This window comes from Cyprinodon tularosa, unplaced genomic scaffold (genome assembly GCF_016077235.1).
Source record: "Cyprinodon tularosa strain WSP-4 unplaced genomic scaffold, ASM1607723v1 ctg553, whole genome shotgun sequence".
NCBI classification, from domain to species: domain Eukaryota; kingdom Metazoa; phylum Chordata; class Actinopteri; order Cyprinodontiformes; family Cyprinodontidae; genus Cyprinodon; species Cyprinodon tularosa.
Window position 1 is genome coordinate 1,006,157 of NW_024039289.1, and position 72,089 is coordinate 1,078,245.

Here is a 72,089-nt window from a genome sequence, read left to right on the forward strand (position 1 = left end):
TAATGAAGTGCAGAGGAGCCCTACTCGTTCCTTCCAGGGGAGCTTGTTCAAGTCCCTCCCTTCTCCCTCCTCAAGTTCTGTCCAGAGCAATACAGATTCTCCCCAGACCCCTTTAAGGCGTATGAATCTTAATTTTAAGTCTAAGCCTGTAGGAGATAGTTCTTTGAATTTAGAGGGATCCCACAGCCATCGACCTGATGGAGGGCAAGTATCCTGCCACCTTTAGATGTGTTTTTGCTTCAACATGTTGGTGAAGGATTTGCAGGCCAACGATGACCTAATGGGTCCGCAATGCAAATGGCTTGGGTTTATTTTGCATTTTTTTCTAAGCCATGCAAGGCCTTTTGGGGCAATAGTAGAAAAACTTGGAACTTAAAAATACCTCTTACATTTGAATTGAGTAGACAAAGTACTCTGCTGGTAGCCTAGGGGCAGGGTAGCCAGACTGTCACCCTAGTGGTAGCTCCCAGTCTTTGCATGTGCATATATATATATATATATATTAGGGATGGGACGATTTATGAAAACCGTCAGAATCGTTCGGTTCGACTGTCTCGGTTCGGTTCGCGTGTGTTTCGTTCGGTTCAAGCGCTGCTCCTTTTTATCATAGAGGAAGCGATTACACTCCAGAGCAGAAGGTGGCGGTACTGCGACCAAAGCCAACCACCAGTAGTAAACAAGAAGAAGAAGAAGCGAAGCAGCTTAGCCGGGTGTAGCAGGGGAAAAAATCAGTTGTTGTCGGACTGGCGAGTGGGAAAGAACAGGAGTTGGAAGACGCGCCAGCAGCACTTTATAGGTCTGCTGTATGGGAGCGCTTTGCATTTAGAGTGACCTACGATGACGGCGGAAAGAAAGTTGTGGATAAAAGTGCAACAGTGTGCAAGCATTGTGCAACACGTTTTGTTTATGCTAACAGCAACATGTCATGCTAACCCCGAAATCCCTCATACTCCGTCAGCAACCCCCGCTCCGCCCCGCTGCGCTCCAGACCGGCTGCTCAAAGCAAAGCCTACAGCCCCCACTGTGGCTTCGTCTGCTCCCCTCCGAGTTCCTTGGAGATGGTGGAGAGCATGTAACCTGACAACAGCCAGATGCAGAGCGAGACATGCATCTGGCTGTTGTCAGGTTAGAGAGCATGCGCCAGATGATTAAATTCAAAGCAGCAAAACATACAGAAATGATCCAGGGTTTCCGCGGATCATTTAAAATAATTACAATCCATTATTTTTGGGGGGAGTTTTTCATTAATTTCATAATTTATGGGATTTCGGTGTAACAATCAACATGTATCGAATCGAACCGAAAACCGTGAATCGAACCGAACCGTGGATTTTGTGAACTGTTCCACCCCTAATATATATATATATATATATATATATATATATACACTGTTGTGGGAAAATTTATATCTTTCTCTCATTATATATTAATATTCATATTTACTCACTATAAAAGTTTTCACTCAGTCTGTTTCTCTCTCAAGGCCACACCATTCCCTGCAGAATGTTGTTTGTAGACCAGACATAGCTTCTTCCCATAACAATCCAGATTCTTTCTCAAGGTTTATTCATAACATGTTACTGTTAAAGGGATAGTTCGGGATTTTTGACATGAATCTGTATGGCATCCCCATCACCAGTGTCATGCAATCACACTGACTTACCCCTGGCAGCATCCTGTGAGCAGAGTTCTCGTCCAGCTTTGGTCAAGCCGAAAGTAGTCCGGCAGGTTTGCTAGACCCAGCGAAATAAAACGTTTCTCTTCCCAAAACATTATGTGTTCAAAAGAGTGATATTTTTGCATCCCAAAAACATTGTAGTGGAAAAAGTCACACGTCGTTATCACTTGGTCCTATTTTCTCTCTGTTCGTATCAGTGCGCGCGACACCATGACCTGACAGCTAGGGCCTACTGACCTGACAACAGCCAGATGCATGTCTCGCTCCGCCTAGCTCCTAGCTGGGCGGAGCGAGGCATGCATCTGGCTGTTGTCAGGTTAAGGGCCTACCTGTTTGATTCGCGATTGTTTACTACTGGGGAAGATGTCTGACTACGAGAGCGACGAGGAAAACATCGACTTCCACTTAGAGCCAAAGGGATATATGAACCCGAGTACACTGACGATGAACTTCGACAAATGGAGTTAGATCGGGCAGAAAGAGAGAGGGTGGACAGAGAAGTGATGGAAGCTGAAGCCGGAGCCGCAGGAGCCACAGCTGGAGCTGCGATATCCAGGGTGGCCGACAAATCATTGTGCACTTGTTTCAAGTGCGAATTAATGCAGACAGAGGTGGAATGCTACTGTTGCCACGAGTGGGATTTAGTAATGCCCGAGATACAGAACCTTTCCATTGATGAGGATGTCGGAGTTGCACCAGCTGCTGTCTGCAGCTGCTAAGTTAGCACTGAAATGAGCTGGAAAAGTTGAGCTCGCTGTCAGAATGACGGCGCGCACTGATACGAACAGAGAGAAAATAGGACCAAATGATAACGACGTGTGACTTTTTCCACTACAATGTTTTTGGGATGCAAAAATATCCCTCTTTTGAACACATGTTTTGGGAAGAGAAACGTTTTATTTCGCTGGGTCTAGCAAACCTGCCGGACTACTTTCGGCTTGACCAAAGCTGGACGAGAACTCTGCTCACAGGATGCTGCCAGGGGTAAGTCAGTGTGATTGCATGACACTGGTGATGGGGATGCCATACAGATTCATGTCAAAAATCCCGAACTATCCCTTTAAGCAAAGTGTGTGTAATTTGTTATGACTCTGACTGCTTTCCATTGTTGTAACTAGGGGGGGACGAACCCTGCCCAGATCAGAACAGAGCAGAATGCTGTGCCATCATGAATGTTCTCTCTTTGCAAAGATGATTAATAAATGTGCCGACTGAGTGAAATCCATCGATCTCCGTTTATTTAACTAGGATGAATAGTTGAATACTTTTTTCCCACGACAATTTATATATATATATATATATATATATATACATACATATATATATATATATATATATATATATATATATATAGTTTTTTTTTCCAAGGGTGTTGTGGACTTATCTGATGACCGAATCCTGTCTTATTCAGTCAAGGGGAACACTACAAATAGTATGACACTTTTTTTTTTTTTTTTTTTTTTACCATTTTATGCTATGGTCAACTCTTTCATTCTGCTGAAGATGTTGACCACTGGCAGAGGACAGACTACACTGTGACAGAAGCTTTTTCAGGAAGCCCTCTTGAAAGAGCTAGTTGAGGAGTCTCAGTCAATTGTGGCTGTAGCTGATTCAACACCTGGTCCTTCAGCAGTCTGCATGCCAACCTACGGTATTACCCCGAAATCCCACATACTCCGTCTGCGCTCCGCTCCGCTCCGCCCCGCTGCGCTCCAGACCGCCTGCACAAAGCAAAGCCTACAGCCGCCGCTGTTGCTCCGTCCCCTCCGCTCTGAGTTCCTTGGAGATCGTAGAGAGCATGAGCCAGATGAACTAGGGTTTCCGCGGATCATTAAAAATAATTACAATACATAATTCTTTTTTAATCAAGGCCTTAATTGGCACTAAAATTAATTAAATATGTTTATCGTTGCATTTATGATTCTTTAATAAAAATGCTTCTAAAAATTTTGTCAGATATATTATATCGCTATTAATTTGCGTGGAACTGTTTATAAAGCCGTATGTTCGGAAAGGAAGCTCGAGGCGGAGAAAAAGCTAGAGAATATATATACGTATATGTGTGTGTGTGTTTACATACATACAGGAGTCTTGGAACTCTGCTTACAGCTCCTTCATATTTCATGTACACTAATAACTTGTGTACATGGTTCTTGTTGATGGCATTAAAATCATTTCTAATAGCATTAAATTAGAGTCACTCATTCCTGTATGAACCCTGTGAGCGCTTAATTTAATATGACATATTAAAAAAATCCCACCATCATCCAGCATATGTTCAGTTTCTGCCCAAATATATATATATATATATATTTTTGTAGATTTTTGTAACGGGGATAAGGATAATTCAAAACTGCTTTTTTTGAATGAACTTGTTCTCTACTCCCAAACTCAGCATATCTTTTAATTCCTGTAATAAGAAGCGTTTTTTGAATGGATTTGATTAAACTTTAAGTCCCTCGGTATAAAATAAATATTTTGATGGAGATGAGAAATCTGCTTCCTCGTTGGTGAATAACCAATAGTTTGGATCCAATCATTTAAATAAACGGTGTTTGTTTTTGTTTTTTTAGATATTTATAAGAATTGTGCTATAATTTCTAGTCACCAATCTGTTGCTACTATATTTTAATTTGACGAACCGGAATTTGTTGATTTTCTTTTTCCTGTTTGGTGCGATTGCAATTGCGGATCTTGACCTGGCCGGACCGGAGGGGAGCAAAAAATAGCTCGGCTCCGTAATTTGTCGGTGACGGACGGAGAAGACGTACGTGGACGGAGACGTGCGGAGGAGTGGTGGTGGATGTGGAACAGCTCTCATTGATTTCCATGAAAGACAAGCGCTCCGCACGACGTACGTCAGCGGGGCAGAGCGGAGCGGAGCGCTGACGGAGTATGTGGAATCTGGGGGTTACAGTGAAAATGCAACTGATAAAAGAAGAAAGTGTGTCTTTTGTAGGGATATGGGTCAAAAAGAAAAAGACTCCGATTTACTGCAGTATACCAGCGGCAGAAACTGCTTCAGGGACTACCATCTAAGATATAGGATTTGTCTTTCACATTTTGTTACCGATCCTTATTTTTTATTTTTTTAAGCTTTTTTTATTTTCTAGTGAAAATTGCTTGTTATTTCCTGTCTGTTGTAATGACGAGCAAAAACTACATGTTGAATAGCTTTTTTTTAATAAACATTTTGTGTAAATTTTTTATTAGGTTGTTTTCTCCACATTTTGTGACTCAATTTTTTGTTATTGAAAACATACTTCTGCACATTATTTCAAAGGTGCATTTTACACATTACTTTACATTATTGTGTTCATAGTTTGTTTTGGCAAATTTGTTTACAAAGCTCTCATATGTAATTTTACAAAGAATTTGCTCCTTGGATCCTATGGGCTAAAGGAGTCAAATGCATCATATTGCAAATATGATGTAAGAATATGTTCAAATAAAAATAAAGAAAAAAACATCAATTGGTGAATGACAACCATCTCTGGAGGTTTTTAAAACAGGACGCTCATTACATTATCCTCCTGTCTTGACATCCATGGCCTCTTTATCTCAGTCTAACCGCTGACCCATATTACATGGAAAGGGGGATTCCATACGAAAATATTCTCCTTCGTAAACAACCTTTTTTACTCTGTACCGATTGTATTTTTTTTTAAATAAGTGAATACAAAATTTTTTAAGTCATAGTACAGATTTTAAAATATACTTTTAAAAAGAACAATAACTACTTTTTTCAGACCACTGGATCAGTAAGGGTAACTGTTAGCATAGAGACATGCCATTTCTTTTGGTGTGATATTTTAAGAGCACATCTGCCTTTGATTAATGTCAACCATTTATTTGGCATGACAGTAATTTGTCTTTTAGTGACACTTTTTAAATAAGAAGTTTAACAATATTATAGTAATAATGCAGTATGTCTCTACTTTCTTTGTTGAGGAAAGTAAGCTCCTTCAAAGCGTGATTAAATCTAAGTTTCACATAAAGCAGAGGGCAAAGATGGAAAAACTTATGAGTTTATAATGAGGTCTTCAACCTCATCACCACATACAGCTGCATTATGGTTCTTTGTGCAGCAGGTGTTACATTAGCTTAACTGAGGGTTCCTGTCTAAATGACCATAACCAGGACATCATAGCAGAGCGTACCCCCCCCACATTGCTCTAAGAGGGAGATTTTCGGCTACAATTCTGTAAAACAAAACAAGTTTAACACGGGGGAATAACCCGGTTTGTGAATGAGGATGTGGCCGTAAAACCAACTAGTAGACCTCTGAAAATAACATCAAGTGGCCTAGGGTATCCCAATTAAAAGTACATAGGTAGGTTTGGCGTAAAATGATAAAACAGAAATAGTATACAAAATATATTTTGTTTATGCATTCTTTTACAATTGGAAGAAAAACTTTAATATTTTATTCTTAAATCCAATAAGGCACAGGAACCCATGACAAAACAAGAAGCAATCTGAGATTCTAGAAATACACTGCAACCCACATTAGTAACACACAAGATAAGACAAAATCATATTAAGTTAGAAAAATGAATCTCACGTTGTGTCACCCAGTCCTGTAGAGCTGAGCCCAATCAGCTAATTCATAAAAGAAATTAATTGTTGTTCTGCTTATGTAGTGCTTGTAGTGCTACAAACCCCAAATTTAGAGAAAAACTTTTAGTCTATTAACCAGGAGCATCTAAAAAAAAAGGTCCTGTTGGTGAGAGCATAATATGTAACAGTTGCAATTTGTAACAACCAAACATGACAATAAAGTGTCTGCCGAGTGCCGGCAATAATAAAGCCATGAGTTAAAATGAAAATCATGTACCTACATCAACCACACATATGGGTATATGCAGACGCTGCAGTGAAAACCCACAATTCTTCCAGCAGCTTGAATATCCAGGATCCAAATCCTGGTGTAGCAGCACAGCTCATGACGCTCATTCGACAGAATCTACTGCACACCAAATGGAGCTGACTCTCATAGCTTGCTGGGCACACCTGGTGCCTATATACGCTAACGAGCCCATCATCCTGTAAAACAGACGTGAAGGTGGAGAAACGGGGCATTGATCCATTCAAGGGCCCAAAACGGGTGGGAATTTATACCTGGTTACACAAGCATATTTTTTTTCTTTCGAAAAGAGATAACTTAACACAAAATATAAAATGACTAAAATATTTTCTAGTTTTTAATAAAAATAAAAAATGGTTTTACACCAGAGTCCTTGGTCTGCTTGTATTGTATGGATGTTTTTTGTTTGGCTCAGTTTCCGTTTTACTTTGTACCTTTTGAAATGAACTACAACTTGTAGACAAAAATAGGTGTTTTAAGTGAATCGAAAGGACAAAAATTACTAGGGTGTAACACAGAATTCTCAGAAATAGCTCTACTCTGCTGTTTTGTTCTGCAAATTCGCGCTGTTATTGAACTGCAAAGTTATTCTATTATTACTCATTCAATAAAATTTTTTGTTTGTTTATTTGTGACAATGTATTTCTTATTTTGGAACAACTTTGAAAAATACATGACAAAAGTTAAAGGAGACGCTGTGTCAACAAGGCGACAGCAGAGTTGTTAAGGAAAAGATAAAGATAAAGGTATTACTTACACTATATTGCCAAAAGTATTTGCTCACCTGCCTTGACTCACATATGAGCTTAAGTGACATCCCGTTCCTAATCCATAGGGTTCAATATGACGTCGGTCCACCCTTTGCAGCTAGAACAGCTTCAACTCTTCTGGGAAGGCTGTCCACAAGGTTTAGGAGTGTGTTTATGGGAATTTTTGACCATTCTTCCAGAAGCGCATTTGTGAGGTCGCACACTGATGTTGGACGAGAAGGCCTGGCTCTCAGTCTCCGCTCTAATTCATCCCAAAGGTGTTCTATCGGGTTGAGGTCAGGACTCTGTGCAGGCCAGTCAAGTTCATCCACACCAGACTCTGTCATCCATGTCTTTATGGACCTTGCTTTGTGCACTGGTGCACAGTGATGTTGGAAGAGGAAGGGGCCAGCTCCAAACTGTTCCCACAAAGTTGGGAGCATGGAATTGTCCAAAATGTCTTGGTATGCTGAAGCATTCAGAGTTCCTTTCACTGGAACTAAGGGGCCAAGCCCAGCTCCTGAAAAACAACCCCACACCATAATCCCCCCTCCACCAAACTTTACACTTGGCACAATGCAGTCAGACAAGTACCGTTCTCCTGGCAACCGCCAAACCCAGACCCGTCCATCAGATTGCCAGATGGAGAAGCGCGATTCGTCACTCCAGAGAACGCGTCTCCACTGCTCTAGAGTCCAGTGGCGGCGTGCTTTACACCACCGCATCCGACGCTTTGCATTGCACTTGGTGATGTATGGCTTGGATGCAGCTGCTCGACCATGGAAACCCATTCCATGAAGCTCTCTGCGCACTGTTCTTGAGCTAATCTGAAGGCCACATGAAGTTTGGAGGTCTGTAGTGATTGACTCTGCAGAAAGTTGGCGACCTCTTCGCACTATGCGCGTCAGCATCCGCTGACCCCGCTCCGTCAGTTTACGTGGCCTACCACTTCGTGGCTGAGTTGCTGTCGTTCCCAAACACTTCCATTTTCTTATAATACAGATGACAGTTGACTGTGGAATATTTAGGACGAGGAAATTTCACGACTGGATTTGTTGCACAGGTGGCATCCTATCACAGTTCCACACTGGAATTCACTGAGCTCCTGAGAGCGACCCATTCTTTCACAAATGTTTGTAAAAACAGTCTGCATGCCTAGGTGCTTGAATTTATACACCTGTGGCCATGGAAGTGATTGGAACACCTGATTCCAATAATTTGGATGGGTGAGCAAATACTTTTGGCAATATAGTGTATATTTCAATCTGAAAAACTCACTCAGAGAGAAAAGATAATTAGAAGAATTTATTGATAAGAAAGTATAGTCTTTGGCGCTCAGACCTCGGCAGCAACATTCATGCTGAATTATGCTTTAACATGCATGAGTAGATGAATGAGAATAGGGATGTTCCCCCCGGCCTGAAACTGGTGGTGGTTTGATCCGAGCTGGTTGACAAGGTGATCTGCTGGGCAGAATTGTGGGACTAGAAGACTGAGGGAGCTGACGCCGGGGCTTCACTCAGACTCGGGATATAGAGGTCCTGCTTGGTGATGCAGGTACCATGAACTGTCCATGATGAGCAAGCATGAAGCGACAGTGGAGAGGAAAAACTCCCCTTTGGGAAGAAACCTCTGGCAGAACCGGGCTCAACATGGTGGTCTTCTGCCGGACCAATGCGATGAGACGAGGGATGGTGACAACTGGGATTAATACTCTCTGATGAGGTTGAGGTGAAGTCGTGTCATGAAGGACAATTCAGCTGCGATGGCGGAGAAGGGGATGGAGGTGGGTGAATTGTCGTCTGAAATGAAATCCGACATTGCGATTGCAGGATAGCGGCTGGGATGAGATTTGAAAGGAGTTTATAAAGTGGAAGCAGGACGCTGATTGGGCTTCGTGGTGGAGTAGTTTGAAGCTGATTGGCTCGCTTCGGAGACGGATCAGCTTCTGATTGATGGAGGTAAGTCAGAGTTTCTTCAATTGAACTTCCGCTAGAGCTTCATTATCCGGAGAGGTAATGCAATGTTAGCTTGGTCAGCCTTAAAATGTCTATGTCTTCTTTAGTTGGTTTGTGCCTTACTATTATTGATTTTCCTCCATACAACAAGGGAATTCATAGAAATCCAGGGGATGAAAAGGGCCAGAAAGGTTGAAAAGGCAAAAAATTGCCAAACATTCTAATCTCTCCAGCTTACTGAAATGCACTGATAATCTCTATTCATAGTCACTTAAATCCAAAAAGCTAAATTGACACTTCCTCAAAAATCAGCTTTTGTATGTTTTGATTTGGCTGCTAATCTAACCGAGGAAAAATATTTAACTTAAAGCTACAATGTGTAATTTTCATCAACATCTAAATGTTAGACTGCACACTGCAGCGGCCTCTGATCTAGGAACTCCTCTAGAACCTCTGGAGATGATTTCACAAAGAGGAATTCTTCATAAAATAAAGAGCATAATGAATATCAGGGGAAATCCTCTTGAGAAGATTTTTTAAAGTTTAACAGAGTTGTTTATTCATTTAAAGGCTTCGCCAAGTCAAGACATACAGTTACTGAAGATCCTTTCCTGTCCACAGCTATGTAAATCTATAACTAGTTATAAAAAAATTGTTACTACAACATTTTAATTTCCATTTGAGATGTGACCTTTTCATCAAAATACCTTTATAAAAAAGTATGTCTTCTGTTGTTGGTTCATATTTAATGAGGTTGGTTTGTCTCACAAACGAAGCAAACCACACCAGAGTTTCCTTGGATATAAAGCTCTCAGACCAAAGAATGATGGCTCATTTTTAACAGACCAATTTTTTTTTTTGTTTTTTTTTTTTTTGTTTATTATTCAGCCAGTATTGTCTGTTATTTAGGCCTTTGGTAAGGTGTGACTGATAGCTTTTCTAATGACTTGACAAATTTGCTCTATAAGGGAGGACTCTGAAATTATCAACTTGTTTCAACCTTTTAGTTCCTAACCTGATGTTGTGAGACAGCTTAGGCTAAAGGGAACATAAAAGAAGAAGATGAAAATGGAGTGACAGGTGAGGGTGACCAGAATAAACACAGCAAAACAAAACAAAACAAAACAAAAAAAACCTGCAAATCCAATGCACTGAATAACCAATGAACAATTATTGCAAAATCAACAACTAAGATACTAAGATATATAAAACATGTCATATATAAAGAAAAAAAAAGAAATTACAGCATAAATAATAAAGAAACCAAACCCTATTTTCAAACTTCTATGACAATAGCTGTGAAAGCCTCAAGTATGTGTTAATGTATCATGCTATAGGGCAGCATAAAGTGTGGAAGTCCTCAGGGTTTAAAATTAGCACGTTTTAGTTGGGATAAGGTCATCGGTGACAACTGATACAATCGTGGTAATGTCTTTCTAATATAATATAATTCAAACTGTGCTTATAGCACTTTTTCAGACACAAGCAGTGGCCTTATTTTAATCCTCTGAAAATGGTAGAAATAAAATAAAAAAATAGCAACTGTTTTTCTTTACTAATCTTGATATTTAAAAAATACAATCTAAAATGTGTATTGGTTTAAAAATGCAACTTTATCTTTACAGAAATCCTTAATCATTTTTATTTTATTTCTATTTTGTTTTATCTCCTTTTGAGAATCCTGTTGACTTCATCAGTATCATATTTTTCATTAAAATTGTTTGGGCTATACCTCTACTGTAGACAAGCTAATGCGATGAAAAGGGTCACGAAGGTTGAAAAAGCAAAAAAAAAAAAAAAAGGGTTTTCTTACAATAATAAAAAGTGTAATTAATAGAATAGGCTGCACAGTGTCAGAGTGGGAAGTTTGATTCCCGGGTCAGGGTCTTTCTGCATGGACTTTGGAAGTTCTCCCTGTGCATGCGTTGGTTCTTCTTGGGTAGCCTACTTTGGCTTCCTCCCAAAAAATGAAGGCCACCCTTTTTCAATACTTGACGTCACTGAGATAAAACAACAATAAATGACTTTTTGCATTTATTTATATTTGGATGAATTAATAATGTTTTTTTTTTTTTTTTATTAATGTCCATATTTTATGTAGAATATTCAAATGTTTTTAAGTTGATACCAAAAAGTAATAATAATTGTTGTTACTAATTAATTGTTGTTACTGATACAGATTAAATAATTAAACAATAAAGTTTGAAGACAGGTAAGTGTAAAACAGGAGAAGAATATGAAATCAAAGTAGGTTTTCATCCAAACAAGCTGGGTTCATCCATATATATTAAAGATCAGTTCTATTCTAGCTGTGTAGAGATGGCTATGGTGAATTGTGACCTCTAGTGGGTTGATCTCTGCCTAACACTGTCTATATCCAACACAGCGGCCTTCAGTCACATCAGAACTGGTTTTTAATATCTATGCAGGAACCCTCCTTGTTTGGATGAAAACCTGTTTAACTTTTAGATTCTTTGCCCACTTTAAGCAAAGGGGTCTCCTTCAAAATTCATCGTCAAAATTATTTTATCTGTAATAGTATAACCACTTATCAGTAGGGATGGGAATCGAAAACCGGTTCCTGTTAAGAACCGGTTCCGTATTTTCCGATTCCATGGCATCTTTTGGCAGCTCACTGAACGATTCTTTTTTCGATTCCCGCAGCACCAGAGCCTAGAGCGCCGGCTCTGGGGAGCACGACTTACGTCACGTTTTTTACGTAAGTTACGTAAGTTACGCAAGTTACGCAAGTTACGCAAGTTGGAAGAACTATTCGAGGAGGAAGACAACGAGCTGCGGTCACTTTGTGAATCAAAGCCCCGTCTTTCCTTAGCCCAGAGGGTAGATCAGGAAATCCAGCTCTATAAAAGCTTGCCCTCCATCCCCTGCAGGGATAGCGCCACACTGTGGTGGTGGAACAAGCAAGATGTGCTGCCCTTGCTATCTGACTGGCTGAAAACTACCTCTGTGTGCAGGCTTCCTCCACCCCATCTGAGAGGGTGTTCTCCACGGCTGGAGACACCATAAGCCCTGAAAGATCCTGTATCCTTCCAGAAAAAGCAGATATGCTCATCTTTCTGCAAAATAACTGTTAATTTTCCCTACTACTGTTTTATAATTAGTATTTTTTGTTATTTAAAATAGGTTATTATCCCATCATTTGTTATTAGACATTGTTGGTTATTAAGTTTGTTCTTGTATATTTATTTTTCATTTAAACACAGATGTTACTCCAGTTTCACATTTCCTGTGGACATCTTGATCTTGTTGAGTTTGTAAGATTGTGCAATAGTTAAGTAAACAAAGTTGATTCTGATAATCAAACTGTTTGTTCTCCTTTTTCCCCCAAATTGGAATCGAAAAAAGAATCGATAAAGAATCGAATCGTTTCATAGAATCGAAAAGGGAATTGGAATCGTGAAAATCTTTTCAATTCCCAACCCTACTTATCAGTAAACAAGTCAGCATCACAGCGTTTATGAAGATCTGTAATGTCACACTGTTGTTGTTTGTTTTTTTTAATCAAATTTTGCTTTGTGTATAATATTAAAGCACATCATTGTCTACCCATCAACAGCTTCTTGATGGTTACCTGCCTTCAGGGATTAGAATTAACCTTGTGTCAGAAAAGAATTAAGTTTATTAGACATCCTGTTTCACAGCAGTGTGAGGGGCTGACTAAAATGATAAACATCATGCTCAGTGTCATTATGAATGAGGCTCTGTTTGTGTGTGTAGGCTGAGCACAGTGCTTCTGCATCACTCTCACTGGCTGAGAACAGTGAGTGGGAAGGAACTGGAATGAAGATTTGGCCAACCAGAGATCACACAGAGTGGGAGTGGGAGAAAAAGACTACTTGGAAGCACAAGTTACTACATAAAGTTAACATGTCCTGAGATGACAAACTGGACCTAGATTAGGGTTAATTATTCTTCAAAAAGAGTACAAAAATGTATGAAGACATCAACAACGGATAATGAAGACAATGAAAAACAACTTGCTTTGGCTTTAAATAACAATCTATGGGTGAGCATTCTTCTGAGTGAATGTTTGTTCCCCAAGCTGGACTTTGATCGCCTGTCATATTTCTAAACTCCAGATGAACTTTATTTGGAAAGTAATGCTGCTGGTTCCTAATTTGAGAGTCCTGCTACCAGAGACTGATGACTGAGAGAAGATGTCCGCTAGTGCAAAGAAGAAGCACTCATCCTCTGCAATCTCCAACTCTTCCACTCTTACTCAGTCTCAGCGCTATCCTCTTTCAACCCCTCCTCTTACTCTTAGGTCTCTTCAGCTAGTTGCTAGGCAACCACAAGCACCTGTTGTGCTGCGGGAGCGTAGAAAGGTCAAAGTTCAGGTCTCTGCCATTCGGGAGTCCTGGCCACGTGCCACTCCAACATCCAACCAGAGATCTCTGACTCCACCCTCCAGAGCTCAATCGATTGCAGAAACTCGTCAACGATCCTCCAGCAGGCCGAGATCGGAGATCGTCTCATTACCTCCAACTGCCTCGGTGTCCCAGAATCCTCAGTTTCCTGCGGCCTCTCTTCATCGGTCAGTTCCTGCTAGAGCCTCGCCTAATGGGCGATGTTCTGATTATACCATGATCTCACTACTGCTGTTTTGCCACAGGTAACCATGGGGATCAAATGGTGCAGACGATATCTAATTTAATGTGAGCTGAACTTATCAGAGGGCAAATTTCACACATATATGAATTAATTGTTTATACTCAAACCAATTACCATACCTGGGAATAGTTATCTAGCTCAGTATCACTGTTTTGTTGCTGACTTCTTTGGGTTACAAAGGCCCAATTGTCAGAGAACTATATAAACATTTATTGTTGTTACCCACCGTGGGTAATATTTTACAACCTTATTGTCAGCCATTGCTTTTAAGTTAATTTTTTTTTTTTATTCTTAGTATCTACTGCAAGCAAACTGAGCTAGATTATTTATCTCCTTTGCGGGACTCTTAATAATCAACGGTCATATGTAGTGTAATATAAAATGCTTTTTAAGTAATATATAGATAAATTTTAGGTGGAAGTATAGATTAAGAATATTGAACTTTTGGATTATTTGAAAAAATTAACAAGATATAGAGATTGATTACACAATTATTCTTTTTCACTGTATCTGAATGTTAGTAGATGTGTGGAAAAATTGAGAAATTGTTTGTTTTCATCTAAGGATGCTTTTTTTTTAACCATCCTTTTTAGTTGATATGGTTGAGTCTTTTCAAGTGGATTGATATAACACTGCTTTATCCATTTGAAATCAAGTTATGTTTTCTATCATCAAGCATTATCATGGCAGAACACCCAGTGTTGAAAGTTTTAACTAGTTTCTTGTGGATATGAGAAATGTTTGATCACTTTGGAGATAGTCTTTTGTCTTTCTTATTTAATCTACTTTGTGAACCGCAACAGTACTGCAGACTTTAAAGCAAGCTCACAGTATGATGCCATCAAACTTAATCTTTGTTTAGTCAGGAAGGTTGTTAAAGTTATTTTTGAGGGTACTCCTGGGTAAAGCCTCCTCTGGTTTATCTGTGCTTGAGCCTTGGAAGTCCTTTATATACTAACCCATTTCGTTTAATCTTCGGGTAATAGCTTGGATAACATGATAGAAGCTTTGATATAGCAGCACGTTTAAACAGGACAGTATATCCATAAAAACAAGAAAGCATAAGGGTTTCACATGAAGCCACTAAAACAGCTAAAAATCCAACATATATGATGCAAAAATGCATCAAAAATGGTTTTGGAGTGGATGACCTTATTGTCTTGAAGGACCCTGGCTTTAAAATATATGTGTTTGGACTATGTTTTACTCTTTGCTCAAATCTAACAATGTACAATAGCTGAAACTGTAGAGGTCGCTCCAATATAAGGGGGATTTCACATTTACACTTTGAGCCTATTTCTGTAATTTCATTAGATAAAGTCCACAATAAACAAATCTTCATATAGCTTTTTTATTTTTATAACCCTTAAATGGTTGCTCTATTCTAGCACAAATAAAAGATAATTCAATTGCATGTAAGCCATCTTTATCTCACCAATGTTACCTGTTGGCTCTGCTTGTAAGTATCCTACCTTTGTCTCTCTGCAGCTCATCCAGTCTTTTGGAGATTGATGGTAAAATCGAACAGGCTATGGTGAGTATTTGTTTTTGTTGTTAACAGTGTTTCATTTCCATTAAAACAGAGAAGTTCAGGGATTTAATGTTGAATTTGCAATAATTCTTCATTATCTATAAATGAGATCACTTTCTGGCTGTTTGGGCCTCAGACAGCACCCTCTGCTGGTAGATTCTGATCAATGCAGCATCACTTTCTCCAGGATTTTGGAAATACAGCAGTTTTTTGTTTTTTTCCCCCATGAATATTTGACATCTTTTAACTGGTCTCAAGCTATTCTTTTTCTTCTTGTCCTCACCTATGTATTTCCTACTTTTTATCTTTTTATTTTTTATCTGTCTCCAAATGTCTTTGTTCACAGGATCTGGTGAAGGGTCACTTGATGCTGGTGGTGCGTGAGGAGGTGGAGCTTTTAAGAAGGCAACTTAGAGAGCTCCAGGAGAAGAACCAACAGCTGGAGAGAGAGAACCACATCCTGAGAGCACTAACCCAAAACATTTACTTAACAACAAAGCACACAGAATCTAAATAATATTTTGCACAAATGGACAGTTACATTGTTTGCATTGTTTCCGAAGTTAGAATAAACTGATCTGAACAGTAAAAGTTCCCATCCCTCAAGGTGAAGGATGTTATAAGAAAATGAAGTAAACCTTTGGGCGGTGGAAGGCTACAAATAACTAATGGGTATTGATATTTTTTTTTCATGTTGTTTTGCAGTTTGTTTTAAAATAATAAAAGATATATGAATAGTTATATTATATAAATAATATTAATATTTACTTCAATCTAGACAGCAGAGTGATGTTTCATTGCTGATAAGGGAGACTGATGAGGCAGCCAGCATTCAGCACGTAGATATTTTGTGTGGTGATACAAATATTACTGTTCCAAACTGCAACAAACTTTACAGCAGTATCGTTTAAAAGTGTGGAACACTTTTAACAAATACATTTCTTGTTTCAAACAAGTATTGCAATTTGAATTGTTTTAGTTTCATTCCTAGAATCAGTAAACAGATAAGCTGCTAGGCTTTGGTGCTTTTATATATTTTTTATAAACTCTCAGATCTAGGATAATGTAGGTAGGGTAACCGTTCCTGATTAGCTAGAGACTCAGTTGCAAAAATATTGAACTTTTGATCAAAAACAACTGTGGTCAGGTGATCAATTTTACAGCAAATTAGTAAAGATTACTAGTGGCTTTAAACAAGCCTTTTTATGTTTTAAATTTGCTTTCTTTAAATCTGTTTCTTGACCAACTTATTTATCACATTGAAATGACTCAACAAACTCAAAAGCTATAACAAAAACAAACAAAAAATCTGAAACCTAAATGACAACTACACCTTCTTTGTCTCACTTACACACTTATGCAGTAACACATATCAATATTCCACACTCCTGAGCTTACTTACTGCTTATCTCACATTGTTGTCATGTTATCATTTTTAAAAGGCTGACATTTTGACAACAGGACTGTTTTGTGCTACTAAGATGCCAATGAATTCAAATATATGGTGTAATAAATTCAAAAAAGTCTTAATATCCAAAAGTATTTTCTTAGTTTGTTTTATTTGTATTTAACAGCATGTTCTTTGTTTTCTGCAATTCTCTTTATCAGACATTTATTTGAATTTTGTGTTGTTTTTGTGACTTGAACCAATGCTTTCTACCACTTATTAGTGATACTGAGTTTATATTGAAAGATCTAGAGTCCAGGTTTCAGCCTGCCGTGTTAATGACCATGATGAATTAAGAAGTATGTGATTTTTGTTACGGTTTCATCTGAACATTTTACTCAAACCAAACCAAAATTCATCTTGAGATTTATTTTTTTTATATTTGGGAATGATGGTTAACCCTATACAATGTGGTTTAATTAAACCTGACGACATTAATCAGTAGAACACCAAGTTTAAAGTTGTTAAAGTGTCTGTTTATTATTTGTTAGATCTTTTGTTATTTTTTTAAACTACAAAATTCTAAACACTGATAGTTTAACTTAAACAACTCAAACAATTAGAGTTTGTGGTGATGTTCTTTCTTATTTTGGAAGAACTAACATCTGTGATGTAACCACCATCCTCGCATGCTGGGATATGGCACCCATCATCAGGACAGAACACAGAGGCAGCGAAATACACACTGTAATCTTTAATCCAGAATGCTCCACCCCCCTGAACACACACAGATACACTGTAATCCAAACAAAGAAAATCTGGAAAACACTCATTCAGATTAAGTCTGTGCATGTCTCCATTGGTAAACAGTAACCAATGGCAACAGGCTGATGATGTGTTGAATTCCTGATAAAAGCTCACTATGCTTTCTGAAAAAATTAAATAAAATCAACTCCTGAAGTTTTTTTTTTGTTTTGTTTTTTCAAATTGTTGACAGAGTTGAGGCTACAGTTCCAATAAGTACTCCTTGCAAAATACTTAATGGGTGAGAATGATATGTGTGTTTTTACCAACCGGTCTATCTTCACCTGCGTGGGTCAATGGCGTAACGACACAACAATAGGCCCGTAAGCAACACCCCATCCTTAAATCTACGCTCTGGATTACCCATAATTCCAAGTCGTATTGTAAAAAATAAAATACTCAAATACATTATTGTTTTAAGATCTTTTTTGCGGTTTGAAACATATGAGTGTGTTTTTACCAACCGTCTAATGAACTATACACAGTTATTAACAGTAATTAAAAGTACCACCGTCTGCTTGTTATTAATGTCATGTTTAAACGGCTCACCATCCTGTTGAAATCTGCCATGTGTTGGGGTATAAATAAGGTCCTGGCAGTTAATTTAGTATCAGGTGGGATAAAGAGAATTTGTTTCGCACAATTACATCTGCAAAAAGACATCCTAGTCCACAATTGCGTAGGGGACCCACCAGGCGTCAGCGACAGGGCCCCTAAGCAACTGCAGTGTCTGCTTACTGATAGTAACGCCCTTGGCATGGATCAAAAGCAAAAAAGATGTAACTATAGCCTCTGACCTCCTACCATGAATTCTAAGAATATTGAAATTGATTATGACTATAATTTTCGTTTACAAAAAGCTAATCAGGGAGGGTTTGAAAAAAAAAAAAAAAAACTTAATGGCTCTTTCACAATTTTTCCAGTCCAGAGATTCTTCAAAATAATTTTCAACAGAGCATCATATAAAAAAAGACATACTGTGTTTACTGGTAAAACATTTATTGATTTATATTAATTTATGTTTAGAATTATTTTTAATATTCGAGCAGGGATTCAAACACTGGTCAGATTTTTGGAAATTTTTTCCAAAATTCTAAGATAATATTTGACAGGCAAAGCGCTCTTCTCTCTTTAAAAGGCTGCTGGCCCTTTAAGATAGGGAGAGGACAGGATGAGCCATACCTCACCCCCCCCTCCCCAGCGCTTCATCCACCCTCCTCCTCCTCAAACACATTGTTCTGCGGCTGCCGGCGAGAAACCGGCTCCCCTCCCGCTGATGCTGGACAACAAGCAGAGCCGCTGTCAGACAGACAGACACACCGTTTGACAGATCATCCAGCAGACCAACGGAGATCACCTCCACCCGCGGTGTCTCACATCCCGCATCTCTTTGTGCGGGTTCGACTGCTCTTAAGGGGTGAAGACAAAGACAGAAAGACACGCTGGCGACCCGACGCGCGGACAAGGAGACGCTATGAGTGGAGGCACGCGCCATGGGAGCGGAGGACACGCGCTCAGGTGAATGATAGGGTTAGACAGGAGCGGAACAAAGACAGTCCGCCTGTCATGTCTCCGTGCGTCCGTCTGTAAGCTCCATCCTCGCGGATGCTGCGCTGCTGTTGTCATGGTAACCATCTCTGAGTCTGAGGTCACGACAAAGTGGGGGTTGATGGGGGGGTTGGGGGGCTTGAGATTCTACTTAGCTTTAAGCAAACAAGTGACGTCACCAAGCCCTGTCAATCAATCATGTGTCCACAGGTAAATCCATAAGCACGTGACCTCTATCTGTCGTAAAATTTTACTTTTTAATATATTTAATTTGATCAAAACAGAAAAAGAATTAAACAGTATTATTTTAGGGCTTTTTTATGACTGATTTATTATCCTGTCATAAAAAAAAAAAAAAAAAAAACAACTTTACAGTTTTAAAGTTTACAACCCTCTATGTAGAAAAAAATATGTTATTGGCAACAGCAGAAGTTTGTTTCAAGGTGTTTCATCATATATGAACTGAGATATTTCCCCACCTCTTCATCAGAACATTAACAAAGGCTAAATATCTTATGATCATTTTTTTTATAACATCAATCCAGACTTTGTAGTTTTTTTTTTACCCAACTCTTTTCTAAAAAAAAAACAAAAAACAAAAACATACATGAAAGAGTTTAGTTCCAGTTTGTTTTCCTAATGTCAACCCACTTGTTTGTTGTAAATATCCCCAGAAAATTGTAAACAATGTTTCTGTGTGAGAACCTTTTCTCCTTTAAATCAGTTGGTCAACAGGAAGTGTGTGAAGGAAGGAAGCTGACTTCCCCTCACACAGAGGCCCACACAGTCACACACAGCGGCTCTTGTTTCCCTGTGTGTGTCTTTGCATGTACGAGTCTGTTGGTGTGTTGGGTGGGTGTGTGAGTGTGTGTCCTACTTCCTTCCTTTGTTTGACGGCTTCATCCTAAAAACACACAGTTGAGACAATGAGGCCTGCTGATATGTTTCGAAAGCTCTGGATGTTGAAGACAAATTAGAAATATGTATAAATACAAACATGAGGCCAAAGCAACAGGAAGATGAAGTAGTTTGCTATTAAACTAAATTAGCATAATAAAACACACATTTATGATCAAAATGAGACAATCAGTTGTTATTTGTCATCTGTCTTTTAATAACAACATATAGAAAAGAACATTTCTAAACATTCAAGATTATTTACATTATAAGTTTATCTTTTCATGTAACATTTTCTGCCTTTTTTCTCTTTTTTTTATTCAAAATTCAAAATCTACTTTAATTATAAACATTCAGGTCCTTTTTCAACCTTTTATCAATTATCCACTTTAAAGCGACACATTATGAGAAGCTTCTTATAAATAATAGCTGTTAAAAAGAGGCGTTGACGAGTAAAGCTGTGTAATGTTCGACAGTTTTTTACAGGATGTTTGACCTGGGTTTAACTCTCTACTCATGTTCCTCTTCATATGGTGTGGGAAATGACTTATGTGGTTTAATGTTCTGTTGATAGGATTACATCAGAGCAGCTAGATCCACTTAAACCAATGAAATTCTTCCAGAAAGATCTGGACTGAAAGCTGGCGAAACGTAAACAACGTTTTTTTTTTATTATTTGTTTGTTTATAAAGTCAAATACAGCGTTCTGGTGCCACTTCACACAAAAAGAGCCTTGACCAACCAGACGTAAATGGATGCATGAGCTCTCTCTGTAATACCGATGACTCCACATCAGTTTTAGCCTCAAACCTGTGCAGGTCAGCCATAATCGGAAGGTAGATTCCTGACCAATAAAACCCCAAAGGCTAGCCTTACAATAAAAAAAAACAGAAAGTTATAATCTTTCTTATCTTTGGATTGTAGACCTAGACTTTTTCTACATTTACCCTTTTCCCCTTTAGTCAGCAACTACTGACAGCTAACATGGCAGCTTTATGGTTAATTGTGAAATATAGTAGATAGGCAAATTCACATGGAATCAAATTCCCCTTGAACCTTGGTGGAGTTTTCCATCATGGAACCATACACTTTATAATGTTTTTACAGCTACATCAAAGTGCATGATTTTAAAACAAAAAGCAGATGATGCATGTCTCTTTAAATATTCATACAAATCAAAAAAAGTAAAGTGTGCAGCTGTATATTGCCTTAATGAGAATTTTTTTTTTCTCAAACTGCAGCTAGAGGTCTTTAAATATGTTTTGCTCTAAACATTTCCATTGATCATCTATTGGTAGATGAACCTAACCTGGGACTCAGTTTTTTTTCCTACCCAGTATAGCTTCATTTAAATGAATATCCTATGTAGTTCTATTCATCTGCTGATAGGGACTAGTCTCCCTGCCAAAACAATATTTTGTAAACAAATTGCTGTGTCCTGCTTTAAACTCCTCCAGATTAAGATAATAATAACATGACCTAGCCTGGGGCAAAGTCAAGACCCAGATTAAAAGAAAAATGTCAGAGCATTTTCATAATCATAGCTGTGCTCATAATAATTTTGCTATTTCTACAAATTTGTAAACATGATCTACATTTTCTATGTATTTCAGGAAATTAAAAACACTTTTCAATTTTGATGGCAGTAGTTGGCCAGGAGATAGAGTTATAGCATTTTGACTAGGAGTAAAAATGTAGTAGACGCAGAGACCAAACAGAGTCTTTCAAAATGTTGCCTCAGACTCGTTTTAAACACTAGTGTGTGTGTGTTCTTTGGTTTTCTCTGTTTCCATACTGGAATTCAATTTGACTCAAACTGAAGGCTGTTTTCTGCAATATTTTAATCCATTACATTAAATGGGGCTGAATACTGATGCTTTAGTTTTCTGATTTAAAAAAAAAATTCTAAATTTGTATGTTTTAAGGAAGTCTAAAGATCATATATCTGTGTGATCTGGCTTTTAGGTTATTTCATGTTCTGTTCTCTTTTTAATTTTTTAAATACTATGTTGGGTTTTGTGTTTAAACAAAACTTCCAAACATTTCTGCTCTTGTCTTTTTTTATGATGCAACATCATTTAAAATCAGTAACTTAAAAAAAAAGAATCAAATGGGAAGTAAATTCACCTCACCTGTCTGTCTATCTAGGTAGCCCTGTGCTGAGGTGTGGAAGCTGGTGATTGGTGGTTACCATGGTACCCCGGCCTTCATCAGGGGAGCTATGGGGACTCCATCTGATGCCCCCGAGGATTCTGGTGGACTGCTGCCTCCCCAATGGTAACAGCCTTCTTATGTTTCTCTACACACATATGTATATTTTTAAAGTATTCTCTGCATTATTTTCTGTTTTTATGTGCATCAGGCACCAAAATAGAGCTAAATCATCTGACAGTATATATAGATGTGATGTGTGGTTTTGCATTTCTTCAGCCTTTCTCTATTCTCTACATGTTTCAATTTAATTAAATCATCCAATTACAGAAGTACCAATATTTTTTTTATATATTTTTTTTTATTCGATCTGACAGAGTTTTCGCCTTTACCTTGCTTTACTAGTGTTTAATCTCTATATATTTGTTGAACAGGTATGATGGTGAGCCTGGAGTGCCTCAGAGAAACTCCCCTCATCAACATAAAGCAGCAGCTCTTCATCGAGGCCAGGAAGTATCCACTCTACCACCTGTTGCAGGTACGATGTTCTTCTCTTTCTACTCCCCGGCCTCTACACGTGACAGACTGAAGCGCTGACCTCTCCACTCTAATTAGGAGGAGTCATGCTACATCTTTGTGGGCGTGACCCAGGAGGCTGAGAGGGAGGAGTTTTACGATGAGACACGAAGGTTGTGCGACCTGCGACTGTTTCACCCCATCCTGAAGGTCATCGAGCCGTTGGGGAACCGTGAGGAGAAGATCCTAAACCGAGAGATTGGTAGGACAAATGTTCTCTGTGACGCAACAACCAATGATGCTGTCTTCCAAAATAAGACTTTCTGTTTTTTTTAGGTTTTGCCATTGGGATGCCAGTGTGTGAATTTGAGATGATGAAGGACCCAGAGGTTCAGGACTTCCGGCGCTCGATACTGAGCGTGTGCAGAGAGGCCATGGAGGAGAGGGAGGGGGGTGGGGCGCATACCCAGGCACTCTATGTGTACCCCCCCAATGTGGAGTCCAGTCCTCATCTGCCACAGCACATCTATAGCAAGCTGGACAAAGGTGCTGAAGCAGTTCTTCTGTTGGGTTCTGGATCCAGTTTTAGAAGGCCACAAGTCTGACTATATACTCCTGTGCATCTTAATTAATCCAGTCTGTTTCACCAGACACTTTCAAAACCTCACTGATTCTGTCTTTACGTAAATCACTGCTTTTCTGATCTAGCCAGATGTGTATGTCTTTTTGCAGGACGGCTCATAGTGACCATCTGGGTGATTATGTCTCCATCAAACTCTAAGCAGAAATACACTTTAAAGGTAAATCTGGCAAAGTGTTAGTTTTATTCCATGTGACCCAGGTTTCTCACAGCTTTGAGTTTGGGACTAAAAAAGACCAGAATCATCAGTGATCTGCCCAGACCTGTATCCAGCAAACAGAAAAATCTAATCTTTTCCTGTTTCATGAACACATCATTGGTTAGTGCAGAGGTTGCAGTAACAGCAATCTGGTGTAAAGATATTATTTAATGAATAAGATTCAAATTTAGTTAAGTAAATTAAAATAAAAGTCTATTTAACATGCCTCAATATGCCTGTAGTTTACTTAGTCTGCAAGACATAGTTTTTCGCTAGATAATAGCAAAGCTTTTTACAGAAAGGAAGTTTAATTCATATTTTTGAGATCTTAACCGTTAACCATCGGAGGAATACTGAAAACTTTATGTATATCTTGGAGTAAAAAATCTACATTCTTTAGCAAAGGCACTGCAATTGTAGTAATACTCATATGCTAACCATGCTAATCCAAACCTATTAGATGTTTAATGGCATTTAAAATATGCCCATCAGCATTCTGTCTCAGTTCTAATATATTATTAAAACATTGGTTTATAAGGACACCCTTAGTTGCAGAGTGATGTCATCTTTGCTTTTAAATTAAAATACCTAATGATGCTCAGGGCGGAAAGGCCAGACAATCTTATTTCAGATGCTGATGTAATGTTTTATGAGTGTTATCATAAGTAAATCAATATCAGCTGTGAGCTGTCATCTGAAATGTGTCAAAAATGCTTGAAGCACACATTTTTCTTACCATGTTCATAAATTATACAACCATGTGTCAAAACTGAAACAGTGTATCATTAGATTTAGCAGAGGCAATAGACAGATTTTGATTTAGATAATGGGTCTAGGAAGAGATTGATGTATTTAGTGTTGGATAACTTCTATCTTCTACATCCCTTGGTAGTGAAATCAGGAAGTAGTACAATTTAAACATTAGTTACATGGAATTCTGATGCAATGAAGGACCAGAATGATCATACATATTTGTTTGTAATTTTTAGATGCTTGGATATTATTCATGACAGATTAAATGGCTTTTTCATTTAGCAGCCCTTTGCTGATTTTTCAGGGTTTTACATAATAAAGAAAATAATTTAAAAGCTTAAATTAATTAAAGATAGCTTGAAATTACTATAGAAAAGTGCCATTATTTAGTAACCCCCATTATAATATACATGTAATTAATAAGCAGATTTTGGGAGAGGAATACTGTCATTAAACGAATGGCTAGCAAAAGGTATTTGACTTGAGTTTTTTTATTTCTGTGTTTGACGACACTTAAAAGAGTTTCAGAATTATCTCAAATGTTTTTTGTTTTTAAAAAAAAAAGAATATGTCACTTAAACTGTTAAACAAAGCTTTTAAGTGAGTAATGCCAGCTGCAGTCCATCACAATTTTTGAGCATCATAAAAAGTACTTTCTTTTTCAAAATAAGAGTCTCAAATATAGAAACATGATTTCAAGTGTAAAGCCCTCGCTTTCCTAGCTTGTGCTAATAAATAATGCAAAATACTCACTAAAAATTGTGATCATCTCAAGACCTAAATACTTCAGCAGTTTGGTTTAGTGGGACTTTGTGTTAATTTAAATCTTTTATATTTGTAGCTCTGTAATATCTGAGCATATTAACCTCAATCCAGATTTTCAATGCAGCTTAAACATGTTCTTATTTAGAAAGAAAAGAGTTTAATCTGTCATATTAACTCTGTGTCCAGGTGAGCCACGACAGTTTACCAGAGCAGCTAATCGCAGAGTCCATCAGGAAGAAGAGTCGATCGATGCACCTGTCCCCTCAGCAGCTCCGTCTCTGTGTGCAGGAGTACCAGGGCCAGTACATCCTTAAGGTATACCTGGCTGTTCCATCTATTTCTGTCAGCTATCTGTCAATATACCTGCCCACCTGTCAGTTCATCCACCTGCCTACCAGCACACCTGTCTGATTGTCCATCCACCTGTCAGTCAGGGTCCGGGAGAACCAGGACCAGTACATCCTCAAGGTACACCTGGTTTTCTGACCCGCCCATTTATTAACTTATACACCTTTCTGTCTGACGTTACTGTTTCGCATCTCCAAATGTCTCACCTACTTGTGTCTCTTTGTCCTACTTCCCCTCTGCCACCTGTGTCCATGTAACTCAGAGGGCTCTCTATGTGTCTCTCAGGTCTGCGGCTGCGATGAGTATCTCTTAGAGAATTTCCCCCTCAGTCAGTATAAGGTAATTAGCTTAAATATTCAGCTTGCTTTTTCTACTTGTCCGAGTCTTCCCAATTATCTCCATCTGCAACTCGCCTCTCTGTCTGCAGTACATCCGCTCCTGTATCATCGTTGGACGTCTTCCTCACTTAATGCTCGTGTCCAAAGACAGCCTCTACTCGCAGCTTCCAGCCTCAGGCTTCGTCACGCCTTCCTACAGGTACAAGCCAGTTGAATTATATGTGACGACCTATTAGGAACAGATACTGCAGCGGGTGTCAAGCTAATGTCTGTGTTTCAGTCGGAGGACACCCCAGCCATCTCCCTGTCCAGGTGGAGGTGATGGATCTCCTCCCCGCTCCCTCTGGGCCTTTAACACTCTGCTCAGAGTCCGACTGCTCTGTGCCACCTACGTCAACGTAAACATCCGGGACATTGACAAGGTACCTCTGACCACTGTCCATTAATCTCCCTACTTAACCTCTTTTGTCTCTTTCCATTTGTATGCTGTTTGTCTACGTCATTGTCTGTTTCTGATCTAAGTTGTCTATGTCGGCTAAATCAAAGTCAACATTTAGATAATTCAAGCAGGTTTAGAGTTCAATAATCTCCCTATCCTCTGTTTTTTTGAGGTGTCCCCTCTGTTTTCTGGGCGGCTTAAAAATAACTTGAGTTCATTTGTCTGCCCAAAACTCTAACCCTTTGTCACCCTCTGTAACTGTTCTTAGTTTTAATCTATTTTTCTTATTCTACTTTTAGTGTTCTACATTCTCCTAAGCATTTAACCACAGGGAAAATGTCACTAAGCAGTGGCATATTTCCTCACCAATTTTTTTAGTGCGTTATCTGATTTTTCATAAAGCAGATCCCTCTAAATGCACACAGATAACAGATAACTCCGATCCAAACGGCTTAAAGTTATTTTTGCACCACTCTCACAGTTGTCCTCGATTCAAAGACAGCAGGTGCAGAAGTGATCAAAGGTACAAAGAAAAATGTTTCTTCATCGCCAGTTTGAGCTCCTGGCAAGATCAAGGCACTCCTCAAAACTGGAAGGATTAAAGCTCCCTTTTAGCAGGGAGAATCATGCTTGAGATAATATTTCTACATCTGTAAGGGATGTTAAGGGATGGTTGGTTTTAATGCGCAGACAGATTACAAAAGACAGTGGAATAATTCAACACTAACTCCAGTCCTGCAATGCAAAGATGTCTCTACTTCAACAGACCTAAGTCAACTAATCTGGCTAATATTAGCATTTGGTTGACATGTCTAAAAGCGGCACCATAACAGCCTTTGAGGACTTAGAGATGCCTTATTTATGCATAAAAAATGACTTTTATTGTTTCAGATTGTAAGGGAATTAACATTTTCAGTGTAAAAATAAGCAATTTGATAATCTTTGCTGTATATTGTCTGTATAAGCCTATATTTTTATTATTGCGATTCAATCATATTATTTCTATTCAATGCATAGAGTGAATAGTACAAAATAGCAGGGTTCTTAGATCCTATTTCAATGAAACCAGATCTTTAAGGATGTTTACCTGAGCTGATGCCTTATATTCCTCCCCAATTGTAAAAGCCCTGTTGAGTTCCTCCTCAGTAGTGAGTTCAAAACATGCGGGAGGTTCATTTGACTTCTTTCAAATGTGCACTAATTGAAATGGCATTGATCCATTTTCGTTGTTGTCTAAAATGTATTGAGAAGAACTTTGGAGAAATTGTCTGAATAAATATCAGCCACAAATCCCTGGATGAGTGGATTCATTATTCTTTGTCTCTTGCAAATAGCTCTGATCTCAAAGAATCAGTTGTTATTTCCTCTAGATTTATTTTTCAGATAACTGCATTATATTAAGACTTCCTCCCAAACACTTGATTATTTCATTTTCAAAATTCAGATAGTCCTCCATGACAAAGAGACATACTTTCCATGGTAGTTTAACATCCAACTTTCACACGTAGTTTTTAAATGTACATGAAGGCACAGGGTATCTTTTCTCCAGCATTTAAGTTCCCATTATCTGTTCCATTTCCATCCTTAACAAACAAACAGAATATTATCTAAATCTTTGTTAAACACTCCCATGAACCTTATCTTTCTGTGTCCTCAGTCTCTGTCCTTATTTCCTGTCTTCAGTTTTAAATCTGTCTTCCACTGTGTGTCCTTCCTCTGTCTCCTCAGGTTGTCTTTGTCTATTTCCTCTCATGTTCTCGTCACGTGATCACTCACAGTCAAGGTACTTTGATGCTGTGAAGCTCAGTGTTGTGATTCTGCATCTCTGAGATTGTTACTCTCTTTCTAACAGTGGTTTTTTTAGACTCTGTGTTACGTTAAACTTTGTTTTTTGGGGGTGAAGCTCCTACATGGGTGCCTGTGAAGAAACTTCAGTAGTTTATAAACACAGAAAATTAATTTATTATCGTTTTTTCACTATATCGAAGAAGGTTTTGAATGGGTTTTTCTGAAATTATGGTATCTTCCTTACCTAAATTGTGTATTTGTGTGTAGATATACGTCAGGACAGGTATCTATCATGGAGGAGAGCCACTGTGTGAAAACGTCAACACACAGAGAGTTCCCTGCTCCAACCCAAGGTAACGAACCCTATTCTACTGCAGCATACACACTGAAAACACCCAGCAGATACTTGCCAAACCTTGATATTATCCGTCTGATGCATACCTGTGCATAGGTGGAACGAGTGGCTGACCTATGACATTTACCTGGCGGATCTTCCTCGTTCAGCAAGACTCTGTCTCTCGATTTGCTCTGTGAAGGGAAGGAAAGGAGCGAAAGAGGTAGGCAGCATAGACACCTGCACATGGTGAGAGCAAATACTCAGCCATTGAAATCAATGAGAGTATTTTGACTGCCTAAGCAAGTTCACACATAATATGCTTTACTGGGCTGAACCTGTTAACGTAGGTAATCAATACATAACGATTGAACATTAAATGCACCTACTGTAAATTGGAACGAATACAGCTTCTCTACACATGAATTATAAAAAGGAAATTGTGAACTTGTTTGGATGTCCAAAAACCAAAAGAAAAGCAGTTTTAAATCCATCTTCCCTCTCCGTGTCCCCCTGTAGGAGCACTGCCCTCTGGCCTGGGGTAATGTCAGCCTGTTTGACTATATGGATATCCTTGTCTGTGGGAAGATGGCTCTGAGTCTCTGGCCCGTCCCTCATGGCCTTGAAGACCTACTGAACCCCATTGGAGTGGCTGGTTCAAACCCAAATAAGGTAGCTGTGTTTGTTAGCATCCAGTCTGACCTTCCTGTTGTCTGATCAAGGACTAAATTATGCTTGACAATTGGAGAATGAGTGAATGATAATGGCTGACCTGATCAATGCCTTGGCACTGTGCCCTGCAGGAGACCCCCTGTGTGGAGCTGGAGTTCTCACGGTTTAACCAGACAGTTGTGTTTCCTGATGAGCAGCAGATTGAAGAACATGCTAACTGGACCATCAGCAGAGAGCTGGGCTACAACTACTGCCATGGACTGGTAACTTATGAACTGACCTGGTTTAACAGAATTCAGACAGATTGATGTCAAATTGTGTTTAAAATCGAATCCATGCGAATAAACAATGCAAGCCTCTTTGTTAAACAGATCAGGGTCTAAAGGTTACCTCCAACCTAAACCTGGTCGAGAAACTGAAGGGTTCTGTAACCATTAAAATAACATTTGGGTCATTTTTGTTTGGCTAATTTTACAACAACAACATCTACAGCAACCACCAATACACAATTATAGGAAAAGTTCTGTGGCTATTCTTAATATGTGGTCTTTATTTCTTATGTGAAAGACTTATAAAACTATTAATTAAAACATTGAATAAAAAAACCCAGCAGATTCAACAGAGTTATTAAGCAAAGATAAAGCCGTGATTAAAAAAATGCTCTTTTTGAAAAACTGAAAACGGCAACGGATTCAAAAGGAAAATTTTCAAATAAACGTATGAAATTGGCTCTTACCATGTATGAACACCTTTGGTATAAAAGTTTTAACAGTTTTCTGGTTCTGCACATACAGGTCAGTGTAAACACAATGCAAAATGGTAAAATAAAGCAATTTCTCATGGAGAATACATTTGTTCTATATTGTAATGTTAGATTAATATAGGCTCTGAAACAATCTGAATTCTATGCTTCCAATAAAAATAAAGATTTTAATTTGGACACCATGAGTGGCACAATTTGGTTTCCAGTGAGCTTAAGGCCGATTCGCTGCAAGGTCTGAAATTCCTGGTCTGACTTTACTGCCTTATGTAGGAAGCAACAAAATCCTTAGAACAGATGATAGCAAAGAGATCATAATGCAAAGGGACATGTCCAAAAATAGGCACACAACATAAACACATGCATACTAATACCGTCAAGAATGGTGATAGAGCTTTGCTTTACATCCACAGAACCTGGACACAGTGCAGCCTTAAAGAAAGCCATGAAGTCATGTGTAAAGTTAAAAAAATATATATTTAAATGAGAGGCTTACTTAGTCCTACTTACTCATCAGTAGGACATTAATCTCAATTACAAAGACATATAAACAACAAGATGGTCTAAATAAAGAATCAAACGGCAAAATTTCAGACCTCTTGAAGGGAGATGATGGAAATTTGTGGAATATTTCTAGCAACAAATGTCTGATATTCTTGATGGATTATATCGATATTGTTAAAGGGCTTGCCATAAATTGTTCACAACAATTTCAACCTGATGAAGTCAGGTAAAGATGACTTTAATTAAGTGGTGGAGGTTGTTGAACCTCTAAGTAAATAAAGTGTTGTACTTAGTTTTTATACCTTGCTGTTACATGTTAAAATGACCTTGTTGTGCGTTTTTGTCTTGATCTTAGATTTTTATAATTTCTTAGCTAAGTACAGAGCAAAGACATTTATAACTACTAGTATTTGAAATAATGCATTAAGTTTTTTGTCCGATTTATTGGGAATAGATAAATAAAAGTGTTTTTCTCCTGTGAGTGAACTGTTGTTTGTCTTCTTGTCTTTGTCTCAGAGTAGCCGCCTTGCCTGCGACAGCAGCGTTTCAGCCACCGATGCAGAGCAGCTTCGCTCCCTTTGTTCCAAAGATCCTCTGTATGAGCTTTCTGAACAAGAAAAGGACTTCCTCTGGAGACACAGGTGAGTTGTGAACAACATTTCTTCATATAGCTAAAATAGTTTAGGTAATAGAAATGCACCTTAGATATTGTCATCTTCATCTTTCATTTTTTTTAATGCACCATACCTACAACTTTGAACATAAGAGCTATTAAGTAAATTTCTGTCTAGTTTGTAATGTTTGCAATAAAGATCTTGGGTATCATTTTAACCCATTGTGCCTTCTAGCAGGTTTAACTATATAGCATATTGATTTGCCTTCTGTGGACTACAGTCAAAAAAGCCTGATAGCTGCAACCATTTTCATATTCAGCTGTGCATTTGAAATGTGTGCATAAAGTGCTTTGCTTGTGTTGTTAAAAAATTCATGGACGCTCCAGGAAAAGTGGGGTCCTGACCGCAGCATATGTTCCGATGTACATGTCTGCTTTACCACATTAAGACATGATGGAAATGAGTTTTAACAGCATATGCCAGCACTTAGCCTGGCTGTTAGGCTTAAACAGTTTTTTTTATTTTGTTTTGTTTAAGACTGGTCCATGTTAAGCAACTTTTTAAACCCCTCTAAAAATCTCTAATTCAAGCAAAAACAATTGATGTTTTTAAAGTGGGAAAAGTCTATGCTTTGGAACCATTGTTTCCATTTAAGGATTCACTAACTTGTTTTCTGTCCTTTAATCCCAGTTCTTGCCAAATTGCCAAACATGAAAAGCTGAGAAAATGATTGTCCAGCTGAGGTTGTCTCCTTCCTCTACAGAGAACAAATGTTTTTAACTGGTTTTCGTCTTTTTACTTGAGATTTTGACAACGTTGTAAATACTTTGCTTGCTAATTTTTTACCATATTTTTGCTGCAAAAAATATGATGTCCCACTTTCAATTATAGATGTCCCACTTTAACAATATAGTATCTAAAAAATCTGACAAACACATGTCGCCTCGACCAACTTCTCATCTTTCACAGTTGTTTTCTGCGGCGTGCTAGTCATGTATTGTATTCATGATAGTTCGCCTCGCAGGTAGTTTGTAAGATGGGTCACCTTAGGTCGCCTGGAGAACAAGCTTGACCCCATCAGCCTGGCAGCTTGTGGTTATGCAATGAACAAGGATAATAGTTAGCTTGGCTGATAGAGCTGTGCTTATAGCTCCATCCATGTCAGCACGTCTTGTTCGATGTGGTAATTTCACACTACGCCTACTAAGGTTTTAAGACTGATTCGGTCACACCCCCAGATATACTGTACATCGACGCTAAAATATCAAGATGAAAGGCATCATTAGTGTAGACCAAGCTCCCAACCCAACTGTGAGAATAGATTAACTGTGATATTTTATTATCGCTTGATAAGAGTCTGGCGTTAACAGGCTGAGTTAACACCGATAACGACCCACCGCTAGATTTTTTTGTTGTTCTTTTTGTTTTAATCAAAAGATAGTCTTCCTCGATGAGTGGCATAGAAGTACTTTGGTATCTTGTTCCTGAGAAATAGTAAGATGGAAGTAAAGTGGAGGTTTTAAAGACATCAGGGGCTTATCCTGCAAAAATGAAAATGCTTCACTGCTTTGTGTGGTTTAAAATAGTTCGGGAATCAGGTAAAGTGCTTGTTTTCCAGGATATTTTAAGTTCCAGACCAGACTTGGTGTCAAAGATAAGGATTAAGATCAATAAGATAAGATTCAGTTCAGGTGGAAGATGTGAGCTACTTCCATAGTATGGCTGTGTTCAGCCTTAGAGAAAAAGGTGAGTAGCTCTTTAAAACAGCCTTTCAAGTGAGCTAAACCTTAATTGTAGTCATCAGATAGCATCACCTGTTTTAATCACATCAAGTCACAATAGTCAACATTTCTAGAGTAGGTTTATAAAAACTAGGTTTGGAAAAACTAAGAGAGAAGATAAGATATAAGCTATCTTTATACTACTTTTCATACTTTTGTTTTTGTCCGCTGCAGTTTTATTCTACTTTGTGCTTTATGTATATGTATGTGTGCTTTACCTGTTGCTGCTTCTAGCTCTGATTACTTTATTGTCTGTCTCTACCTGTCCATGTCTCCTTGTCTCTGTCTGTCTCTCTGCAGACATTATTGTTTAAACATCCCAGAGTCTCTACCTAAGCTGCTTCTGTCTGTCAAATGGAACTCCAGAGATGAAGTGTCCCAGGTATAAACTCATTGTCACCATCAGGAAGGATCCTCCAAACTGTGCCCTATCCGGGCTTCGATGTATTCAATTATTAACACAGAGAGTGCAATCTGATACCGGAATCGGTTGTAGCCAAGCCCAGACTGCAGAGCCTCAGCAAAACAGCTCATATTCAAGGCACATGGCCAGGCTCCATTCCACAGCAGCCAGAGGAAGTGAATCCACTAATGCCTTTCCTTTGGCTGAATAACTTAGTGGTTTGAGAACAGCTCTACTGACATAGAAAAAGAATAGTTTGATACTCATTTTAGGGCTTTTGTTTCCTTTCTGATTTAAAATTTTAGTCACAGATTTATTTAGGTATTTAAATAAATGAAACATCATTCTATGCACTACCTAATAGTGAAATGTAAAAGTGGTAAAAAGATTATATAATTTACTTAACCATGGAAACTCAGGAGGAAATGCTCAGATCTACAGCTTAGTTTGAAGAATTTGCAGGAAAAACTAATATAAGGTCTGTGAATCACAAATCTTCTCCTAATGAAAAGAGAAAGAATAAGGAAGCTACTACTCAGTGAAGAGGGTTTTGCCAAATAAGAAAAAATGTATAACTTTTTTTCTTCATATAAAACCCTGTATGTCAGATTACACACATTTTAACAATGTAAACACAGAAATCCCACCATAAAGCATTGAGGTGGTATCATCATGCAGTAGGGGCACTTTTCTTGTGAGTTCATGGAAAGATGGATGCAGATAATTTCAAGGAAAGCTGAAAGAAAAAAAAAGAGTCAGAAAAATACCAGACTTCTCATATATCATCATTCAGGATGACAACCCCTAATATGCAGTCATAATGGGTTTAAATGCATCACATAAAAGTATATTCCAGTGTTGCTTGTCTAACTTGTAACATGGCAATACACAGAAATGCTTAAGGCATTGTAGTATGGAATACTTACTTTCAACCTTTTGTTATTACCCATGTCAATGTGTCTCTTCTTCTTCCCCAGATGTACTGCTTACTGAAGGAATGGCCTTTGATGGAGCCAGAGTCAGCTCTTGAGCTGCTGGACTGTAACTTCCCCGATCCAATAGTCAGAGAGTTTGCATTGCGCTGTCTGGTACAGGGCCTGACAGATGACAAGTTGTCACAGTATCTGCTGCAGCTTGTACAAGTAAGCTGACACTGTCCTCAAAGGTGTATTCTTTTTTTTTTATAAAATGACTGCGAACCTAATCTCTGGGCCTTCAGGTATTAAAATATGAGATGTACTTGGACAACCCTCTGGCTCGATTCCTCATCAAGAAAGCTCTGACCAATCAGAGGATAGGACACTTCTTCTTCTGGCACCTGAAGTCAGTGTACATTCCCTGTTTTGAATCTGTAAAGAACTGTAGTTAGCCTGCTGTAAATTCAGGTTGGAATTAACAAGAAGTGTTTTCACAGGTCAGAAATGCACAATAAGACAGTTTCCAGAAGGTTTGGATTGCTGCTGGAGGCTTTCTGTAGAGCCTGTGGGATGTACCTGAAACACTTGAATAGACAGGTAAGCATTCTTTGTGCAACACTAGATCAATTATTAAATATTGATAGAGTTGGCAGTCTTAATCAATATTATATAATCATAGCATACCGTACCCAGGAGCAAATATCCAAACAGCTTTCAGTCTTTGTCAGTTATATGTTTATGAATAATTACCAGATGAAGTGTGGTATTTAGAACAATAGATGGAGTGAACTGGTGCACCAGCATGCACGGCACACATGTACAGAATAAACACAAACAGCTGTGCTCCAAGATAAAGGAATTGAAAAAAAAAAGACCCCTCACCTTCATAAAGTCCAGTAATGTCCACCTTAACCTCTTAGTAAAAATAAAAAAGATGAAAAAAATAACAGGCTACAAGAGGTACATATGTTGCTGCACCATAGAGAATTCCTAATACTACCACACATAATTTAATATTTTTGTTTTTCTCTTATACTTATTTTAAATTATGTTATAACTTTGTTTGTTTATACTTCAGATTTCATATACAAATAAATAAATAAAACATAAGTTTCACTCCACATGCATTTCTTTGATTAGTATTACAGATAATAGCATTTTTTATAATTAAATGCATGGTTTTTATTGATTTTTGCCCTTATTTAGCTATGTATGTCTTTTAAATATGTTTTTTCTTTTTTTGAAATGTAACTATTTCAGAACTTGTTTAAGTCCAAATTACACAAAAATGTAAGAATGGGTTTCAGTTAAAACAAAAATACTCATCCTCTTGTGACCTACCAGGTCAAGTTATTGTACTACTTCAATGGAATACCTAGAAACCAGAACGGTAATTAAAAAAAGAACATTTATGCAGGTGGAGGCCATGGATAAACTGGTGAATCTGACCGACACCTTGAAGCAGGAAAAGAAGGATGAGACTCAGAAGGTATAGAAAATAAGTAATAGCATACTTAATTATTTATTTATTTTTCCTGGCTGTTGATATGTCACTGTACTATTTTGGTGGGTAGACTCAGATGAAATTCCTGGTGGAACACATGTCACGTCCAGACTACATGGAGTCCCTGCAAGGATTTGTATCACCATTAAACCCAGTTCACCAGCTGGGGAACCTCAGGTAAAAAAATAATCAATGTACCATTTAAATAAGGAACAATTCTAAATGTAAACCTCAAATTCTCCCACTGGCCTAACCATTTAAGCATCATACTAGGCTGCACGCCATTATATACCTATGGTGGCTTGCAGCTGTAACACCAGTAGTTGTGGTTGCAGGCTGGAGGAGTGCAGGATCATGTCTTCAGCAAAGCGTCCCCTCTGGCTTAACTGGGAGAACCCAGACATAATGTCTGAGCTGCTCTTCACCAACAATGAAATCATCTTCAAGAATGGGGACGGTAACTAGTTCATTGTTTTAATAGCATGAATTTCACTGCAGAATGCAAACAGGGCTGTTAGGGCATTGAGGTAATGGAGCTCTTTGCTTTTGCATTGCAGATCTGCGTCAAGACATGCTGACGCTGCAGATTATTAAAATCATGGAGAACATCTGGCAGAACCAAGGGCTGGACCTGCGGTGAGAGCCGGTGACATCATCAAACAAAGGGACATTAATAACACATGTACAGTAGCAAACTTTTAAGTGTCTGTTTATTACAGAATGCTGCCTTATGGCTGCCTATCCATCGGGGACCGTGTTGGTCTCATTGAGGTGGTAAAGAACAGCTACACTATCATGCAGATTCAGTGCAAAGGAGGCTTGAAGGGGGCACTGCAGTTCAACTCCAACACGCTTCACCACTGGATCAAAGACAAGAACCACGGAGAGGCGTAAGTACGCCATCTGATTGTAGACCTCATTTTCTATCTTTGGTGGATGTGCATCCATCTGTTTGAGCTCTATCCCCCGGTTTCTTAGTCTTTTAGTAGTGCTTTACTCATCTGTTCTATCTGATATGTTCTTTGTCCCCGTCTCACCTATTTCTTAGGTATGATCGAGCCATTGACCTGTTCACCAGGTCCTGTGCAGGTTACTGCGTTGCTACATTTATTTTGGGTATTGGAGACCGACACAACTCCAACATCATGGTCAAGGAGAACGGACAGGTGGAGCTCTAATCTGTTTTCTTTACCTTTGTCTTTCCTTAGCTCCCCAAAACTAACTAATATTCTACTCCCTTTAGCTGTTCCACATTGACTTTGGCCACTTCCTAGACCACAAGAAGAAGAAATTTGGCTACAAAAGGGAACGTGTGCCTTTTGTGCTGACTCAGGATTTCCTCATTGTCATCAGTAAAGGCATCCAGGAGTCGACCAAGACGAAGGAGTTTGAGAGGTCTTACCTGATCATTGTCTGCAGCATCTGCAGCTGCTTCCAGTGTCTGTATAAGAGCCCTTCTCATCTGTTTTTACTCTTCTTTGATACAGGTTCCAGGAGATGTGCTACAAAGCTTACCTGGCCATCCGACAGCATGCTAGCCTCTTCATCAACCTCTTCTCACTCATGCTGGGTTGTGGAATGCCTGAACTGCAGAGCTTTGATGATATTGCGTACCTTAGGAAGACTCTTGCATTAGGTAAACTGGGAGGGTAGATATTAAGAAGAGAACAGACAGAAATAGAGTCTATAGAAAAGGGGGATATACGTATAGAGAAAAGTGGATTTTAAGAAATTAAAGTAATTTACAAAATGGCAAGTTTTTTTTCTCCATCAGAAGCCAAATTTTTTTCATCAGAAGCAAAATTGGCAATTTGGCTTCTGAAAAAAAAAAAACAAAAAAAACTGGGGAAACTCACTAACTTCAGCATATTATTTGGACTCTGAACCTGGCCACCTCACATTTTCTTAAATCGGTAGATTTGGCACATTCCATAAAACTGGATCTGGTCTAGGCAGAAGGGTTGACGATGGAATAATGAATAATAGAACATCTCCAGTCCTACACCCTTTAGCTTGTTTGATCATTGATCACTTGCAGTATGGGATTTTTTTCAGCTTCTGAAAGAATATCAACTACTTACAGTAAATAAGAATTAAAAAACAAACAGCAATAATAAGTTAAATCTTTATCCTACATGGCTAAAACAACATATCAACCTGTCAGTTTGTTGGTTTTATCTTACACTAGTCCCACTTGCAGGAATGACTAGTGTGACTTCATTAATTACAGCGTGTTTATTTTTCTTTTAACTAACGTTTTTCTAAAAAAAAAAAATCCCCATTAAAAATGAGAAATTAAGCCTTCAGATTAGGGTATACAGATTAGACACACAAGAAAGTGGTTAATTTTGACTTTTACTTAAACAACTGGTATTTGTTATGACAAGAGTGTACAGCAGTCTGCTGGTTTATTATAAATAAGACACAGAAATTTGCACAGAAATGTTGAAGAAAAGAATACTATGATGAAGGAACTAGATCATACACACCACCGTCTTTCTATAAATTCTCCCAACTCACAATCTGTTTTATTTCAGAAAAGAGCCAGCAGGAGGCACTGGAGTACTTCACAAAACAGATGAACGATGCTCATCATGGAGGCTGGAGCACCAAGATGGACTGGATCTTCCACACCATCAGACACATGCCCAACGAACACTGACACACAAAAACACTACTGATACCAACACAACTAAACATATACAACACAGCCCCAGGCATAGACACTGATACCCAGCAGCTTTTTACGAACAAACATGACAAACCCTCAATGTTTCAGACAGACACATCAAACAGTGATTGAAATCACATAAATCCAAATATGCAACCCATCAGACAGAGGTAGCAAACAGAGACCCATGTATACAAGCACACAACCGAAGCACGCATGTGCTTGTTTTCTGCACTAACCCAAACATGAAGATGATAATGATGATGGATTTGTTCAAATCATTTTTTATTTTTATTTTTTGCTTCACCTCATCATGTTGGTGGAACAATTGTCATAGAAACACTAATCTCTCAGGTGTAGAAGTCAGAGAGGTTTCAAAAAGTGCCAAAGGCATGCTGGGAAAAATAAATTAATGATGATGATGTCAACATGTCTACAACTTGATGCAACAGTAGGCCATCTTGCTCTACTAGCTGCAAAATGAGTGAAACTCTTTTAGTGTAGCAAAAAAAAAATAAATAGAATTTTATGAACCAACTGCAGCTTTATTTATGCCTGGGAGGTGAACACTGTGGTCACTGTGAAAGCAATAAAAAACCTCTGATAAGAAATCAGTACTTTGATATTGACAATCAAGGAGTTCTGACAGAGGAGAAGGCAGAGCTGAGTCCTGTGCTGTGAAGCAGCTTCAATTTACATTGATTATTTTAGATTTCTAGATTTTCCAAATAAATGCATAGTATCTAATGGATCACATCAGGAGGGTTATGAACCTGGCTCTCATTCTGTGACGTCAAATCCTTATTTTAGATTGTAGATATCCTAACAGAAATAGGTGACTCTTGAACAAAAGGACCAATCATAATCACCAAAGAAATGTAGCTGGGAAAATGTAGTAATGAGCTAGCAAATTTATTGTTCAAGGCTAATTAATTGTAATCCAAAATTACTTATTCTTTTCTATAGTTTGTCGATGCTGCAATCACAACTACTCTAAATACGTTTCTGGCAAAAACCCAAAAACATTTGAAAGTCCACATTGTATTTTGTTTGCAAAGTAATTTAGCCACACTGGTTTTAGTGTGTTACAGTGAGATCCTGGGTCACACAAAGAGTGTCCCCTACGATTATGTCCTTTAATTGGTACCGAAAAATTGTCTTCTGACGTCTGTTATCTCTTCTAATAATTAATGTCATCAACATGTGTATCCCCTTACATCAGCTGTGAAAATCAGGGGATAGAAATCCGTGCAAACGGCACCAATGTGCTTGTTATAAATTGAGAAGTATCTGTCTATATTGATTTTCTAAAAGAAAATTAAAACCAAGTCTGCTATTTCAGTTTCATTCAAATTAAAAGAGCTTTTGCCTTGTTATAGCAATCCATTTCATAGTGAGTATGCGGAACAATGCCGTTTATCTGAACAATGAGGCAACTCAGCATTGTGCTTATTTCAACTTGTGCATCAACAGTTAGCACATGCTCAGTAGTTACACCACTCTGGAAAGGCAGAGCAAATTTGTACCTATCGTCTCTGTGGTCCTAGCAATAGTTGGTCTTATTTATAGATGCAGCCAGCTCCCTGCCTGACCATGAGAGAAGATTGATTTTTAAAATATATTTTGCATTCTTTGCTTGCCTAACTCTAGAGTCTCCATGCTGCCTTAAATCAATTCAGTAGCCAGTGACCATAAGCCCCAGGCGTGCACTGCCCTTATTGCATGTTGAAACCTAGTAATGATATGTTTGACTGGACCTTTAAGGGTTCTTCTGTGTCCTCACACATTCATTTGTTCAAAACAATATAATGCTACAACTTTGTTTGTTGATCTTTAAAGTGGTGACTGAAGCTGCCTTGCAGCATACATTTTTTTTTTTGCTGTTAGTTACAATGGTGATAACCCTGAGCCAAAAAGAATCAGCTTCCAGATATCAAAAAATACTAATCTAAACCCAAACTTACTTTTAAAACCACTAATTCTGCTTCATGGTGCAGACCTCAGATCAGCTGTGAGCAAAGTCACATAGAGTTTGTCAACATCTCATATATCGTATTTATCTTTAAGTTAAAGCATCTTCTGCCTGAACAATCATTCAAACATTGTCATTTCTTGTTGAAATATATATTTACATCTCTTGGTATGTGGATTTATTTAGATAATTTATCAAATGTAGGTAAACCTGTGCAAGTTTTTTGTTACGTTGTTGAAAATGAGCATTCATATGTCAAAAGACTATAAACGCAGCTAATTACACAATTGTGTTAATTTTTTTGGTGTAAAAATTCCAGCAAAATTTGAGAATGCTGAATCTCTTTTTTTTCATAAACTTGACTCTTTGTATTTATGACTTGTGTCAAAGTGTCAATACTGAAAAGCACATACAGCACAGTAGTAAATACTTTCTAATGAATAAGATACCATCAGGAGGTTTCTCAGGTAAATTCTAAAATAACCTAAAAGCTACAACTCATGAAAACATTTTAGTAGGCTTTTACAGTATTTTACATTTTGTGATATACAATGCCTGGCCAAATAAGCTTTGAACAGCTCAATTTTGAAAAAAACAAAAACAAACAATATATATATATTTAATTTTACAATTCATTCTTCAAACAGCCATGTCACATTAGGTGACAGTTTAAGGACTGTACTGTTGGGCACATTGTATGTATGATGGTCAAAACTGAATGTGGTGAAACTTAAAAATTTGATTGTGACAATTTTGTGGGTCAGTAATGGAATATTTGGTCATTTTAATGTAAGTACCATAAAGAACTCATCTGCATTATTTTCTTCATAACAAATTAAATCTTTAAGCTAGCCAAAACAACAAAAAACGTATCAGACAGCCCCCTTTTTTTTTACATGATCACCATCTTCTGCTTCTTTATACAGTTTAATTCAACCATTCTTGGTGTCCAATATTTTATTATTTATTCATACACATCTTACATAAGTAAATGTTTAAATGTAACAGGTTACCACCTTAATATATTGTAGTAAAAATGATGAACAGATTCTGCACATGTTTGCTTTTTTTGTACAGCGACCTGGGATGACTTTTGTTGTGAATAAGCACTGTCTAAATAAACCTAAATGAACTGAATCAAATGGTTGCATGCTTCCATAATAAATTATATTAAATATTTGATTGTTTAAGGGAGCTTTATACCTTGAGAACAGCGGTTATCTACCAAGAAAGGATCTTCAGTGTCTGAATGCAGAACTTGTTGATCACTTATTGATGACAAATGCTGAGCTGGTTTATTCGCAAACAGAAAGAAAAACACAATTATGTCTTTCTAGAATAATACTGCTTCAGATGGCTGCACGTTGGACTACCTCTGCTAGCTTGACCCTAATATAATTTTTTACAAGAACTTTAGTTTCCCTGTTTGTGGATCAGAGTTTCCTTTTTTTTTTGCCTCTGGTCTTGAATGTTGTGAAACTGTAGGGATTTTTACTGATATTTTTTTTCTTTTTTGGATACTTGTCAGTTGGTTTTCTGCCATATTATTTTTCCAGAGAGTTTACCCGTGTTCTATTAGTATCCACTTACATTCCACTTTCTGCCTTTGCCCCACTCCATGAGAAGTAGGTTAATCTGTTTTATTGTTGCTAAACTCCAAACTCAACAGCCAAGTGCATATGTGGTAATAACTAGTGATTTTAATCACTCCTATCTCTCTGCTATACTGCAAATGTTCCAACAGTTTGTCAGCTGGTGTACCAGAGAAACAAATCTTTGGATTTGTTTTATGCAAATATCAAGGCCTTATTTATCTACAAAGTAAGATGTCCTCTTGGGAAATCAAATCACAATCTTGTTTTTCATTGCTCAAATTATAAGTCCCTTTATAAGAGACAACCTGCAATAAAATTACTCAGAGAAGTAGGTCACAGGAGGCTGAAGAAGCCCTGCAAGGATATTTTGAGGCTACAGACTGGGATGCACTGTGTCAGCCACATGGAGAGAACATCAATGCAATGACTGAGTGTGTGACTGACTTCATAAACTTCTGTGTAGATAACACCATCCCTACTAGAACAGTGAAATGCTTCCAAATAATAAATCATGGATCAAAAGCGATTTGAGGGAACTGCTCAACAAGAAAAAAGAAAACAAGCAGAGATGTGTCGTAAAGGATAAAGAAGGTCACAGGCTTCAAGAAGAAGGATTATCAGACAGATGGAAGTCTGGGCTGAACAAATGGACTGAATCCATTTTTCAACAGGTTCAGCATCCTCTCTGGAGGGACTGAATCGTAATAAGTCACCAGTGCAGATGGAGTTAGCCCGAGTGTCCTGAAGGCCAGTGCAGAGCAGCTCTGTGGAATTCTACAGCACATCTTAAACCTAAGCGTGACCCAAGAAACAGTTCCAATAATGTGGAAGACCTGCCTTGTTCCAGTACCAAAGACTCAGCCAACAGTCCTCAGTGACTATAGACCTGTTGCCCTGACATCCCCCTGCATCAAAGTCATAGAGAAACTTGTGTTGGTTCACCTCAGCAAACAAACAAGCAGCTATCTGGACCCCCACTCCATCCTGGATTCTCCCCCAGCACCTCACCTGATCTCTCACCTCCTGGCTCTGACAACCCACTGCGTCACCAAAATTGCCTTTAGCTCCAGCCTCTAGGTCATCCTGCCTTCATCCATCTACCAGGTGCTGATCTCCTGCTTATCCTCAGAACTCTGATACATTAGTGCCTGGAACTCTCTGTGCGGCGATTGCTCTGCCACGGTGGCAGTCTCAAACTGAACTTTAAGATCAGGTTAGTGACTCACTCGTTCATGATTTTCCACTTCCAGAAAGACATGGTTACTAATCTACTGTCTCCACCCACAGAGGTTCCTGCCTTAGACGCTGACCCACCCAGTTCTGCTTTCAATAAATGTTCTGAGTAATTGGTTTGTCCGCCTTGAATACTGGATCCTTTAGATCTGAGCCTTGACAAATAAACCAATTATATGTTTACGCATACTCCAGCTGGCTAGTCAACATGTGGGGGATGGTAGGTGTAAAATGGAATGAATAAACTAGTCCTGTTGTAAGGCCCTTTAATGAAAAACACTGGAGATCACCTTCAATATTATTATTTCTAAGCATTGAGGACATCAATCCCAACCAAAGAGGAGGCAGTATTAAAGAGATGTTCTGCATGGCCTCTGACCCATTGTCACTGTTTGTCTGGATAAGCATTGTTGCTCTCACCAGTGCAACAGAAATAAGGAAAGTAAACAATGGAGAGCAATATGTAAGGAAACCAAGGCACAGCAAGTCTGCTGTGTTGTTTCCCTCTTTTATTTGTCTGAATCCCTCTTACCAGTGCTGCTTCATGTTTATCAAATTTAAGCAGACTTGTCCTATTACATCAGACGCATTTGTCACCGTGTATAGATGTCAATACGTTGCTCTCAATCGTATCATGTAAATTAGTGGGACCACTCGCGTCTGATGTCCCAGCTGTATGCCGCTCTAAGGTGATTTTAACCCGGGTCGCTTGCCAAGTAATTTCATGGATCACGGAGCTGTTCCCATTGCCACGAAAAGCCGATTACTCCTGGGTAGAAACAAGTTTTTCGGCCTGTGGGAAAGGGGTATATCATTACACACACAGAGATGACTGACAACAAAAGGTCCTCCAATTAAAAACCGAAGGAAATCAGATACTTCATGTCTTTTACCTGTATTTTAAATGATCTACAGTAAACATTGATCTAACATAATATATACTATTCTATTCATGTATACTTTATTTGAGACACATATTGCACATTAAAAATGAAAACAATAGTCTTTCATCTTTAAAGCATCTTTAAATACGTTACAGTAATATGTATAATTTAATTAAATCTCTATTTAATGTGACCAGCAAATAGAAGCATTGCAAGCACCTCACTGCTCAAAGACTGATCTAAATGGCATGTTCTAAACAACAGAAAATTTAAATGAGAGCAAAATCTCTTATAAATATAATATTTCACTTTTTTGTTTGGTTACTGTATGTTATAACATAATACATTTAAATCTAACAATATAAAATATTAAAGAGAGATTCAGAAGTCCCAAAAAGAAGCTACTTCAAATTATACAACAAAATATACACACCAACACAAAAAAAAAAGCCTGATATTGCATTTAAAGGCATGCTTAGTCTCATAAAAAACAAAAGCACATGAAATATTGATGGTTTTCAAAGTTGAAGAAGGTGAATATTTGGTTCAAATTATCTTGGGGTAACCGTCAAAAGGACACAGCACGCAGCTTACGCAGCAACATCATCCAGTGGTGCTTCCGAACTGATTTCAGAATATAAAGCATCTGCTGCTGCAGGGCTCCTCCTTTCTAGTAGAGAAGAAATGATCTGTGTTAAACTTTTAGCAGCATTTGTAATCATTTATTATTCTAATGCATTCTATTAGTGTAGGAATATTATGTTGAATTCTGTCAGATTGTTATATATAGTAGAAATGACAAATCAGTATTTGAAACACTTTGAACAACTGTTATTGCTTCTGCTCTTTTAGCTGCTTCTATAATCAGGGGTCAAACAATGGCGTAAATATTGGTAAGCAGAGACAGCCCTTGCTTACGGGCCCATGACCTCTTAGGGGCCTCATCACTGACACCTGGTAGGCCCCCTATGCAATTGTAGACCAGGACGTCCATTTGCAGATGCAGATGTAATGGTGCGAAAAATTCCTCTTCAACCTACCTGATACTGAAGTGACTGACCGCACCGGAACACAACACAAGCCAGATTTCAAGATGATGGTGAGCCATTTAAACGCCACACCAATAGCAAAGCAGACAATGGTACTTTTAATTGCTATGTTAATAACTGTGTATAGTTCATTAGACGGTTGGTAAAAAATACACTAATTTAATATGTTTCAAACCGCAATAAAGATCTTAAAAGAGCAATGTATTTGAGTAATTTATTTTTTACACCACGGCTTGGAATTATGGGTAATGTAGATTAAAACCATAACGGTTACAAACAACGGGTTAGCGATGATGGATACTAAAAAGAGGTACTTAAGTTTATTCCAGAGAAGAAAAAGGAAAGAAGAGCTGCTGGAAAAAAAAGGGAAAAACTTCCCCCCCAAAAAACGAGGAGAGGTGGACGTTGCTGCCGCTACAGTGAGTTAAGATTGAGATCAGGAGATGAATGGAGAGAGCGTGGGTTAGGAGGGGAGCTGTGAAGCTCAAGTTAGCCCCATGGCTTGTTGTGATAATAAATTAAAGTATATCCATGTCAGGTGAAGGTGAAGAAGGACGAAGTGTGTATGTATGGGGCACGTTTCGGGCTGTGTTGATAAGCATCTCCCTGAATTTAATTTTTTGTACTTAGGATGTCTGTAACATTTGGTGGTGCGCTGTCACCACTGATTCCACTCAAGGGGCACAGTCACTATTTTTGAGTGTATGATGTGTAATCATGTTTTACTGACAATTGCATTATTGTATCTTCTCGGCCAATTTATGGAACCGTCGCCATATTGTGAACCTATATCATGTGTTGTACTTCATATGGGGCCCCCCCAGATAATGTTGCTTACGGGCCTATTGTTGTTTAGTTAATCACTTGCTTAGAGCTTTTTACACTGGATCCTCTTGCCATCACCTAGGTTCCCCACATTCCAATTAAAGACATAAACCACATCACCATGAGGACAATTAAGAAAAAAATTATAATGAAGAAATAAATATAAGTGTCACCTTTATCTACCTCATTTTTACTTTTATTTATTTGCCCGTCTCAGTTTTAATCAATAATTTCAACTAGGCAAGGGCCTGGCAAAGGATTGTTATGTTATGATAAGCTTGAGTAAAAACTTATTTAAACTGTTTTACACTTTTGGGCCTTTAAATGGTTTGTTTGTATAAAAACAGAGCAAATCTGATTGCACACACAAAGCTGATCGGTAAAATGCAAACTGATTTGCTTTTGTGACATGAACATAATATCAGGCTCAGTCGATTTATGTTTATTTCTCTATTAAATATGCAAAATATAATGCTGACAGAAATTGACAGAAATTTACATATTTGATGGAAGAAGGAAATGCATCTGTAATCCTTAATACATGCAAACAGACTAATCAAATGCTGCAGAAGATTCTCAGTCATACAGGTCATAGTCATCCCAATAAAGTTAAAAAACAATCCACTTGACTTTGTTTCCAAGTTTGAAGATGTATCCCTTCCCATCCAGGAAGCTTTTTTAATTAAAAATGTCAGAAATAGCGTTGAGTTCGAGGCTTTATAGAGTAGACCAAAAACAAAACCTGGTTTTTGCTTAGAAAACATGCAACTTCAACTGGACAAACAGGTCTGCCGCTTAGGAATGGGCAGTCGTTTGGGTTCTTAATTAGCCTGCAATACCCCCTACCTCTCTATGTCGCTGAATAGGGGGGTCGTTAGGGAAAAATTGTTGGGGGTGGGGGTTGCAATAATAGCGAGAAGGAATCAATATCATCGCAACCCCCATACAGGGGATCAGAATGTATTGTCAGTTCAGCCAGACCAACAATTCCCCCAACGATCCCCCTTTCAGAGAAGTGAAACGTCTTCAAACTTGGAAATAAAGTCCAGTGGATTGTTCTTTAACTTTTTTTGGAAAAGATTAATCAAACCTTTAACAATGGTGGGTAGTGTTGTATCTATATTCAACACATTTAATAGTTAGTTCAAACTTGCAAGCAAAAATCTCTGAGGTATTTTGGCAAATTGGTACAATGCCCGATAATTGAAAGACTGGGGTAAATTCAAAACAGAAACACATCCCGGCAAACATTTATATTGCCCGTAACTAGTTTTAAACAGATTTCTGGATTTAGTATTCTGGCAGACACATTAAATCTTAATCCAATTATGCTTTTGTTTTTTTCTTTATGAGAAAAAAAATTTGTAAAACCAAAAATATTCCCTTACAGTGTATTTGTTTTGGATTACAATCTACATCAACAGAGACAATAAGAGGCCTTTGGTTAAAACAGACCAAAAGGCATAGATTTTATACACAAACCACTTTGTGTCTGAACAATCAGCTTATGATGGTTTATGAGAAAAGATGTTATCCTACGATTGTAACATTGTGTTGACCTTTAAAGAACTGACATGGTAATGAAATGAGAAAGACTGTACCTGTTGCTTCTGTTTTCACTTGAGAGTAAACAGTACAGTCCCCTGGGTTATGAGGCCTACCTGTAAACATCATACAAAATTAGCAAAATAAAGACATGAATCTTAAGAACAAATAGTTATTTTCTCAGCTTGCTCATTGAATGTGTTTGAATCTTACTCTTTTTGTCATTGTTTTTCAATTCAACGAGACAATATGTAACATCTGTGGAATCATCTGCAGCTGAAATATTTGAGGATTTTAGATCAGTTACTGATGATCAGACTTATTCAATCAATCAAATATTGCACTGCTAGATACTTAGAAAAAGATATGCCTCACCATGTCCAGTGTAATCAGGGGATTTGGCTGAGTCAGAGGGACCAGAATTACCTGGTGCTACAGGAAAGGAGGGGAAAAGTAAAAGAAAATTAATGAACTTCATTGCTAATTTAGAAAAAAAAGATCTGAGAGTAAAAATGGAATTGATTAGATTCTTTCCTCATTCGAAACAGATAATTTAAACACAAATGTATAAATGTTTGCTTATATGTCTTCAGCAGGTTACATTGAAACTAGATAAACTAGGTTAACTCTGGTCTGATGTTTGACCAGAACTTTTCTTTTAAGAAACAGAGTACAATGTATTGATTTGTTATAAATAATAATAATAATAATAATAAAACAATCTAACAAAACAACAAAGCCCTGTCTGTATTCATGCTTTTTAGTGCAAGTTGAGTCCATAATTTGGGTTTAAGGTTTGATTGTGGCCCTCTAAATATTTCAATGTGAAACATTGCAAATGCAATAAAAGTAATGACAGGTTGAACATTAAGAGTTTAACAGACATTGAATTATATCAGGCTAACCTGATAGATTATACATTTCTCTCAGGAAAAAAAAACCATATTCACACCATTGTTTTGTTTCTTGATTAATCTAAAAACAGCACCAATGTATGTTATCAACACAGTCAGAGGCGTGCACAGACATTTTGGGGGGCAGGTGCTCAGGAGGGGGGGGAGGGCACTTTTTAGCGCACGTGTAACACTTAATTATAAAAAAAAATAAACGCATGTTGAATGAAATTTGACTTTTATTTGTAACATTCTCTAAACGTGAGTTTTCAATGGAAAAAAGTCACATCACCAACAGAACAGACTAAAGCATACTTCTTTCATCTGGCTCATCTCCCTGTTTTCCCTCACCCATCTGTTCTCCCTCATCCTGGTCTTTTTCTGTCTCTGTGTCTTCCCTGAACTCTTCCTCATCTCCTGTCCTGTTATATGTTGATGGTATAGAGCTTCCCTGCTGTGACTGGCTACAATATATTAATAATAACCATCATGACAATAATAATAATAATAATAATGATGATAATAATAATAATAATAATAATAATAATAATAATAGCTTTAACAAATATGCCACATTAGTTTAAATAATGGGCTATTAGGGCAACATGACTGGAAGTCTTGTCACGTGGATATGACTTATGGTAGCCTACAAAATAATAGCTATTTTAATACCTGCTGCACAAACCACTTAAAAATAAAATGTGAACAGCTTTTAAGATTTTTCAATATGATTAACCCTCCTTTCTTGGCATTGTGCTGCAATTACTAAATCAATATACAATTAAGACAATAAAGAGACCAAAATGTGTTAATTTATGTTGCCTAACAAAACCTATACAACAGAAAACGTTTGTCTTAACACATAGATTTGTACAGAAGAGGATTAGGGCCACTGAAAAAAAAAAAAGTTAACTGATTTTTAAATTTTATTTCAGTTTAACATGGGGAAAAAAGTCAGAATTCTGACTTTTTTATTGTCAGAATTCTGAGATTAAAGTCAGAATACTGAGCAAAAAGTCAGAATTCTCAGCAAAAAGTCAGAATTATGAGAAAAAGTTAGAATTATGAGATTAAAGTCAGCATTCTGACTTTTTTCCCATACTAAACTGAAATAAAATTTAAAAATCAGTTAACTTATTTTTTTTTTCAGTGGCCCTAATCCTCTTCCGTAGATTTGCAATTGCAAACTCTACCAAAATTCTTTGTAGCCTATGTGGTCGTCCTCACGTTATCTGTCACTGACTTGGGCTAAAGTGTAAAACTTTCAGAATCAGGTTTATTGCCATTGTGAGTTCACAAACTAGGAACTTTTTATGGTACAATCGTGCAACATGAAACATATAATATGGAATAGGTAAATAAAATTATAAAAATATCTAAAAACTGTGGGTATACGTCATGCAATAAAATAGACTAATGTATACACTTAAGATAAAAAATATGGATACAAAATATAAAAAGTAAAATAGCATCTTACAAGGAGACAACTAGTTTATCTGGTGACCAGTCGGCAAAATGCGTGTTTGGTGCTGCTGAATGAGACATTTTAATGCCCAACAAAATGATTCTGCTTGATCTGTATATTACCTGGCTAATGGGGCACGGGAGAAGCAGCCTGTCAGCGACCGTTCCTGCTATCTGAAAACTGCTATGATGCTGCGCATCTGGCATGCCCTGCGGGCGACCGAGCGAGTTCACGTGACAAAGGAAGAGAGAGAGGCTGGTCGTTTTTGCGCAAGTAGGTCGGTCATTTCGGGGCATTGTTTCAGTCGTTTTTAATGGCTCAGGTTTTCAAAAGATCATTTCAAAACCGACCTCAGTAAAATCTTAATAATATTAATAATAATAAATAAAAAAAAACTAGTTTCAAAAGGGCATTTTCTTTGATAGAGGGCAAACTTCCTAGTGCTTTAGCACCACCTAGTGTCTATGTGTGCACGCCCCTGAACACAGTTGTTTAGGTTCTATCAATGTAAATACCAGATTTAGTCTAATAGAGACATTTTTAACTGTACTCCTTGGCAGAGTGGCGACATAAAACAAAATCAGAAACGTCATGATTATTGTCATAGATTAAGTCAGTATCTGTATTTGGGACTGAGAGCTAGGCCAAACAACCACATCTATAATAATACAATAGACTTATTATACCTGATAGACTACCTATACCCAGTCCACCCATGTTTCTCAGTCTTGATCCAGATTGCACTGATCTCTTTCTATGTTTAAACTGATCACCAATAACCCCCCTTTTGTGACTGGGATAAGCAGGTCCCCTGAATGCAGTGCTGCTGTAGCTCCTGCTGAAAAGATACAACCAGCTCAGATTGCGCAACTGCGAACAGACCAAACCCCCAGATGTCACAACTGTGAGACAAATGAACTGAAGGAAAAGCTGTGATGCCAGCAAGACAATCCGACTGTCATAAACCTTTAAAAACGATGAGCTGGACCCAATGGACCCGATCAGCTCCTTTCCTAAGAGACAAGTTCCACGTGAATCTTTCTGAAAGCTAGCTGGCCATAGCTTCTTCCTTTATCCTGCCGTCAGTGCTAATGATCAGTGTATTGTCGCACCTACTAGTTTCACTGCTGGTGAGAAAGCAGAAGCCTCCACCTTATAAGCAGCTGTTCTACGCCATTGCACAGAATCTCTCCTTTGAGGAGGCAGCATCACAGCGTGTTATTGTGTAATGTGTACGGACGCCTCCATAGTGGGTTGTAAGTTAACTTCATTGATTTAAGCCCATCAAATTTCCTTGTTGTTTGCATTAGGCCAATCTAAATCTCTCCAAGAGCCCACACAGTTTTGGACTGAACTGAGCCAATATTTGAAGCTACCCACCCCACCCACCCCTTTCCTCAACCAGGACCTGCAAGTAAACTCACAACAAAACCTTCCCATTATTCCATCTGATGCAAAAATAAGGTGCTTAGCTTGGCGAGTGTAGTTAAGTCAGGTCTTTTGACTTTCATATGGTTCATTTTGTTTATTTAAAAAGGGTTCTAAACCCTGGTTTCATGGTGTGAATGAATGTGGTGTGACTGGCTGTGACTGAGTTTATGTGTTTCTTTCATCTTTATATCTTGATTTCCTTTTGTCCTGAGGTTGTTGTTTTAGAGTAACTGAGAGTTTTGTTCACCTTTAAAACTGTGTGCAACCACATGCTAGGGGCAGCCTTTTTCTGAGTTGTTTGTAGGACCTTAGGCCTAACCAACCTTTCCCTTTTGGACACATGATAAGATGCACCATTTTTTGAGATTCACAACCTACAGTATTTTTCTAGTTTGTTGCTTCACCTTATTTGACTGCATGGTAGGGGTTCGCCATTTTGTATTATGACTTCCTATTGTAGCAAGGCCCCCCAAAGAGGTTAGATGAATGTACTTTTGCGGACCTTCTACAATGCTGTATTAATACATTTGTAAACATTAACCCTTTTCAGCTAAATGAATTTGTGTTGTTTTTAACAGCACCTATTATTGCTCACTATATCTGCCGATAAGTTTGAATGGACATTATCGAATGTATTGCGATTTGGCCTTCCTTGGACACTCCCCAGGAGCCATTTAAATCCACTCTTTAATTATTCATGTAGTCAACCTCATGTGTATTTTTCTAGTAGTGTGTAGTGTTTGCATAGATGTCAGCTTCCTTATAATTCTGGATTGATAAAAATTAAGACAATAATATTCTAACCTGTAGTAGTTTGTGTTTGTTGTACAGCGAGTGGTTTATCACTCAGGGCCAGATTCACCATCCTTTTGGTTAAATTTGAATACATAGAGACAAAATTTCTTTGGTTGGTAATTAATAGCTGATAGCCTAGCCTAAGTCACTATATTGGTGGGGATAACTGAATTTTAACGGCTGTTCCAGAAGCCACCCGGAATGTGACAGGCCAATCCTGGTAAGTAAGCGGATTAAATTGGTTTTAGCCTTGATTTTGAATTATTTATCAATTAAAAACAACCCCAGTTCTAGTTACTTCATCTTTGTTCCAGGTTTGAACTGGGGTTCCTAAGTGTCCTAAGGAAAATATAAAACCTGAAACACTATAACCGAATGCTAAGTTTTCCCTTCCTAAGCATTCATCAGCAAGATGACCCTCCATTAAATAAATACAGGAAATAACAATAATCAAATTTTATATCCTGGTAGCATGATCCAAGATATAAACATCAGAATGCATCCATGTGCCAAATGATTTAAAGGGTTTTAAATAAACAATCAATTTAAGATGAAAATGGTCTCACCTTTTGAGCATCTGCAGCGCCACAATAATAGCAGGAGAATAATGAGAAGAATAACTGGTCCAATAACTGATCCAATGATCAGCAGCACATGGAAGAAAGCAGACATGGGCAATGTGGAGTCAACAAGTCATCTTCATGTCATGTATTTGTTCTACCCAGCCACTGAAGCAGGTGAGTCCAATCTTCACCGTGAATTAACCTGTGCAGATTGGACTCACCTGGTTAATTGGCTGGGTAGATTAAATACATGACATGGAGATGACTTGTTGACTCCACATTGCCCATGTCTGGAAGAAAGAGCTGACCGGAGTGGAAACATTTGCTAGATAGATAGATGGAGAATAAATAGATATTAAGTAAAAAAGGAAAGGGTTTTAATTGTATGAGTAAATTGTCATTTTAGTTTTTAACTTTGAAAAAAATCTGCAGGACATTTACTTAAATTTCTCACTGTTCATATTAATTGAATGATAAAATGTTTTCTTCCTCTCACCTCTAACAGCCATCCAGCTCTGTGGTGACTCCTTTCCTGAATGTTCACACTTGTAGAAACCTTCATCTGACTTTGACACTGCAGAGATCTTCAGCTCCTCTCTGCCGTCATTGTGGATCAGTTTGTTATTGTGATAGAAAAACACATTGGAGAGAAGTTTTTGTTCTTTATCTCTGCAGCTCAGAGTAACAGGATCTCCCTCAGTCACAGGATGGACGGGGCTCACCAGGATAGGATTGTCATAAGGAAAATCTTCAAGACATTGAGTGAATATTGGATTTTAGATATGATATTTTTTTTTTTTACGGTGACGTATAACCAATCTTGCATGTTCATTTTTTAACATTTTTAAAATTTAGCTAGGTTAAAAGTTAAAGGGTATTTTTTTTATTGAAGAGAATGTATTATGTAACTTTAAAACCTAAGGGGCATTTGAAACTCAATTCTGTACAGTATGAAATTATTGCAATACAAAAGGACTTTTATACATCACTACTTACACTGTACAGTGATGTTAACAGCATTGCTGAACTCTCCTGTTTCAGACTCACACCAGTACACTCCATCATAACAAAAGATCCCCTTCATGGTACATGAGGATCCATTCATGACGGAGCACTCTAACACGTGGCCTGTTTCTGTAATCCTCCTCACTCTCCATTCAGCAGAGTTTCCCTCACATCTTAGAGACACAGAGTCAGATCTGAAGTGTTGAACTCTGTCAGGACTCACTGAGAGAGACGCTGTTGGATGACGATCTGAAAATAAATAAGACATTTCATCTAAGCACAGAGCAAAGCTTAATACATGATAAAAATAAATCATATATTACTTTTTTTTCTTCCATGAGAGTTAAGTTTAATATTAACATGGCCGCAAATTACCCAAACATAGCTTCAGCAAAAACTTAAACAATGTCTTTTGTTTGTTTGGAAAATGGAAAAACTGCAGTCATTATAAATCAGTATGAAACAAAACTAAAATTATCTTATTATAAAAAAAAAAATAAGTATTTCAATTATTTCTGTATCTATTTTTTTTACTATGGCAGGACTTGTCCTCCATACATTATCCTCCATCTATACCATAATCCTTTTGTTCTTAGAGAAACCTTTCTTTTTAATCTGTTTTCTTAGAGCTGTTTTTAATTTCCTATTTAAAAAAAATCTTGCAATAAACACTATGTTTCTTTTCTGTGTTGACAATGAACCCACTGACATTACATAATAATTTCTTTAGTTTTATTGAATTTATTTCCATTAATTTTCTTCTTGCTTAGAGGTGACACTGAGAAAACTAACCTGCAGACCAGACAAAAGTTGGATGTCTATATTTTACTTCTCTTCTTCCTGCTTCACACACATATCCTGTTGTGTTATTCTGTCCATGGATAATGTAGAAATTATCATCAGTCCCATTGGAGCTGCCAGGCAGCAGCTCATAGGTGTAGAAGTGTGCTGATAGTTTGGGGACAGCTTTATACCAGAAGAACTTTGTTCCTGTAGGTGGATGTTCAACCTCACAGCTCAGAGTCACAGAGTCTCCGGGATTCACCCATGATATAGACACAGAGAGTTTATCTGTTGGAGGAAGTGTCTGTCATTAAATTTGATTAGTCTGACCAGTGCAAAACCTACTATTCAAACAGGCAAGTTAGGTTAATTCTTCAGTTTAAAGAAACATAGTCAGAGACGGTGTAAGCGGAGCTCTCAAATTATACCCAGACAGTTTTAATATACGTAAAAGCATGTTAAAAGATTCTGAGATCTCCTTTATATTTTGGGCAAAGTTTCTGCAATTCTAAAGTTGGAATGTAAATTTTATTTTCTCAAACATTTTAAATATCAGCAAAAAGAAAAATACAAAAAAAAAAAAAAAAAAAAAACAGTATGTAAATACATTTAAAACTAAAACAGACCTCAGTTCAAAAAGCAAATAAACAAACAAAAAAACCTCTGGCTGCGAACCCAAACATCTTTTAAAACTTTGTGCAATGAAAAACTGTTTTTTTCAAAAATCCAATTAATTATACATGTATTAACTAAACAAACTAATACTTCATAGTTACGACACCAGGACTATCTAAAAGACAAACACTGATAAATTAAGGTTTTACGTAATATTGTCAGAAAAAAACATATTTGTATAAAACACATAAAACAACATACATTGTAATAAAAGAAAATGGCCAACTTACATACAGTTAATGTAATAGCATCACTCCAGTCTGTGCTGCTGTGAGCACTTACTCCTCTGCAGCTGTATTCTCCACTATAAGACTCATTAAATAATTTTAGATAAATGAATTGCCTCGTTGTTGAAGGTTTATTTAACCTGCTTGGTCTCCATTCATATGTCCACTCAGATCCTCCACTTGCATGGATCTCACATTGGAGGATCACACTTTCACCTTTGTATACAAGAGGCCGGTCTGGGTTCAGGATCACAGTGGGTTTAATGGGAACTGTTCACATAAACAACATATAGGTTTTACTGTGGTTCAGCAGAAACATAAAATTGAAATAAAATGTATTTTGATGTACAGAGCAAGGCCTAAGGATCTACAAACCCCTAAACAGAACTTCATTTGGTAGCCACCTACAGAGAGGTCCCAGGCCAACACTAAACTCAACTCTGTTTCTTTTTTTTTTTTTCCTGAATACTGTAGATTACAACTTGATTTACAGTTAACCAGAAAGTTGGTCAATTATTGACACAACTATTACATCATTATTTACAATTTTAGTCCTAGATTTTGACAGCAGAGGTAGATAGTAATTAGTTACATTTACTCAGATAGATTTACTTGAGTAACAATTTGAAAACACTTTTATTTTAGGAGTAGTTTTACTTACTTCTTACTTTTACCTGAGTAATATTCTTGTAAAGTGTCGCTACTCATGCTTGAGTAAAGTCTCTCTGTCCTCCCGTGAGTAATTTGAACTATTCCAAGATCAGGTAAACATGCAGTTAACTGTAGATATTAAAAGTGGAATTTTTTTACCTTATCCTAGTACAGTATATTTGCATTGAAAGGATTGGTTTTCTAAGTTCTAACTGCTTCTGCAAGAATTTGTTACTGTATATTCATTAGTTTTATTTTTTATTCTTTAGATATTTGAGTCTTCAAAATGCCAGAACCTGCACATAAAATGCCAGCATCATTTCTAAACATTAAATCTGATGTTATTCTCCAACAGTTACTCAGAACTCAAGTAGCCTTTTTACCAAATACTTTTTTTTTTTTTACTTTTGAGTAATTTCTTGGATGACTACTTTTTACTTCTACTTGTAGTGCTACTCTTACTGGAGTACCATTTTTGGGTACTCTACCCACCTCAGCTTGATTTTAAATTTTTTTCTAAACGTCTGCAGGTGAAGGAAAAATGCATAAAACTAAAATGTGTTAAAATGCCAGTTATTAATTAGTGCGACAGATTTTTTTCTAGACATACAACCAGATGTTTGATAAAACATACAATTAGACTGGCCTATAGCTATACAAGTAGTTATGTGCTATGCTGAGGGGTATAATGACCAATTTGTTTTTACCATTTTCTCCCATTATACCCATTGCGCATTATCTGTAGTTTTTGCTGCTGTTAACTCTTTACTTTCTCTTTATAATGAAAACACTATTGGAAAAAGTTAAACTAGAGTATTTCTGTGTTGTTCTTTTCTCAAGCCCCTGGTTGGTCACAAGAGACAGATGCTCACAATGAGCCAGATTTCCCATAGAGAATACTTCCTGTTTGTTTTACTATCGATTTGCTCTATATGCATGGACATTATTACACATTACTGCAAACTTTTCAACTCATTACAATGGACTGTCCATCACTGCTATGTGCATGTGTTATAGAACCCCAACTAAAAGGTAGACTTCCCCCATTTTTTTTTATGCATAAGTAAGCCAAGAGATATTGAAATAAATCATGCCTACCAATTTACTGGACCAATGTTTGAATTATATAATTTTACTTTTCATGGTGACACCTACCATCTAAAACATTATCATATGGGGTAAAAAGATAAACCGCTGACTGCGTGAAGACAGCTTAGGCTTTTTAAAATCCACTCCTTGGTTTAGTTATGAATAACTGCTCTACAGAGCAGGAGGCTTTATCATTTTCACTAACAATGTATCAAGAGAGGCTAAAAACAATTACATACATTTTAAACAACAAATTTTGCGAAAAATATAAGCAAAGAAATATGTCTTACCATCAGCGTATCCACTTATGACTGAGATAAATACTACATTAAAGAGATATTTAAGAAAAAGTGAGAAAAAGAGTTGAGAAGAATTACATTTTTTTAAATTAAAGACAAACTGCCCTTTAAAAAATTCTAAAATGATACTTATCAGGCTACTCGTAATATATCTTTTTTTAAACAGAGCAGATGCAGCTTTATTTAGAAAAGTGTATTTTTTGTCTCTCTATTTTCAAAGGTATACATTCACTTACACAATAATAGGAAAATCCGAGAGTGTCCCATCCTCACAACTCTATCTGGTGCCCAACTTTAATCCTAACTTCTTTAAGCTGAAAAGACAATGAAGACAAAAGAGCAGTTCCAAAAAGCCTTCTGCTTTTTAGCAGCTTGCGTATTTTCTTCCTTTTTTCACAGAACTAATGCAACTTTTACCTCCTCAGTTGCTCAATATTCTTGTACTTCCTGTTCTGTCAAGAGACCTTAAACGTTAGTGAAGTGTGTGATACTAAAATAGTAGTACCGAATTATACAGGGAAAACAGTGCATGGTGGTATCAATTCAGGAGCAATGGTCTGTGTGTATGGTCATGATGACAAGTTAGTAATCAAAGTAAAGGAAAAGGTTTGAAAATAACTTAGGACTTTATTTAGATTTCTAGAAAATACTTTTTATGTGACATAAGTTATAGTTTTATAGTGTAGTTTTAAGTATTCGCCCTTTAAATCTTGATCAATCTGTTCAACACTCTTGTGTGTTGATGGTTATTGTAGTTTGTGGTGATAACCTAAATGGGCTGACATTTCAAAAACCTTGTGGGACCACACATTATGCATTTACTCTGACTAGTAGAGGATCATGGTTATACTATGAAGTTAACCTATTTTAATTCTACACCCTATTTGGGTTTACATGAAATGTAATGGTGTGGTGTAATCAGTGTTGGGTAAGTTACTTTAAAAATGTAATCCGTTACAGTTACAAGTTACCTTGTTTAAAATGTAATTGTAGTGTAACTTTTTCAATTACTTTAAAAAAAGTAATGTAACTAATTACTTTTGATTACTTTTTGATTACTTTAAGGTTTTAATGAATATTGACCCATGTTCAACATTTAATTTTGGAGAACTCAATGTGAACCTTAAAAAAACACTAAGCTGAGAGGGAACTGCTGACAGGCAATCACAGGATGTCCACAAGAAGAGATGCCAGCACCAGGCATGGAAGATTTTCTCAGACTCCTCTCATCGGGCCATACTCTTTCCTGTTCCTACCCCAGGCTCTACCATTTACGCAGTTTGCAGACTAACACAAGCAGGTTCAGGTTGATAGCCGGCAAACACTTCATGCACTGCACGGTTAAATTTGAGCCATTTTCACAGATGTAAATTAAATGCTCCTTAAATTTCCAGTGCTGGAAGGCTGTCATTTTTGATGCGCTGCTTGAGCTGAAATAGAACCGTCCGCTCGCTTGCTGTTCCTCAAGGAGGCTCCACCAGCACTGGATGGATCATCAGAGTGGCAAATGTGATAGAGACAAGGAGCCGTAGCGGGAAACGGCGATACAGGGCGCAAAGCAATAAAAATATTATTACAGTAGACCCTCGTTTATCGTGGGGGTTACGTTCCTAAAAGAACCCGCGATAGGTGAAATCCGTGAAGTAGAAACCTTTATTTTTTTAAAGTTATTATACAATGGAATACTCCATACAACATTGAAATCAAGGAACAAAAACTTTTTACAGGCCCAAGCATTTGTTAAACAAATAAAAGTACGGTATAGACGTTGCTGTTTTCTTTTTTTTTTTTATACAAATAACTACTGTACTGTACTGTAAAATAATATAGTTATAAATAAATAAGTAATAATTTTAATCATCAATACGAACTGAAGAGTTAATATTGCGGGGATCAGCAGCACCCCACCATGACGGATTGGAACGGGAGAACATGAAAAATGATTATGAAAAGAAATACAAAGTACTGTAGGACAAATAGTGACTGACATGTACAGTACAGTATTTCACTGCTGTTCTGGGGAGCCGCTGCATCCTGACTCTGCTCTGTGGCGTTTTCTTCTAAAGACAAAACACACACCTGCACCGCATGTGCAGGTGTTTCAACAGTTTAACAGTTTTAAGGCAGGAAAAAGCTGCTGTAGAACCTGCTGGACCTACATCGAATGTTGTAAAGCAGGGGAGGATCTAGGATTCTAGGAGATCAGGGTCTTAGCCCTGAGGGTGAAGATGAGAGAGTAGACTTTCTGGTAAATCGATCAGAAGCGCAGTGAAAATGGTCCCATCCGCCATGTCCGCCTCTCTGGCTTCAATGCACGCTCCTGACACAAGGAAAGCAGAATTTCATACAACACCGGGACAAAGAACATCTGGAAGTCAGTCAGAGCTTCACATCCCCTGGGACGACAGTTTGTTTAGCAACAGCTAGTGGTGACAACTTCTTCTTATGCAGGGGAATGCTACAGGCTGTGTTCCTGCACATGCTGCCCCCTCTCCGGTGAAATGCAGTACTGCACATTTTACTCAGATCAGCTCAGAAGCGATATCCAGGGCTCTTGGGGAAACATCCGGAACTGCAGCCAAAGTAGCCACCCCCTAGATCCACCACTGCTGTGAAGCCTCTTCCCACAGGGCAACAGGGAGAACAGTCCAGGGTGGTTATATGAGACGTTGCTGATGATGTTATGGGCTAGGTACACGTAGCGCTGGAATAAAATGTCTTTAATGCCATCAGTGATCTGATGGCACCGTTCAAGTTGGCATGCGCTGTCCTCGGTGCCTCTTTATCACCAGATTTGAAAGCTGAGTGCTGTGCTTTTAGGGTTTTCAGGTCCTCCCCATTCATTCAGGGTCGTTGGTTCACTCAGATGGTGAGGCTCTTTGTGATGCGGATGTCTTCAATGCATTTGTTGATGCAGGCTAACATAGTCATGGCATACTGATCTATATTTATTTTGTTGTCATCTGGTCTTCATACCTGGCAGGTGAATGAAGACCAACACCAAACTTAAAGCTTAAACTGAAAATATATTAATATTCAAAAGAAATGAAAACAATATTAGCAGTCAGATGAGGACAACATAAAATAAACAATGAGCAATGACAATTAATTGAAAGGTTTTATACTTTCCGTCCTTCACAAGTCCAAGAGATCCTTAAATTGGGATCTGTTCCAAAAGGGGAAAAAATAAATCCAAGTCCAAGGTGGTAGATAAAGATAGATGTGGTGGACCAGGTATTTTGTATTTTCTTTCCTATTGAAGCTGAATCACATGGTACCTGACAGCCCCTCTGCAGTTATTCTGCCTCTACTATGTGCTGGTAAGAAAAGAAGCATAGCTGTGATCAGACAGTCAAACTAGGAAAACAAAAATGAAAACATTTAAAAATAAAAGATTGTACACAAGTCTGATATTGTGAGTCCAAGTTGAGTCTGAAGTCCTTCAAATTCAAGTCTAAGTCGAGTCTGAAGTAATTTAATATGCAACTTTAGTGCGAATCAAAAATGAGTCCCAGACTCGAGTCCCCATCTCTGCATGCTGATGTCTGGTCCACTCAATTCCCACTCTGGCACCCTCTGAAGTGTGTAGAAAATACAGCATAATCTTTGAAAAACATGAAATACAATGGATATGTTTCCTATTATTGTAATGATTGAACAACCATAACCACAAAATATTTTTGAATAGGAACAATTAAACACACAAAATGACAAAAGACATCTGGTATAGGCCCTCCCTTCATTTCTGGAGTGTAAAGTTGCCATTTCAAAATATTGTTTAGGTCCACCATATGTTCAGTTTCCACCTTTTTCTATTTGCTGCAGTGGAGTCCCACTCCTCAGGTAATTGGTTTATAACGAAATCATCACCCATGTGCTGTATGTTCCTGTGATTTGCTGAAACAATGGAGTTATCTTATTGGTTTGAAATCATAGCTTGTTAAAGCCAAATGCATTTGTGCATAGAGTCACTTCAGGGGAGCTTCAAAAATCCCCACACAAATGCAGTGAAGTTTAACCAGACCAGTGGTGGTTTTTAAATCAAGAAGTGTGTATGCAAATAATCTGGTGAATCTGGCCTTGTGAATTTGTATATATCTTGGTTTCCTGTTCTTGAATCATCATGTGCAGATGTGGATCACATATGCGAGTTTTTTAAATATGTAGACTCTTCTGGCTCTATAGAACTGATTATACAAGAGAGTTTGTAGCCCAGGATTTTTTTTTCTTAATGGGGCCTGCTGGGGGACACCGAAGGACCCTCAGAAATTCTGAAGGAAACATAAGAAAAAAAAAAACATAAAAAAAAAATATACACATAAAAACATTTAATTGTTGTTTTATCATTCAAACATTCTTTTAAAATCATAACAATCCTATAAAATAAAATGTTTTAATGGTATATTTTAGTGAGATCTAAAAGCCAGAGTTTTAAGACTGAAATTTGAGACTCTTCCTCTGTGTCAATAGGTAAGAAAAGCAGAAAAACCACCTTGGCTGACAGGTTACTGAAATGCTTGTTGCCTTTGCAACAACACACCTGACTCTTGGTTTTAAACATTAATTTTACTGAAACAAAAATTTTGTATGTCTACTTTTAGGGGTTAAACTGAACTGAATTAAATAGATAAATGTTTTCATGGTCTGCAAGGCTGTGGTTTTGTTTTTTTCTTTGGCCTATTGTTAGTTTATGTTATTCTATGTGTTATTTTAGCATCCTGGGTTGAAACTAATTTTCTCCCTTATCTGGATTATTGATCAAGTGTTTAATTTGGGTTTTTTCGTTACTCCTAGATTTATGTTATTCTGCTCTACTGCTCTACTGTTAAGAATGATCTTGTTTGGAATTACTCCTTAGTTTTACTCCTCCTTGGTAATTTTTTTCAGTCATCTTTTATTTAGTAAGTGTGATTTATTTAGTCCTTGCTAAAGTTTCTCATCATTCATTGTTTATGGTTTTCTTTAGAATATGTTTCCCAAGGCATTATACTTACCTCCAGCCACCCCCCACCCCCCATGCCCTCATTGTACCTTAGTGCAACTATCCTTTACCCCTCAGTTTCCTTCCAGTTCCTTATCAGCACATCTGCTTTCAGTTAGCTCATTAATCCAGTCATTGTTCAGCATTCTCTTTGCCAATATTGAAGCCCATCTCATTCTTCCACTGATTTCTAGTTCCTATTGTGTGTTTCCTATACCCTAGCATGTGTTCCTCCCAGTGGTGTGCATCTTCTGTTTACATTTATGTTTTAATTTGCCTGGCTCCTGCATCCTCTGCAGTTTTTGAAAGAGCTTTTGAATTCTTTATTAAAAAGCCACCAAGACATCTTGCTGCTCAGTCCCTCTGCATTGGGGTCCTCATCAAATCATAACAACTATATCATGAATTAAATTAAATAAATTCAACAAGAGTCAAAAACATGTATATTTTTTTTTAAAAGGCCAACACTCTCCACTTAAAAAAACAAAAATGCACATGCACAACCCTGTACCCACTGCTGAGAAGGAACACCTATTAAACGCGTGCAAGAGCATGCATGAGCCCATTTCTGCTCGCATACTCTCTTTTTAAAGGTTGCTGTTCTCATAGCTCATACAAGCTTACTGTGTCTGCATGTTCGCCCTAACCCCTAAATCCCTCAATCACTATTTAGAGTGGGTACTATATAGTGGACTTTATAGTGAACTCAGTTTACTGACCGTTTGGACAGATGATCACTGCTTTTTGCTCCCCGTTGGTCACGTAACTCCTCCTCCACCGTGTGGTGTCTGTGTCATCTTTGCTATTAGTCGCCACTGTCGAGTAGCGACAGCCTATGGCGATGGCGGACCACTGTGACAGCAAATCCCATAATGCTTTAAGAGGAGAGCTCTCTGCCAAAAGTCTTCCAGGATATATCTGCCTCTTCTGAAGCTTTTCTTTTCTTCTCATACACCTCATAGACACTTTTTCTCTTACAATCCTTGGCCATTTGAGCTTCAATGACTGTCTGAAACCGTAGCTCACCAATTATATATGCCGGAAAGTGCGCATACGCAGAAAAAGATAGCTAACTGGGGACAAGTCCATAGGACCGCCTTATGTAAACATATCAACAGCATAATTGACAATTAGGAGGACCACTTTTTTAGATGATCCATCTGGAAATAAAAGATTCTCCTCTATACCTTTAAATTAAAAACTGAATATTCATGATATATTATATTAAAGAAGTTTAACATCTTTTTTTTGAATAACCTCATTTAATTATACATTTAACTATTTACTCTGCATTTGTGTTCAGGCAGTGAACACATGAAAATTAAACAGCCAATGTTATCTGGCAAAATCATTGTGCAGAATTAAGGCTGCTCCGACAGAGACCCTGATATCACATTGAGCAAGACAAGGCAGCTGTTTCCTAGTTTGCTATGACTGCTATAGTTTAAGTGAAAAGTGTGAACATAATTTCACTAACGTGTTTAAATTTATGTACAACAAATTATGGGCGAGCTTCCTGAGCGCCTATATCTTTATTTTAGTCAGACAAACGTCTAATAGGCTCTTAAAAGAGCCTGAGTAAAACAGTTGGCAGAGCTAAAGTTTTTTCTGTATGGAATCTGTAACAGCTCCTTCCACACTGGACCACAGTGAGATTTTTTTTAATGTCCCCATTAAATATCCATAATCTAGGACTGGTAAATGTCAGACATAAGAACCGTGACCAGTTGTTGGTCCCCACAAGTACCTATGAGTCCCCAAAATGTAGCATATTCCTAGGAAATTGTCCCCACCAGGTATTAAAGACATGGCCACACATTACACACACACACACACCCACCCACAAACACAACACGGACTTGAATGAGGTTTGATTTTGTTTTGTTTTATTGTCAAAGGTTTTGTGACAGTTTTGTTATGCCAGCAAATATCATACTCATGCTAGTCAATATTGTTATGCTTAACAAGATGTAACATCACAGAAAGAGTAAAAATAAAATCATTCAGATACAGAATTAAGTTGCATTATTACACACTTGTTTTCAGAATAAAAATAGCTTTATAGCAAAGTAGCATTTTACTGTTAAGGGGAATTTGCTTCCATAACAGGTGGCATACAGTTGATATTGATACATTTAGAAACAAAAAGTATGTGAGAGTCAAATGAAAATAGTACAAAAATAAGAGAATAGGGTAAATAATCTTTTGCATTATTTCAGTTTCATTTCTGTGCTAATTTGGTTTATTTAAGTATCCACTTGTGTGATTAACAGGATAAAGTGACAGGAAATCTAAAAAAATTCTGACTACTTCAAAAACTACACAATTACCCTTTAAAATTCTTGATTTGAATCTTATGACTATATATATATATATATATATATATATATATATATATATATATATATATATATATATATATATATATATATATATATATATATATATATAGAGAGAGAGAGAGAGAGAGAGAGAGAGAGAGAGAGAGAGAGAGAGAGAGAGAGAGAGAGAGAGAGAGACTTTCAATATTTAGTACTTAAAAGTTCTGCTTTTTACAGTGGATTGCTGAGTTGTTTCCATTTGCTTCAGTGTAAACTAATTTTGGTTGCATTCTCCATTGCAGCATTGTTATCCAGAATTGTTTCTCATCCAGTCTCTGAATAAAGCATCTCATCTGTTGCAGCAGGACTCTGAGAACCTGTAAATGGGGAGACTGTTAGTTTAATATGATTACTGTTGGTGCCATTTTCTATCTAGTAATTTACATTCATATTTAGTTATTATTTTTGAATATGTTCAGTATTTGCATATTATAGAATATTTCTGATTGCATTAGAAATAAGTTACTGCTTTACTATTTTCATAATTTCCTTTGGTTTCAATTTGCATTTGTTAATGCTTAGAATTATCTTGAATAATAGCTGATAGGATTTGACGTTGAGCGATGACGTTGCAGAGCTGTGCGTCTCTGGAGAAAAAAAAAAAACTTGTGTGCTTTGTTCTGACTGGAAATAAAGACGGGGCGAACACACTGTTTTCTACCGTCGTTCAAATATCAACACGCGTAGACTCGTTCTTTCCGTCTGACTGAGTGGTTATTTGCATTCATGAGAAGAAACATTTAAGCACGGACATTTAGCCACTATATTAAGTAGAAAACAGTCGCCGAGGGCGAGACAAGTTCCGAGGGAAACTGAGGAAAGTGCCGCATGCGTTGGGCTCGCTGATGAAGGAAGCCTGCCGGCTTGGAGCAGCAGAGGGCGGTGCTCACCAGAGGATTTCCAGACGGCCTCAATGATGATGGATGAGTACAAAAATATCAGATACAAATGAATAAATAAGCAAAGCGTCGGACTTGGAAGTAATGACTGAAAATTTATGATATTTAACTGTATTTGCCGACGCCAAGTAACGTGGATGAGTCATTTTGCTCAAAGTTTCAAGTGTGCTGCTCTGCTTTTTAAGAAGACATTTACATGGTTTGAAAAAAACGCTATTTAAAAAAAAAAAAAAGAAAGAAAAGAAAAGTCACATCAGCTTAGAAGAAACTCAAGCCTTTCTCTGGAAATAAAGCCTTAAATCTTACTTTGGAAAACTACATGTTTTTAGATTAAAGGAAAGCTTATTTGGATTTCAGAAGTGTGCTAGAGTTTGCTGAGGCTTATTTAACATAAATAGCAGTTCAAAGTGTCCAAGAGTGGAAACAAGATGGAGAACAATGTCGAGCTAGAAACTAAAAGAAGGATCAAGTTAACTCCAAAGGCAATAAGTGAGAAGCTTGATAAGCAAATGTCTCTAAGAAAACGTGTTTTAGCTCGCCTTGTTTCCAAAGCAGAGGAAATTGATAATTTAATGAGAGATGATTTCAATGCACACACAGTAGAGAAGGATCACTTGAGAGAATACTCAAAATTGCTGAATGAGTTTATTGAAGTTAATAACACAGTAAGCGAACTGTTGTCAGAAGAAGAAAGAAAAGCTGACCAGCAGTATTGGAGTGAGCCTAATCTCACCAAGTATGAAAACTTTTTGTCCATATTGGAGCAGTGGATAATACAAGTAAAACAGCAACCAAGGGCTGCTCCTGAAAAGACAGCCACTGAGCATGAGGCTCCTGTGGATGTTGCTGTGGCACAGCAAAGTGAGTTTGCTGCTGCGGAGCTTGCTGCTGAAGAGGTGCATCCAGATGATAGTGTGTCCACTGTGCATCAGAAGCAGGCTTCAGTCCTAGTACGAAGCGTATGCAGTAAGGGATCCAGCGTATCATCTCATGCATCGTCTATGCGTAAGAAGGAGGAAGCTCGTCGAGCAGCTTTACTAGTGCGTGCAGATGCACTTAAGAAGAAAGAAGCATTACAGTTGCAAGAGGCCCAAATAGAAGCACAGCTTGCTGCACAGGAAGCACATCTTGCAGCACAGCTGAAATATCAGAAAATTCAGATGAGAACTCAATTGGAGAAATTAGATTTCGAGACAGCTCTCGCAGAATCCACAGCAAGGCTGCAGGTTCTAGAAGAATATGATAACATGGAAGATGGGATGCATTCATACCTGAACAAAAACATGCATGCAGCTACAACCATCCCACGTCATGGTCCAGACGTCAGACCAAAATCTTCAAGCTGTCTTCAAGCTCTCCCAGATAACCGTGTGCCTCATGTTCCAGCTAGGAACACACCGCATGAGCAAGTGAAGAAAGAAAAGGATGATGTTGCAACCACACGTCCAGGTGCCAGCGTACATCCTGGTGCAAAGCAAATGGAACTCGGTGAGGTGATCCTGAAACAGAAGGACATCACTGTGATGTTAGTCACACAACAAAGACTAGCCAATTTACCTCAACGCAAAGTCCCTGAATTCAGTGGTGATCCTCTGGAGTTCCTGCCGTTCCTGAGAGCATTCGAGCACATCATTCACAGTCGGACAGACAATGACGCAGATCGTCTGTATTATTTAGAACAATTCACCACAGGTGAGCCGAGAGAATTGGTGAGAAGTTGCCAACACATGAGTGCACAAGAAGGGTATGAGGAGGCAAGAAAGCTTTTGACTTATCACTATGGCAATGAACAGAGAATAGCTGCAGCCTACGTTGACAAGGCTGTCAAATGGCCTCCAATCAAAGCAGAAGATGCTAAGTCGCTCCACAGCTTTTCAATTTTTCTGACTGGGTGCAACAATGTAATAAATAATTTGGAGTATCTACAGGAAATGAACAGCCCAAGCAACCTTCGAATCATTGTCCACAAGTTGCCCTTCAGGCTTCGGGAAAGATGGAGAGTTGTAGCTTTCGACATCCAAGAGAAAGAAAAAAGGAGAGCAGACTTTGATGATCTTGTAAAGTACATCAACAGACAAGCTAAGATAGCTTCAGACCCACTGTTTGGTGATGTGAAAGACCCTGCTGAGGCAAGAGAAAGGTCTAAGTTCAGCGCTAAACCTGCTATGGGTCGACTGAAAAGAACCACTGGCCTAGCAACAAGCGTAATGCCAGCAGATCAGTCTTCTGACTCAAGAAGAACTAAGCAGACTAGCAACGCATTTCAAGATCCATGTCTTTTCTGCAACAGGGGACATGGTCTGAGTGCATGCAACAAAATCAGAAGTCTGCCGAACAAAGAAAGAATTGAGTTCCTTAAGGGAAAAGGTCTTTGTTTTGGGTGTCTGACTCAAGGGCACATGGGAAAAGATTGCAAAAAGAAAGCCACATGTGAAATTTGCACTAAGAAACATCCTACACTGCTCCACACGAAGAGAGAGGAAGATGGCAACCAAACGACTGCCAAGCCTGAGAAGTCAAGTGAAGGCTTCACTAGTGAACACTCTAGCCCACAACAGCAAATGTCATCCAAAGGTGAACTGTCAGCTGTCACCGGGGCCGGAGGCAGTGATAGTATCCTTTCCATTGTGCCGGTGCGCATCAAATCCAAGAAGAGCAACAACACCATGGAAACGTACGCGTTTATGGACTCAGGAAGTTCAGCAACATTTTGCTCTGAAAGGTTGATGAGGCGATTTGGTGTCAATGGCAAGAGGACTCAAGTGCTACTACGTACCATGGGCCAGGAAAAGCCTGTGTCCTGCTTTGTCCTCTCAGATTTGGAGGTGTGCGGTTTGACAGAGAGCACATACATCAGCCTGCCAGATGTTTACACCCACACAGACATACCTGTAACAAAGGAGAACGTTCCGGTAGAGAAAGACCTGGAAAGATGGCCGTATCTGCAGAAGGAAGTGCAGTTACCACAGATCGATGCAGATGTGGAGTTGCTCATCGGAATGAATGCTTACTCTGCAATGGAGCCGTGGAAGATAATCCACAGTCAAAATGACGGGCCTTACGCCATAAAGACAACCCTTGGATGGGTAGTGAATGGCCCTCTGAAGAAAGAGAATGAACTCAAACCACCAAGTCATTTCAGTCATGGTGTTTCAGTCAACAGAGTGTCAGTCAGCAGTGTGGAAAACATGCTGTTGCAGCAGTACAATCATGATTTTCCGGAACAAGCCTGCGAAGAGAAGTCAGAAATGTCACGAGAAGACATTAAATTCATGCAGTGTGTGACGCAAACAACCAAGAAAATCGATGGACATTACTGCATTGGTATGCCTCTTAAAAACAAAGACATTGTGATGCCGAACAACAAGAGTGTTGCTGAGCAACGAGCATTGAGCCTGAAAAGGAAACTTGCCAAGAACTCCAGCTTTCATGACGACTACACAGCCTTCGTGTCAGACCTGCTGAGCAAAGGCTATGCGGTAGAAGTCCCTGCCAATGAGCGCAACCGCAATGATGGCCGAGTATGGTATATTCCCCATCATGGCGTGATCCATCCGCAGAAGGGTAAGTTGAGAGTCGTCTTTGATTGCACCTCTTCTTTCCAAGGGAAGTCATTGAATGAGGAGTTGTTACAGGGGCCGGACCTCACGAACAGTCTGGTTGGAGTCCTGACAAGATTTCGCCTTGATTACATTGCACTCATTTCAGACATAGAGGCAATGTATCACCAGGTGAGAGTCCCTGACGAAGATTCTGATCTTTTGCGAATCCTCTGGTGGCCAGAGGGAGATCTGAACCAGCCTCTGCGTGAGTACAAGATGGTTGTGCACCTGTTCGGGGCCAAGTCTAGTCCAAGCTGTGCTAATTATGCCTTGCGCCGGACTGCAGAGGATGGGAAAGATAGGTCGTCACCTGAGGCAGTAACCACGATTCTTGAGCACTTTTATGTAGATGACTGCCTTGTCTCAGTGTCTGACAAGAAGAAGGCTATTTCCTTAACCAAAGACCTCATTGCACTCTGCAAAAGTGGAGGTTTCCATTTGGCTAAATGGTCTAGCAACAGCCGTGAAGTATTGTCATCACTTCCCGAACATGAGCGTGCGAAGGAGATCAAGAATCTAGATCTAGACAGGGATGAGTTACCCATGGAGAGGGCGCTTGGAGTGGACTGGTGCATAGAATCAGATTCTTTCAAGTTCCGCATTCTTGTGAAGAACATGCCTGTCACCAGAAGGGGTATCCTATCAGTCGTAAGCTCAATTTACGACCCCCTTGGCTTCCTGTCGCCGTTCATCCTTATGGCTAAGATCATTGTGCAAAATCTCTGTCGGTTGAAACTTACCTGGGACGATGACATTCCTGAAGAAATTGCGAACAGATGGTTTGCCTGGCTGTCTGACTTGAGCCGGTTCACCAGCTTCTCTGTCAAGAGGTGCATCAAACCGGAGGGATTTGGTTCAGTAGTGTCAGCACAGCTACACCATTTTTCTGACGCTAGCGAGAAGGGCTATGGAGTCATCAGCTACGTTCGCATTGAGAACAGCCATGGTCAAATCCATTGCTCGTTTCTGCTAGGAAAATCTAGAGTGACGCCGCTCAAGCCAGTTACTGTCCCACGTCTTGAGCTGGCTGCAGCTACCATCGCGGTGAAAATGGACAAGCTCATGAAGCAAGAATTTCGAATGGACCTCAAGGAGTCTGTGCTATGGACAGATAGCACCACTGTCCTCCGATATATTGACAATGATTGCGCTCGTTTCAAAACCTTCGTAGCGAATAGAGTGTCGACAATCAGAGAGAACTCAAGGCCAGCACAGTGGAGATATGTCAGTACATCTTCTAATCCAGCTGACCACGCATCACGAGGAATGAATGCAGAGCATTTCATGGAGTGTCAGAGCTGGATTGAAGGACCTGACTTCCTTGCCAAGGACGAGTCTCACTGGCCGGTCCTCTCAGAGTTCTCAAGAGAGATAAGTGATGATGATGCCGAGGTGAAGCGCAAGATCACTGTGAACCTCATCGACGCCGTCAACTCAAGCACAGACCCTCTCTTCAAGCTGATTCATCATTATTCTAACTGGCACAGTCTAAGGAAGGCCGTTGCCTGGATGTTGAGGCTGAAGGAGCTGCTTAGAAATCTGTGTGAACAAAGGAAGATCTTTAAGTCTCAAACCCAGTCTCAAGGTAATCAAACTGTGAAACCTAAGATCGTTGACGACCACATGCAGAAGTGGAAATCTGGCCTGAAAGGAACCCATCTGACCGTCGAGGACATCAGGAGATCGGAAACTGCCATCATTCAGTTCAGCCAGAGACAAACTTTTCATAAAGAGCTTTGTGCACTGCAGAAGGGTGATAAGGTCAAGAGAAGCAGTTTCATCGTGAGATTGGACCCGTTCCTCCAAGATGGTGTCCTCCGGGTTGGTGGAAGACTGCATCAGGCAGCCTTGCCAGAACACACAAGGCATCCGGCTATTCTAGCCAAGAATAATCATGTCACAACTCTGATCATCAGGAACGCACATGAGGAGACTGGGCATGGAGGGAGGAACCAAACCCTCGCTCGACTGAGAGAAAGAGTCTGGATATGCAAAGGGAATGCAGCAGTGAGAAGTGTGCTTTCAAGGTGTGTGAAATGCCGAAAGAGTCAAACTGCAGTTGGTGAACAGAAAATGGCAAATCTACCACCAGATCGTCTTCAGCCAGATCACCCACCATTCACCAACGTTGGCGTAGACTATTTCGGCCCCTTTGATGCCAGGCGTGGACGAGCACGAGTCAAGCGCTACGGAGTCTTGTTCACTTGCCTTACAATCCGAGCTGTACACATCGAAATCGCACACTCACTGGACACAGACTCATGTATAAATGCAGTGAGACGTTTCATTGCTAGACGAGGTCAAGTGAAGATTATGAGATCAGATAATGGTACGAACCTTGTGGCTGCAGAGCACGAGCTCCGCAAGGCTTTGAAGGAATGGAACCAGTCCCAGATTTCCGAAGCTCTGCTGCAAAGAGGAGTTACCTGGATTTTCAACCCGCCTGCTGGGTCGCACCACGGCGGAATCTGGGAGCGCCAAATAAGAACAGTGCGCAAGGTACTCAGCAGTGTCCTGAAGCTCCAGTGTCTAGACGATGAATGTCTGCACACCGTGATGTGCGAAGTGGAAGCCGTGATCAACAGCAGACCCCTTACCAAGTCATCTGATGATGTCGATGACCTCGAGCCACTGACACCGAATCATCTTCTTTTGCTCAAGGGAAGGCCAGCACTCCCTCCTGGCACGTTTCACAAAGAAGACCTGTACTGCAAACGAAGATGGAGGCAGGTGCAGTATATCTCAGACATCTTCTGGAAGCGTTGGTCTAGAGAATACTTGCCCCTCCTACAAGAACGGCAGAAGTGGCTGGAGAAGAAGAGGAACGTGAAAGAGGGGGACGTCGTACTCATTGTGGATGAAAGGGCTCCAAGAGGCTCCTGGTTGATGGGAAAGGTGGAGAAGACCATTCCCGACGCCCAAGGATTTGTTCGTCGGGTCCTCGTGAAAACGAAGACCAACACCCTTGAGAGGCCCATTGACAAGTTGTGTCTCTTGTTAGAGACGGAAGAATCTCATGGACAGTGAAAGACATTTCATCCAGTTAATTGTCTGTTAACTACTGGAATTTAAGTTAGTTTATGTTTAGACTTCAGTACA

At 38.5% G+C, this 72,089-nt stretch overlaps 3 protein-coding genes across 3 annotated transcripts in view; 1 reads left to right on the forward strand and 2 right to left on the reverse strand.

Moving 5' to 3' along the window:
- The first annotated feature begins 18,803 nt into the window (after positions 1-18,803).
- Positions 18,804-41,257, forward strand: LOC119796610 (phosphatidylinositol 4,5-bisphosphate 3-kinase catalytic subunit alpha isoform-like). Its single transcript, XM_038305240.1, has 28 exons — positions 18,804-19,124; positions 22,200-22,328; positions 22,637-22,740; positions 22,818-22,980; positions 23,055-23,264; positions 23,451-23,518; positions 25,262-25,390; positions 25,709-25,762; positions 25,851-25,960; positions 26,042-26,183; positions 28,256-28,341; positions 28,440-28,545; positions 28,842-28,994; positions 29,126-29,257; positions 30,775-30,899; positions 32,954-33,035; positions 34,034-34,198; positions 34,276-34,379; positions 34,471-34,570; positions 35,391-35,462; positions 35,548-35,654; positions 35,813-35,934; positions 36,035-36,113; positions 36,197-36,367; positions 36,526-36,643; positions 36,721-36,872; positions 36,965-37,113; positions 38,015-41,257. The coding sequence occupies exons 2-28, from the start codon at positions 22,244-22,246 to the stop codon at positions 38,137-38,139; spliced, it is 3,213 nt and encodes a 1,070-aa protein (XP_038161168.1). The 5' UTR covers positions 18,804-19,124; positions 22,200-22,243; the 3' UTR covers positions 38,140-41,257.
- A 2,680-nt stretch (positions 41,258-43,937) lies between these two features.
- On the reverse strand, positions 43,938-57,470 carry LOC119796606. Its single transcript, XM_038305232.1, has 11 exons — positions 57,364-57,470; positions 57,119-57,151; positions 54,196-54,474; positions 53,395-53,652; positions 52,895-53,146; positions 52,700-52,723; positions 52,402-52,500; positions 47,627-47,683; positions 47,465-47,527; positions 47,308-47,367; positions 43,938-44,502 (listed from the first exon to the last, which is right to left on the reverse strand). Exons 1-11 carry the CDS (start codon positions 57,392-57,394, stop codon positions 44,423-44,425), a joined length of 1,236 nt encoding a protein of 411 aa, XP_038161160.1. The 5' UTR covers positions 57,395-57,470; the 3' UTR covers positions 43,938-44,422.
- Positions 57,471-64,650: 7,180 nt separating this feature from the next.
- LOC119796612 (Fc receptor-like protein 5) overlaps positions 64,651-72,089 on the reverse strand; it is a 97,162-nt gene continuing 89,723 nt past the window's right edge. The window contains exon 9 of the mRNA XM_038305242.1: positions 64,651-64,806. Within this exon, the coding sequence (XP_038161170.1) occupies positions 64,754-64,806 (53 nt within the window). The 3' untranslated portion in view covers positions 64,651-64,753. The remainder of the gene's footprint in view (positions 64,807-72,089) is intronic.

Coding starts and splice junctions, on each gene's coding strand:
- LOC119796606 (XM_038305232.1), bottom strand. CDS start 57,394: ATGGGACACTCTCGGATTTTCCTATTATTGT. Junction 53,147..53,394: donor TGTTAACATCACTGTACAGT/GTAAGTAGTGAT, acceptor AATGTCTTGAAG/ATTTTCCTTATGACAATCCT. Junction 47,684..52,401: donor GCGCTGCAGATGCTCAAAAG/GTGAGACCATTT, acceptor CCTTTCCTGTAG/CACCAGGTAATTCTGGTCCC.
- LOC119796610 (XM_038305240.1), top strand. CDS start 22,244: ATGGTACCCCGGCCTTCATCAGGGGAGCTATGGGGACTCCATCTGATG. Junction 23,265..23,450: donor CTATAGCAAGCTGGACAAAG/GTGCTGAAGCAG, acceptor GTCTTTTTGCAG/GACGGCTCATAGTGACCATC. Junction 25,763..25,850: donor TCCCCCTCAGTCAGTATAAG/GTAATTAGCTTA, acceptor CTCTGTCTGCAG/TACATCCGCTCCTGTATCAT.